Genomic DNA, 72,089 nt, shown 5'->3' with positions numbered 1-72,089 from the left:
TAAGGAAGCCCGGGGCATCACTGGCCACAAGCTCAGTCAAGTTCGAGGGAGGCAGCCAGAATCAAAAATGTGACAGGGGTTTCTTTAACCAGCAATCCATCACCTGGAAGTCGTTTAAATTTGGTAACTGCAAGTGGGACATGCAAAGCTCTGCCAGCTTTATTTATGCAAGTAAGCCTACCAGCGTTGAGTAAAGTGACCTTAACTCCATTAGTGAAAATTAGAGTGTAAGTGAACCAGGCAACTGGTTTAATGATTTAAACGAATGACATTGAACTCTGATAGGGTCAGCTTAGCTAGAATCAAGGCCATCAGAAACAACATGATTTCATTATGCATTATTAATACAAAATAAAACGGAGCTCATTTTGCTTTTAACTACATTATTTACCAATTGACTCAGCAGTTCTTATTTTAGTCTTTCATCAGTTTTATTCTGAACGATTGCATCAATCTATCAATTAATCTTGCCTAAATAAACTTCATGTTTATAGACTTCTGAATACACATCATTTTGAAAAGAATCACTTTATTATATAGGTGTATTTCATCTATTTTTAAAGGCAATGGGAATTATTTATTCTAAAGGAATTAAAAGATTGATCACAAAGTATTCCGTCATGTCATAAATTAAAAATAAAATCAGAAATCGAGAATGAGTAATGAAAAAGTGATAAACTTTGTTGTCAAGTGCTATGATTCACAAATCCTCACTCAAAATCCTGCAGCTCAACTCTAGAAACCTTATAATCAGTTTTTTTTTTCTGAGCAAACCTATAATCACTTTTATTTCTCATGTCAGCAGTTTGTGCCACTTGAAATTTCTCCCGAAGCATTCTAATTTTACCAAGTAAAGGTAACACTAAGAGAATTTCTCCTCCCACATAACACAGAGTAAGTTTTCTCGGTCTTATAGCAGGACTCTCCTCTCTTAAATCATCCGAAAAAAATAACTCACCTCATACTGTAGAAAAGTGATAAACATTTCTGTAAAGATAATACATTTTTCATATTCTAGTATAAAATGCAATCATCTGATATAAAGGTAATAGTACCACCAACTATTTTAAAAGATCTTTACATTAGTCAGCTTTGTGGGTAATTTAAAATCGTATCCAAATAGATAGAGTGAGTGAAAAGTCAATTATGCAAACATTCGCAAAATATCAGGTAGTCTGATAGCTAGTATCTCCTCTAACCATTTTCCACGGTAATAAGAAAAGCAGCACCACCATGGAGAAATGACACAAGAAACATGAACATTATGTTAGAAATTTTGATTGTCATGTCATTTGTGTGACTATCATTTTCATCTTCTTAAAAGTAAGAAAGTTTCATTTTGTGGTTTATTCCTATTAAAACAAGGGGAGGGAGAAAAAAGAGTAACTTTATAGTGATGAAACTTGGCAACCACTATTTTGCCAGTTGGTCAAGGTCAACATCAATAGTCCTGAGTCATGTTGATAGTATATACCTCTGATGTGATGTGATCAAAATGGTACCTCTGTAGCCTTACTTTCCTATAACCCACAACCCCAGTTTTATCATGAGAAAGACATCAGACAAATTCTAATAATAGGCATCCTACAGAACATCTGACCAGTACTCTTCAAAAACAGTCAAGATCATCAAAAATAAGCAATGTCTAGGGCGCCTGGGTGGCTCAGTCGGTTAAGCGTCCGACTTCATCTCAGATCATGATCTCGCAGTTCATGGGTTTGAGCCCCATGTGGGGCTCTGTGCTGACAGCTCAGAGCCTGCTTTGGATTCTGTGTCTCCTCTCTCTGTTCCTCCCCTGCTCACGCTCTATCTCTCTCTCAAAAATAAATAAAGATTAAATTTTTTTTAAATACACAATGTCTGAGTAATTGTCACAGTTAAGAGCAGCCTTAAAGAGACACAACAACTAAATGTACTGTGACATCCTAAATGGTATCCTGGAACAGGAAAACTACATAAATCTGAGTAAACTTTGATCACTACTTAATAATAACGTACAGGGACTCCTGGGTGGTTCAGTCAGTTATGTATTCGACTTTGGCTCAGGTCGTGATTTTGCTGTCTAGGAGCTTGAGCCCCACGTCGAGCTCTGTGCTGATAACTCAGAGCCTGGAGCCTGCTTCGGATTCTGTGTCTCCCTCTCTCTCTGCCTCTCCCTCCACTCATGCTCTGTCTCTCTCTCTCTCTCTTTCTCTCTCTCAAAAATAAATAAAACATTTAAAAAAAATTAAAAAATAATGTACAAATATCAGTTCATTAATTGTAACAAATGTACCATACTATTGTAAAACATTAATAAGAAAATTTGGGTTTGGAAGTAAGAGAACTCTCTGTATTAGCTTCTCAACTTTTCTGTAAATCCAATACTGCACTAAAAAAATAAAAGATCATTGTAAAAATTCCCCACATTACCCCACTTGGAAAAAAAGCAAGTGTGGACATAAAACCCACTCACATATGTTCAATAAGACATTAGCTATAAATAAATGCCTTTTTCCTTGCTCATTTGCAAAGAGAAGATATTGTTATTCTTTATCCATGCAGATTCTTTCTTCTTTATTTAACAAACTAACAATGAAAATACACAATTATATACAGAAAAAAAGCAATTTATTTAGAAGAAATAAATAAAAAATCAGAAACTATCCAGGAAATATAGACTGATAGGCTCATATCATTATTAATTTAGATTAATCATCTCCTGCTACTACTCTATTTCTAATCATAGATGGCCTTCTAAAACAGTAGTTCTTTTTCTACTCTTTATGCCATTTGAGCCTAAGTCAGCTTCTCTCTTAAGAGGATGTCAAAAGCAGAAAGTAAGTCAGTCATATGGTACCTAAACTGAAATGGATATAGATTTCAAATAAGTAAAAGGACAACTGTTAAAATAAGAATACTTCACATGTCAGCAAAGATGATATTGAGACTTGGTTCATTTCTCTTGGTTCCTCATCACCACTTTTTTTTTTAATGTAAAACTTTTTGTTGAAATATAACAAACAAAATAAAATGCACAAATAAAAAAGTTCATTGAGCTAAATTTGATTCTGGTAAAGTGATTTTTGTAAAGTGATTCCATCCGTAAAATAAACACCTAGAAACAGAGCATCTCCAGAACACCAAAAGCCCCAGCACCACCTTCCAGACAGAAGGCCCTGTGGTAACCACTATCTCAAGTTCTAACAAAATCAATCCATTTGGGCTGTTTTTTGAACTATAAATAAATGGAATCATGCAGTGTGTGTTTGTGTGTGTGTGTGTGTGTCCATCATTCTGTTTAGGAGCCCTTTTATCTAACATTATGTTTTGTCAACTTTGTCCACGTTACTGCATTTTTAATACTGTTGTTAAACTGCATTCCATTGTATGAATATGTAACTATTTATTTACTTATTCATTCTATAGGACATGTTGACTGTTTCTAGTTTGAGACTGTTACAATCAGCATTGCTAGGCAGACGCTCATAAATGCTTACTACCCAGTTCTTGACTTTATTGTACCTTCATGGCCTTGAACAGAGGCCAACTAATTATTTCCTAAACTCAGAAAACCATTGTGTTTTTTTAAATCATTTAAAAATTTCTGCAGAACTTTAGGGGCGCCTGGGTGGCACAGTTGGTTGAGCACCCGACTTGGGCTCAGGTCATGATCTCGCAGTGTATGAGTTCAAGCCCCGCAATGGGCTCTGTGCTGACAGCTCAGAGCCTGGAACCTGCTTCAGATTCTGTGTCTCCCTCTCTCTCTGCCCCTCCCCTGCTCACACTCTGTCTTTCTCTCCTTCAAACATAAATAAACATTAAAAAAATTTTCCGCCGAACTTCAATAATATCATTCAAAAACGAAAACCCAAAAGGAAAACTAAGGCCATTTTTTCTTGGTCTCTCCAGTAAGTGATGAAACTTTTCCATTAAATGTAAGCAAACTGAGAAGGATGATGGTATTGAAAATAGCAGTAGACTAGACTTCAGGCAGCAGGGAAGGCTTCACATGAGCTGACACCGGTACTGTGCTAATTAGTGTAACAAGTATTTAACATTAAAGCATAATCCCAGAAAACAAAAAAATAGCCCTGAGCAACAATAAATTTTTGTTCTTTGACATTTTACCAAGCTACTGATACAATGTATCTCTAAATTAATAACTAGACCCATTTCCCCGGCCACAAAGATCATTTTCAAGAGGAAAGGCAAGATTTCCACATCATCCCAGGCACTAAGAACTATAGGTCACAACCGTAGTGATGTGTGTGTGTGTGTGTGTGTGTTCAAATCCTAACAGCTGTAACAGAGCCTTGTAGAAATGTACATAATCCATTTGGTACAAAGGCACAGAAAAATATCCTTATAAATCCCAGATTTGTCTGAGATCAAATTATTCAGTGAATGCCATTTGAAATTCGCATTGTCAAGTTTGTTCGTTGAACTCGGGGAGAGAATCTGAAAAATGTTTGAATATGTGTACTCACATGCAGCATCTATTAATCATAGTAATATTTTAATTTAAAGAAATATGCATTACAGATTTTTGGAATGGCCATTAAGTGACTTCAACTGCCAAATCGATTCAGAAAGCTCTTAGAAGAAAAAAGAAAAAAAAAGTCATTTTTGATAACTTTCTCTAGCGTTGACTAAAGGAAATGAAAGTAATCAAGGCCCCATCTTGTGAGTTGTAGTAAAATTGATTACAAGGTCTTTTACCTGTATATACACAGAGCCTAAAAACTGCTATGAGCTTTCTTTTACAATAACATGTGGAGGGGGTGGGGGGAGTCTTAGTTAATATGTCCTGAGAGTTGCACATTTTCTTGATCTCCATAGTATGAACATCTCTCAGATACAGAAATCATTGAGTAAGATTTTGAATCCTCGAATCCTCAGCCGACAGATTATCTCCCTAGTAGGTGCCAAAGAAAAAGTGCACAGACAGTAGCTGGCAGAGGACCATTTCTCTCACTGTTACTGGGCTCCAAATTCTCATCTTCTCTCCTACCACTGAGAAAAGTCCAGATGTGATAGATCAAAAACTCCTTTTGCCCTTTGAGCATATAATGAGAATAGGTCAAGCTCCTCAGAGGATTGAATATTTTACTAACAGGGAAAATTACTAACTGGAAATGAGCACACAATAAATGTTAGCTATCATTTGTGGTATTCCCTAGGTTCACTTCCTGATCCTGTCTCTGTAGCTGTTCATATTCTAGTGGTGACATCAGACATACAAAAATAAGCCAATGAATGTTTGCTCACCACGACTTTTCATTCTCTCACTTCTTCTGTGCCCTATGGTGGCCATGTTTGACTTCTAAAGTTCAAGGAGCCTTGCCCCAAAGGAGAAACATCTCCAGTCCCGTTTTGCTGTATCGGCGGCATCTGAAAGAAAGAAGTAATTCAGGAAGAAGGATGATGCAAAAGGGGAGCTATCCCTAAAAAAGATGGGGAACAAACATCAAAAATCCCCCCAGGATAATGGTCTCGATGTGTGTTATGCATTATGACAAATACTTCTTATAGTGGTGCAAGGGAGCAAATCCATCAAGGGCAGGGGTGACAGATATCCATTTATAATAAAGAGAGAGGTTAAGGCTATATGATCTCCTATAAAAACATAGCACTACAAGCTGGGTTTACATGTGCCACACACAAAATACTTTCTGTATTTTGAAGACAAAAGTACATTCTTAGAATCTACAAGGCAGAATATTGTCCTTCTCCCAGTATCTCCACCAACCCCAAATTATCCCAACTAAGAAAGAGGATTTAGATGTCAGTTAAACAAAGAGTTTATACTGCGTATCCCATTCCCAATCACTGATGTGAATGTGGTCAACAGTCTAGTATCATGGTTTTGTCTCAAATATTTTTTGGTTCCACAATTCTAATTCTGGACATTTCTAACATATTTTGACACAAAGAATTCAGTAACTAAGCCCATAGAAAATAGTCAAATAACTCCAGGAAAAAAAAAATGGGTACAGCTAGTGCTCGATACAAACAACAGACAATATGTGAACACAAACAAACCATTAGGGAAAATCTTCTTCATCTTCTGTGATCTTTTCATTTTGATAAAAAAGGCACAGAAAAACCTATGCTGCAATATGCAGAAGGTGACCCATCAAATCAAAGAGCTCTGTATATCACACGATGCCACAAGCCTTTGGAGATGCACAAAACAATAGCACAAGCCTCTGAAAAGTTTAAAAATAGGGGCATTCTGAGTCTCTGCAAATCCTTGGGGAATTAAGAGTATCTATAAAGGCAATATATTGCTTTTTACAGCTTACAACACTAAGGGATTTAGGAAATGTACATTTTATATGCTTCTTCTATAACGTTGGTTAACATAGGAGGTCAGGGTATTTTCTTTACAGCATTTTGTTTTGTGTGGAACTATTGAAATTGCACATAGTTGAATGCCAGAGGGAGAGTAGAAATTTCTGTGTTGCATTTTGGATAACAAGCATTGCAGATAAAAGGTCAGTGATCAATGTTCTGATGAGTACCCTATAAACCCAGGCTTTTAGAAATAATGGCATATGCCTTTCTTCTGCAAAGATAATAATGTGAAAAAGAGAAGGGGGTCCCAGTTGGGAGGCCAGGGCAGACTACACTTAATAGTCTGACCCCGTCACAAAGAATAACTCTTTTCAGAGATCTAGTGGCCTGATATGCATCCTACCAATGACTCCGGACAACCAACCCATTGTCTTAATATACACTATTTGTACATTGGAGTATGTGGGATTGTACTAAGAAACCATGAAATCTCATTCCTCAGAAAGTGTACCACCTAAGGAAATAACAGGAAACAAGCAACTGTTGGGTCCCCACAGCAAAAACAAAGCTCAACAAAGAAAAATAAATTTAATTTTATACCAATATTCTATATCAAAATTTCATGCATTAGAAAAACAGTTATTTGTACACATAGTATAGTCTAAACGCACAAATATTTGGGGGCACCTGGGTGACTCAGTTGGTTGAGCTTCCAACTCTTGATTTCAGCTCAGGTCATGATCCCAAGGTCATGGAATCGAGCCCCATGTCAGACTCTGTGCTGAGCGTGGAGCCTGCTTAAGATATTCTCTCTCTCTCTCTCTCTCTCTCTCTCCCTCTCCCTATCCCTCTCCTTCTCCCTCTCCCTCCCTCCCTCTGCTTCTCTCCCCAGCTTGCTCCTGCTCTCTCTCTTTAAAAAAAATTAAACTAAAAAAATAAATGTACAAAAAATTTTAAAATCCTGAGGACTTCACATGATGGCATGATGTAGGTACTAACATGGTAGTTAGAGTGTGCCTAGGCTGACTGTGACATTCCCACCGGGATTGAATTACTGTTTCCCTCCGATCCCTGTTGAAGCAATCAAAGAAGAATAAAGTCAAGAGGAAATGGCAGTAACACTAACACAAAGACAAGATGACATTCTCAGGCCACAGTCTTTGAGACAGTGTCACCTGAAGTCCAAAAGATCCAGTACGTTTTCTGAACACCTTGAATTTAAAGTATGAATGCTGGGCGCCCGGGATGAATAGAGAAAAGAGAGAAAACATTTCACAGGGCTTTCTGACAGCGACCGTACTCAGAGGCACAGAACCCTATGGAATACGAGAGGACCTGACAGGTGGCCCGTAGCACCAGGAAGGAAGCAGACGTTATGCCAGCTCCCAATGCACAAACATCTACGATGAAGTCTGACGAAAGAATGAGACATGGAAAGCCTACCGCTCCCAAAAAAGCATCACCAAATACAGAGGACACACTGCACTGAAATAAAGTCCATTTATTTGGAATGTCCTTATCCCAGCTGCTGGATCCCAGAGCTGATAATGTCACCTTTCATCAATTCTTCTGCAAAAGCCACCAGAATAGAATTCTAATAACGTTCTTGTGGACACTGAGAGGATGCAAATGAACTGCGTCTGACTGTGCTTGTGATAAATATCGGGCTGGATTGATTATGTGTTAACGAAATCCTGGATATATTAACATTGGGCCTGGATATTTATCGTGCAAAGTTAAAGAAGTAAAATATAGGCCGTTAATGATATTTACTGAGAAAACAGAAATAAATGATGGACTGTTATGAAGTTCTCAATATAACTTTATCAAACATAAAGTATTTAAAATAAGAGAAAAAAAACATTAGGTGACAAGTAGGTAAGTAAAATGGACTTGAATAAGGCAAAGAAGTAAAAAATTGGAAATTCCATAGATAAAAGCAGGATTTAAACGTAAAAATAGATCAGATTTAATCCAAGATAAAAAAATTAATTTCCTAGATCTGTTTAATCCAATATATCAAATTAATCAATTTACCAGAACAATCAGAATCCACTGAAATAGGACAAAGAAGAAAACTACCAGAGAAAATACAATATAGAGGACAAAATGGTTATATCACATCACAGGAGAGACTATATAAAATGGAATAGAAGCAATAACCAAATATATTATATATATATATATATATATATATGCATATATATACATACATATCTCTTATTTGAAGGCTACAATCTGCATATCTAAAGGGACTTAAACTTTCCAGAAACAAAATTAATGAATATAGTTAAATACCTAATGTACTCTTGTGAAAAAAATTTGAGCATCAAATCTGAAAAAAGAATCATACAAACATCAAGGTAGAACAAAAGAAAACTATATTCTGCCTAATTATTTGAAAAAAACGTTATGAACTAAGTACATACATTTGTGAGGCGTGAAAATGTTAGAAAGCAGACATTCTTTAACAAAACAAAAGTGAATGTTCCACATAGGAAGGCAACAGAACATTCTCAGATACTCCCTTAAAGTAAGCATATATTTAAAAAAGATCTACTTATAGACATACTCTGAGTAACCATTAGAAGGACTCAAATGAAGAATGCAGAATAGAGAAACTGAGGCGGAGCAAAGTTGCCTGGTAGTGAAATCACACCATTAACTTGTATACAATTAACAACAACTTATTGTTGTACAAGTCATTACAAAAACAAATAAACAAAGAATGGAAATTTTATAAATAATTATGGAGAAGTAAAATCGTACCGTAAAAATAACATTTAATAAGCTGCAAATATTTGCAGTGTGCAGGATGAAGATACTTTATGGGTAAATTCCTCTAATAAATTGTTAAGTATAAACACCACAATTAAGGTCCACGGATACATGAAAGATGCTCAACATCACTCATCATCAGGGCAACGCAAATCGAAACCACAATGAGATAGCACCTCAGACCTGGTGAATGGCTCTTACCACAACAAGTGTTAGTGAGGATGTGACGGATAAGGAACCTAGCGTACTCGTGGTGAGAATGTAAATTGGTGCAGCTGCTATAGAAAACAGTGCGGAAGTTCCTCAAACAATTAAAAATAGAACTATCCTTATAATCCAGCAATCCACTTCGGGCTCTATTATCAAAGGAAACGAAACCACTGTCTCAAAGAGATATATGTATGTGCATATACACACACACACACGATGGAATATGATTCAGCCATGAAAAGGAGATCCTGCCATTTGTGACAACACAGGTGAACTTGGGAGGCATCGTGCTAAGCGAAAGAAGTCAGAGGCTAAAAAAGCCAAACTCACAGAAACAGATTAGAACGGCAGCTGACAGGAGCTTGGAGTTGAGGGTAATGAGGTTTGTCAAAGGGTACAAATTCTGGCAATCTAATTAATGCACAGCAGATCAATGTAATGGTGACTATGGTGACCAACAATACCATATTATATATTTGAAAGTCATTAAAAGAGTAGACCTTAAATATTCTTACCACACATACACACACACACACACACAAACGGTAATTGTGTAAGGTAAGGCAGGTATGAACTAACCCTATGGTAACCATTTCACAATATATCTATGTATCAAAGCATCAAGTTGTATACCATAAACATACACAATATTATATGTCTATTATATCTCCATAATGAACACTGCAGTTAAAAACGAAAATAAACAAACAGGCAAATCTCCCTAACAAAAAGCCGCATGACCATTTTTTAAGAGATTTTTAAAATTCTAATTTCATCATCTCAGCCTGGAGTATAAGAAAAGGAGAACCAACTATCTATCTGCATGTCAGGAATTTCCAACAGATGACTTATAATTTTTTCTCCTCTTAGAGAAAGAGAGGTAGTCAAAATGGGCACAGTTAGGTTCTGTATTGAATATACTTTATTTTAAAATACATAATGAATTAATTACCATTGTGCACTTATCAGAAAGACTTGGCCAGAGAATATTCACGTAACCACCTGGAAATTCTAGGGAAATGAACCGATGAGGAGTTCCAATGTCAGATGTAACACATACGGTAGAAACAGACCAGTCAAAAAAGAATCAGCCTTTTCTGACAGGGGCTAAGGCAAAGTCAACAACCTAAGGAGGCCGGAGGTAGAGCTGCTTAAGTATAAAGCCTGGGAAACTGTTAGGAAAATCAACCTGATGATTTCCCCATAAATACCTGAGACCTGACCCCAGCTTCACCAGGGCCCAAGAGAGGTCAAAAGGACAATTTCCTCTGCTAGCCACACTCAAGAAGGTCCAGACTGTCAACCGGGGGCTCAGGAGCGGGATGGGGGGCGGAATGGGTTATCAGTGGGATTTGGATTAACTTTTTATTCTTTCTCATTTTCTCCAATGACCTCATGTGACTTTTTCATTCAGGAAGAAGAAAAAGTTTAATTTTTTTAAAATGGTGGGTGTAGGTAATCAATAACATGGGCCGTGTTCATGATGTACGTGCTAAAGGAGGTTATAAAACTGAATGCGTTCTATTTACAGCTCTGAGGAACAAAAGCGTTTGCAGAGGGGGGAAAAAAACCCAAAATGATATGGACAGTAAAATGACAAATGATTGTTTTTCCTAGTGTCTAAACATTCCGTAATATGGTTATATTTTAAATCATTTAAAAATATTTTAAGCATAAGATGTGTCCAATTGTTGTGCAATATAAACTAGTGACATTTGTGATTTACGTGTCATAGCGGTAATACACTTTTGAGTCTTTAAACAGAGTATAGGATGACTTATCCTATTATCCTATATCCTATAATGCATATTATAAGTGTATTTAAAAGTATATTGCATTGAAATAGTAATGAAATAAACTTGGAGACTTTAAATGGAGGTAATTTCTAAACGAACATTTTTTTCTGGACCCATCCTTTTTACAGAGGGTAGTAGTAATCACTGATGGACTATTGGCATCATCAGAATTTTACCTGTAATAAAGATTAATTCAAATGAAGCAAATTTCACAGCTAATCATGGGTGACAGTCGCTTAGAAACCGGTTGTATTGCAACTAAGGCAACCAAGCAAATACAGGTTATTTTGGACCTGGTAAAACTCATAAAGACTTCTATGAAAATTCAGTTCCTTGTGAGGAGGAAATCCACAAGGGCCAGAGCACCTTAACTCCTACAACTAACTACTGTTCTTCAGAGCCTTTCAAGAACCCACTGTCAGAGAAATTGAACTCGATCCTGCCTTTGATTTAGAGTAAGTTCTTATCACAGAACTGTCACTTTCAGGCATTCCAACTTCAGGCACACGATGAGCTGTGGCCTGACAGAAGCTGTAATCCGAGGTAAAGCAACTAGTGATAAAGTATGAGATGCCATGAGTATTTCTATAAATCAACAGAGAAATTCTATCTCTATCCAGTTAAATCATTTATAACTTTATTGTCTTCTAGGAAATACAACCTGTGTCAAAAGAAAAGCAAAGTCAGGATCTGCTGCTGTAATTCCTATAATTTTTCTTTTCCTTTTTTTTTTTTAAACAATCCTTCAGCTAAGGCTTTTGTTCCAGATATTTGTAAAGACCATTACTGATTCAAGTACTTCACCTTAATCCTACCCGGCCCGAGGGTAGAATTCCACGGGCTGTTAAAAGCTCACAGCTGCTTTTCCAGAAATTGCTCTCAGCTGGTAGACGCTGTCTTATCCTCCCTACCTCCATCCCAACTACAGCCCCCAGTTAATGACAGAGTCAGTCAGGGGTTCAAAAGGTCAACCACCTTACCTTTTGTGAAGTTAATCCTCCAGAGTTCCCAGTGCCCACGCCCCCACACATATATAGCCAGCCTCCATGCATCAGATCAAGGTCAGACTTCATCTAACAGGAGCTGGGCTCCTTCCTCCTTTCTCCTTCTTTCCCTTTCCCTGTGTCCCATTCTTTCTTAAGGATTTTCCCTGAAGAGTATTTATTTCCTCAACAAATCACAGGCACCCAAATTCCTGTTTCAGGCTCCGCTTGCTTTTAAGAGACAGTATCGGGACACCTGGGGGGCCCAGTCGGTTGAGCGTCTGAGTCCTGATTTCAGCTCAAGCCACGATCTCATGGTTCTTGGGTTTGAGCCCCACGTCTGGCTCTGCAATGATAGCGCTGACACTGCTTGGGATTTTCTCTCTCCTCCCCCCCCCGCCCCTCCCCCTGCATGCATTTGTTCGCCTTTCCTCCGTCCCTCTCTCTCTCTCTCACTCTAAAAAAATAAACTTTAAAGAGACAGTATCAGTTCAATAAATGGATGTTGACTTCTCGGGTCTATGTGGCAATGCTTGTGTATTGAGAAGCATGACCTTAAGATTGGGGATAATGTAACGACAGCAAGATTCAGCTTACATACTTGCACCTCATTTTTGCACCCAACAACTCTGAAATTAGTAGTGGGGGGAAAAAGGAGAGCCTCTCTGCCCTTCACGTAACGCTCTCCTGCACAAAATAAAAATGCAGAATGCCTTTCGATGCCCAAGTGTAAGCTGTGGTACCTTGCCCTTCCTCACCTTTCTGTGACTCCTAAATCATTTAGCATATGTGGGAGAAGTTGTTTTGATTTGCTTTAATTCCTGCTAAAGAGAATTTTATTTTCCATTTCAATCACTGGGAAAAGAAATTTTTAGAGCACCTGCTATGCACCAGGCCCTGAGGATAGAGCAATAAACAGAACACACAAAATCCTTATTTTTATGATCCTTACATTCTAATTCTGGAACACCAAAGATGAGAAACAGAAAATAAATATAAATTATACGTTCTAGTAAAGGAGCAATTTCCAAAAATAACATATTCAACTTTGCCTCTCAACTATAAGATAACATGTTAAACACACTGTTATTCCCTCTCTCTGCCTTAGTTTCTAGGCCAGGGAACTTGGTAGTCATTGAAATATTTTAATAAAATAGAGATCAACCTAAATGTTGTAATTGCTAAGATATAATTCCTCAATAGTGGTAGGCTGAAGGAACTTTTCTTTCTAAGTAGATGTTGGGTTTACACAGTAATTGCATTGCACAATTATCTGCAGACTGATAGTGCCTTGTCAACATTGTGGCATGAGCACAGCCATGCTGTGCTCACAGTATATGCTAAGACTGTGTCTCCAGTCAGACCATCCAAGGAGTGGACACCCTCACAGGGGGGATGACGGCCAAGTGACAACAAGGAGGCACATGCAGCCTTAGCCCCAGAAGAGATTGTGAACATGACCAGATGGTGAAATGCTTGAGGAAGGCATTCCCAGCATAGAAGATACTACATAGCTGTTTCTGGAATGAAAGAGTAAATAAATATATAGACCCAAATAGTGAAAGGCAGAATTTTATGCTCCTTATTCCTCCCCCCTGGCTCTGAGGAAGTATTTTATGTAATCTTAGACCATAATTTTCCCAATGATAAAGAAAATGACTTTAAACCAGAGGCATTTTAGAAATTATTTTCTGTCTTTACGATGCACATTCATGATCATTGAGTGATTTTTCCAGATTCATAGGTCATGTTCACTGTAGCTGTACAAATAGCATCTTAATAATAATATTCTGTTCCTCACATCTTCATTACAGACCTAGATAAAAAGCATATTAGTCTATTTTTCTTTTTTTAATGTTTATTTTTATTTTTGAGAGACAGAGAACATGCACAGGGAAGGGACAGAGAGTGGGGGGTGGGGCAGAGAATCCCAAGCAGGCTCCACACTGACAGCAGAGAGCCCAGCCCCATATGCGCTCGAACCCATGAACCGTGAGATCATGACCTGAGCCAAAGTCGGACGTTTAACTGACTGAACCACCCAGGTGCCCCTACTTTTAATTGCTGAACCCAAAATTGACTCTCAACAAGTAGTCCTATTGATTCTCTAGCTAGCTTCCTTTCTTGACTAGTTAAGGGTCTCCTACAGTTTGCGTTTGAACACTTTGCAACGTATTGCTCAAATTCTCCTTCAGTCCAACTTGTTTTACTCTGACCTTTCATACTTTGGAGATATTTCAATAGTCTTTACATGAGCCAACATTTAAGTTTCAAAAGCGTCTTTTTTCTTGCAGTAGCTGTTTTGACTTTGCCCATTACCCACACTATGAAAATTAAGTGAAATACTTTACAAATACACAGCATACTTAGGCTTAACAATTAGCATAATTATTTTAGCTGTAATTAAAATGTAAAATTTTTTCTCACCACATCTGCAGATTTCACAGAACTGGGAAGCAGAGTAATATAATAAAACTAAGATCACATATCACTATGGAGGTTGGATCTCAAATTCAAAAGATAAATTAAAAACTCTGTATTGGGGTGCCTGGGTGGCTCAGTCGGTTAAGCCTCGACTTCGGCTCAGGTCATGGCCTCACGATTCGTGAGTTCCGGCCCCGTGTCGGGCTCTGTGCTGTCAGCTCAGAGCTTGGAGCCTGCTTAGGATTCTGTGTCTCCCTCACTCTCTGCCCTTCCCCAACTCTCTCTCTCTCTCTCTCTCAAAAATAAATAACACATTTTAAAAAAATCCTCTGTATTTATGTTAAAAAAGTAATTGCACAAGTGCAGAAGGGAAAGATGTGAAACACAGCCAGCATTTACTTGAAAAACCTATCTAGGAGACTTAACTCCCAACTCAGATCAATATTGAAATGGGGCGGCGTAAATACTGGATCCTGTCTTTGCGGTGTTGGTAGAAGTCACATCAAACTACGGGTCCAGTGTAATCTGGTGTTTCTCAATGTCCATTCAGGAATATTTCTCATCTAAATACCACTGTTTTTGATCAGCCACAATGTTTTACAGGCTTAATGCTTGATCAGCTTGATTCACTGAACTATTTACTGGGACAACTGGGGCTACTTCGGAGTGAGATGAACTGGAGTGGAGTGAACTTGACTGAAGAGCTCCAGAGAGAGCAAGTAGAAACTGTGGATTCAATGAGGTGGAAAAGAAGACCTTAACAAAAGGTCGTAAAATGCTTTTCCATCAAATACTAATGAAACGTTCTCCGTTATCCAGGGGTACATCCTATGGCAGAACCTGAATAACAATATCTAGTCAATGAACTAATGCACGCATCCCTAATTCACAAATAACTAAATAGGTATTTGCATTTATCTTCTCTCTCACGGCCTGGATGAGACTTATCACTGCAAGTACATTTGACCCATGAACAGTGCAGGGGTTGGGGACCAGCCCCCTGCACAGTCGAAAATCTGGCTATAACTCTTGATTCCCCCACACTCAACTACTATCTCCTACTATCGCCTTCTGATAAGTCAAGTAACATGTATTTCATATGTCCTATGATTCATATACTGGATTCTTACAGTAAAATAAGATAGAGGAAATAAATATTAATAAAATCATAGGGAAGAGAAATATTGCACCGTATTTATCTAAAAGAATCCACTTGTAAACGGATCCTTGCGGTTCAAACCCATGTTGTTCAAGGGCCAACTGTAACGATAAATCATTACTGTTTGCATAACTGCCTCCATTACAGGAAATAAGTGATAGCATCCTAGTGGATCCTGATGACATATTTCCACATTATATCATGATTGTTAGCAAAAATGGTATCTAATCCATTATTTCTTTTCAGAAAGTTTGACTTAATTAGGTGTATCAGTAAATGTGCTATTAATGACATTTTTAAAATTCTATATAATACTGTCTCCATTTCAAGAGTCATATGCTATTTCCCTCCCCGCTCCCCCACCCTTTCAGGATTCCTGCTGCCTCTACTCTATATATTCTGCCTCTGCAGAATATATCAGGTATATTCAGTATTTGGTGTGTATTTGAGAGATAAGAGAAAAACACATTATTTGTACATCTTAGCTGTTTGTGTACTGATTTGAAATACTATTATTATTATTAAAATTACTTAACTGTATATTTGCAATAACTATTTCATGACTACACTAAGAACTACACAACTAACAAATGAATCCTGGGTTTCCTGTGATCACCTATTTAGCATTTTATGTTTTCTCTAAATGTAATAAACTACACGACATTGAGGCAATTAAACATAATGCCCTTCCTTATATTCCTTCCACTTCTTCAAGTCATCTCCTCTCAAGCCCCTCTCTAATTAAGAAGACACGAAGAAAATGGGCAATTTGGCAAACTGCTTTCTCACCCTCAGTGACACTGTTTCCCTTTTAAAAGCGAGCTAAAGAAAATTCCTTTCAGGATTCCTGCTGCCTCTACTCTAGTAGCAGGACCAGTTCAGAGATGTGGTACAACATCAAATTCGACTGCATTAATATTAGAGTAAGGCTCACTTTGAAAACACCACTGAACATTAGAATATCATTTAATGGCTGAGTGGCTGGAAGAATTTAATCTCCTTCCTTCAACACGGCACAATAACTGCCGCTACTCTCAGCGTAAAGGTCTAGTACCAATGGTGGGACAATCTAGCTTGAGGAGTATAACAGGTGCCATCAAGTCTGGAAGGGAGCATGTGACTTGAATGTACATGAAATGTACAGGAAGCCGCCATTTTCCTTCCCAGAAACGTCTCTTGTCTTAACATTGCCGTCTTTCCTTTCCCCCAAAGGAAAGATAAACAAAAGTCCAAAGAGCTGTCCTTATTAACCATTCACATCATCTCCATTACCATAAACACGCAGCTAGACATATACAATTTTTATACCCACATACAAATCGAATCAAAAGGGAATAGACAAGAGGTATTGAAACTGTAATTTAGACACATAATGCGATGTTTGGCTCAATCCAGACAATAATAAAACTGATTTGGTTCCTCACAGAGTGATTTGAAGAAATTTCTCCGTGATATAATTGATCTCAAAAGAACTGGAATAATGAGAAAGGGGCAGTGACTATAATATGCCGGGTATCATTAGGGTGTTATTGATTGCACCATCCATTAAGACATACAGAACCCTTTAGGAGTACCCATGAGAAAACCTTCTCTACGATTTCAGTACCAGAACTTATTCATTCTTACTTTTATCTTACAGACACAATCATTCTTTCAACTGCTTATGTTTCTCTGTTTATTCTAGCTACGGGAAGGTCCAAGCTAAAGTTTTGACCTCCTCTTACAAAGGAAAGTGACTCCTATTCTTTCGTCCCCTCGTCTTTATTTGGCTTCATGTTATCACCTTCTTCTTCTCTCCTAGCTCAGGTACATTTGGAAGTGAACTGTCGCGACCGGCGCGACAAACACCGAGGTCAGGGTCCTGAGGGTAGGGGAATGCAAGAAAAAAAGAGACAGAAGAAAGTTTGGGAACAGGAGGGTCCCCTGGGCTGATGGCCCAAGTGACGGCTTTATTGTTGTTGTACACAATCTTTTATAATATAAGACTCTTATGGATCAGGTCATTCTAAGAATAAACAGGTTTCACATGATCACTGCCAGCGAAAACATTTAGTTCTGTATACCTTGTGAACTTTCTGAACAGGTCACAAGACCTTGTTGATAGATTGCTAGCAAAACACAGTTCCCATGTTTGTGTCTATCTGACTCGGGGTAGAAAAAGGGAGGTAGCATTACTGCCAGCACCTGCAGACCACAGGCTTCAGGAATTAACTTTCTCAGCCTTGACAAGGCTTTTGTATGCCCTTGAAAGTGGGGGACTGTGAGGGGGGACCACCGGGTTGGCTTGAGTCAACGGGGAACATTGCTCGACCCGGTCTCAGCCTGGCACCGGGGCCCGGCCCCCCACAGTGAACTCAAATTTTCACTTTTTAAAAAAATTTATGGAATAAAGTACAATATAAATAAACACACAGTTAAAGGGAGTCTTGTCATTTTTAAAAGGGAACCACTGTAATCCTTCAAAAGAGGCAAGTTTTTCCTTGGCCCTACTCTCAGTAGAATGTCTGGTGGTTTTACAAGCAAAGTTCATTAAACAATACAAAGGAAAATATCTACCAAGACAATATTATAGATGGTGGTGAGCTAGTTCCATGTAACAAGTTCTTGTCTCAATCTTCGATGAACCATTGAATGCATCCTTGCATTTAGGATACCATGCTTGCTTGAATTTCCTTTGGCCATACTAATTATGCATGTCTGGTCCTGTCTTGTTCCTGAGCCCACAATTTTGGAGTGCTCAGCCTTTGATCTCTTTTCTTCTCTATTTATGCTTACTTCCTTAGACTCCCGTCTAGTCTTATGGCTATCGCTACCATTGTTATGTTGGCAAGTCCCCAATTTGCCTTTCTGGCCTAGACCACTGTTCCAAATTCAAGACTCACGTATCCAACTGACTGCTCAAAATCTCCACTTGGATATGTGACAGGCATTGCAAATGCAGTATTCCTTGTTTTTTTTTTTATGTTGATTCCTTTTTGAGAGACAGAGACAGAGCACAAGGAGGGGAGAGGCAGAGACAGAGGGAGACACAGATTCCAAAGCAGGCTCCAGGCTCTGAGCTGTCAGCATAGAGCCCCATGTGGGAATCAAACTCAGAAACCACAAAATCATGACCTGAGCCCAAGTCAGATGCTTAACCAGCTGAGCCACCCAGGTGCCCCTTCCATTGGTTTTTAATACCAGTTTAATGCTTTAATAAACCTCCACCCCAACAATGTTCAGCTCTCCTAATCTCTGTTGTTTTGCTCTTTTCTTTTTCATAGCACTTATCACATTCTAGCATACTATATTATCCACTCAATTATTTTTTTAATTTTTTAATGTTTATTATTTATTTTTGAGAGAGAGAGGCAGAGTGCGAGAGGGGGAGGGGTGGAGAGAGAGGGAGACAGAGAATCTGAAGCAGGCTCCAGGCATCGGACTGTCAGCACAGAGCCCGATGCGGGGCTGGAACTCACAAACCATGAGATCGTGACCTGAGCTGAAGTTAGACACTTGACCAACTGAGCCGCCCAGATGCCCCTATCCACTCAATTATTATCTCTATTATTTTTCTCTCTCCCCCCCTCACTAGAATTGAATATTTAGAAGGACAAAAATCTGTTTGGGGCTCTGACATGTGCCAGGCATCTACAACAGAACTAGGAACATAGTAGGTGCTTGTTAAATATTTCCTGAATGAATGAATGACCTGAATACCAGGGAATAGTGGCAGTAAAATAGAATGGAAGGAATAGATGTGAAAGATACTGAAGAGAAAGTGTTAACACTGATCAGTATGCATCTGAATGGATCTATGTGCGTGTATTAGTGACTGTTTTACATGCTACTGTTCCCCTTGATTAACACAGAAAATTAAAGCCTCTTCATTTGGGTCCACGATTCATATTTCAATCTGAGGATGTCTGACTGTTTTAATTATATTTATTCATGGCTTTAAAACAGGTAGCAACTCAAAAATAAAATTATGGCTTTTATTTCATGCAGAAAGTAAACTACCTGTGAATTCAAGTGATAACAAGACATTTCCCCCTCACTGATTTTAGAGACTGAACATATATTTCAGTGTTTTTTTTTTCTTTCATTACATATAATCACGCTCTAAGATCAAGAAGCGTATTCAGAAAGTTCCATAAACTGACCTTTATGGCTTTGTTTGTGTCCCTTAGAGGAGTAAATTGAAAAAAGATAAAGTAAAAAATCTTCTTGGGTTTGAATGGCCATGAAGGTCTCCTCAAAGCCGTGGATTCCAGTTTGTCCTAAAGCATCAAATAAAGTGTATTTGGGGTGAGATCCCCTGTCTTTGCTGCCATTCACAGTGAGGTGACATTAATGGCTAAGCTAGTATGCTGTGGTGAGTTGTAATGCTAAAAACGTGTGTCTTAAAGAGACACAGTAAGAATCCATAGGGAAATGCTTTCGCATTTTTATTTCCATCTGAGAGGGAAATAATTACAATAAAAGTTGAAGCAGATAAATCCAGCTTATGAATGATAAGTAAAAATTTTAAACCAGATGTATAGGCCTAAGAAGTGCTCATATAACTCCATAAGGGGACAGTTAGGATGTTCATGGCTTCTTGTTCGGCTACAGACTGGTGGATGTATGCTCAGTGTCCATTACAGGAAGAATGGATAAGAAAATGTGTGCCCAGCTTGGAATATCACACAGCAGTTAGCAAGCAGGTGTGGAGACATGAAATATGTATGAATATTTGAAGATAAAGTGCTAAGTGAGAAAAGAATCTGATGGAAGCATATAACGCAACCCCGTCGATGATAAATGTGTAAACCAACAAACAATATACATTTTTACAAGAGCACAACAAAAAGTTAAAATATTTGAAAATGGTTGCCTGTGGGGATGGGGTAAAAGTAGGAATGGAGAACGAGGAAAGTGTAAATCAAGACATGAGAGCACAGATGACAGTATTTTGTGTGAACTGAAGAGAATGCTTTCCAGAACTCTCTCCCCTCCCCCACTCCTGGCCTCCCTCCTCTCTGCCAACTACACAGAAGTAGACAAAATACACCAAGAAGCAAAGCTTGAGTACACAGAGCGTGCTTATTTTTAAATTTGCGTGGCAACGATTTTGGCCTATTCATAGATGGTTTATATATGCTTATTTCTATGTAAACCTTTGTGTTAATATTTCGTCAGTAACGAAGTTCACCTCTGCCTTCAAATTTAAACCTTTAAAAAATACGACTCTGAAGCATCCATTTCTCTGAAGCAAAGAGTCTTGGGACAAGACACACCTTCTCCGTTTTTGTTTTTTTGGTTTTTTGTTGTTTTGTTTGTTTGGTTGGTTGGGTTTTTTTCCGAGGCTGTTTTCCTGCCTCGAAACCTTGCTCAAGGCTCTCAGCAGAATATTCCCTTGTAACAACACTCTTATCTGGCTGTTCTCCATCTCGTGAAGCACTATAGCTGACTGCAATGTTGGTTTGCTTCAGTGATTCCAATCACTTCAAACTGAAAAAGGCAAAGGATGTTGCCAGACATTAAAGGTTCACGCTCACTTTTTAGAATGAATTATGTTTATTACTAAGTTAACAGGTTTCTTCAAAATTATTTTAGCGTTACGCTTCTGATTTCTTTTTGAAAATTTCTAATATCCACTTTAGCATTGCTATCCCGTGTTTTCACCAGCTATGCTCCTAGTTAAAATACATCTTACTGCCCTCATGTAACAAGAAAAAGTCACTTCTGATATTTACTAGCCTCATGTGTAACATTTAGTTGGCATTCACGGAGCAAAAAATGGATTCCTTTTATTAGGCCTTGAATAGAAAATAATCCAGCTTTAAACAATTGAGATAAAAATGATTCTGTTTAAACTGCTTGATGTTCTCTTTTGATTGTCTCGGAATTCAATAATAGATCCAATTTAGGTAAAATCTGGTTCGATATGTACTTCTCCAGAACATTTCTGGCAATAGAAGGTGCTTTGCTTAATTTATGGCTTGTAATTTTCATATCAATTCTTAGCCATCAATAATGTAACTTTGAACATCACAGTTGCTATTTTGTATAGCACACATACTCATATTCACATTTTTAAAATGTTTATATTTCAGAGAGGGCGGGGAGGGGCAGAGGGAGAGGGAGACAGAGAATATGAAGCAAGCTCCAGGCTCTGAACTGTCAGCACAAAGTCTGACTCAGGGCTTGAACCCACGAACCATGAGATCATGACCTGAGCTGAAATGGGACACTTAACTGACTGAGCCACCCAGGTGTCCGTGTAGATACCCACATTCAGACGTAAAGACTCAGAACTAACTTTGAGAGAATATAATATGAGGCAAGACATTTTTAATATTAAACTATAGATTTATGTTGACAAGTAAAGAGAAGAATATATAGATACGGAATTTATCTGACAGTTTTTGCCAGTTTTAAAAGGTAGTCATCAACAGCAATTAGGTTATTCCGGTCAGAACTGCACTATTAATCACCCTAACAAGGGAGGTATATATCAAAACGTTAGAAGATAATAGAATAAGTTGGGAATTATACTTAAATGTCAGGTAGATCATTGAAAAACAGCCAGTGTTTCTATTTTAAATTGTACGGCCTCAGGGATTTAGAAGTAAACTCAGAAAACTTTTGCTTACTGTATTTTCATTAAACAAGTTCTGTAGAACTAAGGTTTCCTATTTTTGTTAGTGATATATAGGTAACAGACATGATAAACAAGAAGCAGAATTTTCTAGTACCACAAGTATGTTTTCTTAAATTCCCACAGGAATATATTATCTTAATCACAGTAAATAAGTTTACTTATTTATTTTGAGAGAGGGTGTGTGAGCAAGTGAGGAGGGGCAGAGAGAGAGAATCCCAAGCAGGCTCCGCACCGTCAGCACAGAGCCTGAATGGAGGCTCAAATTCATGAACTGTGAGACCACGACCTGAGCTGACATCAAGACTCCAACCTTTAACCGACTGAGCCACCCAGGTGTCCCAAAACACTTCAGTTTTTTTTTAATTTATTTTGAGAGAGACAGAGAGAGAGAGAGCATGAACAGGGGAGGAGCATAAAAAGAGAGAGAGAATCCCAAGCAGACTTCACACTTTTAGCGCAGAGTGTGGCGCAGGGCTCGAAATGGTGAACCATGAAATTACGAACTGAGTCAAAACCAAGAGTTGGCTGTTTAACCAATTGAGCCACCCAGGTGACCTCAAAACATTTCATTTTAAGTAACATAATTATTCCTCACAACACAGGGTATGTGTGTGTGTGTGGGGGGGGGGGTGGGTGTGTGTGTGGGGGGGTGTATAATATGTATGTATATATTATATATTACATGTATATATAACATATATATGTTATATAATATATATAATATATACATATATAATATATATATGTTATATACTTCATTTGTCTACACATGATGTTGATAATGGATTCACCAATTTGAACTTCAACATGCACATTATTAGATATCATCCCCTCTCATCAGCATTATAGAGTGGTATATATATATAATGCATTATCTGCCTGGCTATTAAAAAGTTATTATTGTATGGAACCAGAAAAGACCCCAAATAGCCAAAGCAATCTTGAAAAAGAAAGCCAAAGCAGGAGGCATCGCAATCCCAGACTTCAAGCTATACTACAAAGCTGTAATCATCAAGACAGTATGGTACTGGCACAAGAATAGACACTCAGATCAATGGAAGAGAATAGAGAACCCAGAAATGGCCAACTGATCTTTGACAAAGCAGGAAAGAATATCCAATGGAATAAAGACAGTCTCTTCAGCAAGTGGTGCTGGGAAAACTGGACAGCGACATGCAGAAGAATGAACCCGGACCACTTTCCTACACCATACACAAAAATAAACTCCAAATGGATGAAAGACCTCAATGTAAGACAGGAAGCCATCAAAATCCTTGAGGAGAAAGCAGGCAAAAACCTCTTTGATCTTGGCCGCAGCGGCTTCTTACTCAACACATCTCGGAGGCAAGAGAAACAAAAGCAAAAATGAACTACTAGGACCTCATCAAAATAAAAAGCTTCTGCACAGCAAAGGAAACAATCAGCAGAACTAAAAGGCAACCCACAGAACGGGAGAAGATATTTGCAAACAATATATCAGATAAAGGGTTAGTATCCAAAATCTATCAAGAACTGATCAAACTCAACACCAAAAAACAAATAATCCAGTGAAGAAATGGGCAAAAGACATGAATAGACACTTCTCCAAAGAAGACATCTGGATGGCCAACGAACACATAAAAAATGCTCAACATCACTCATCATCAGGGAAATACAAATCAAAACCACACCATAAGACACCACCTCACCCCTGTCAGAATGGCTAACGTTAACAACTCAGGCAACAATAGATGTTGGCGAGGATGCGGAGAAACAGGATTTCTTTTGCATTGTTGGTGGAATGCAAGTTGGTGCAGCCACTCTGGAAAACAGTATAGAGCTTCCTCAAAAAACTAAAAATAGAACTACGCTATGACCCAGCAATTGCACGACTAGGTATTTATCCAAGGGATACAGGTGTGCTGTTTTGAAGGGACATGCACCCCAATGTTTATAGCAGCACTATCAACAATAGCCAAAGTATGGAAAAAGCCCAAATGTCCAACAAGGACATTATATATATACATAGGACATATATATATATACAAGGACATATATATATATACATGTATATATATACACATATACAGAATGGAGTATTACTCGGCAATCAAAAAGAATGAAATCTTACCATTTGCAACTGCATGGATGGAACTGGAGGGTATCATACTAAGCAAAATGAGTCAGTCAGATAAAGATAAATATCATATGACTTCACTCATATGAGGACTTTAAGATACAGAACAGATGAACATAAGGGAAGGGAAACAAAAATAATATAAAAACAGGGAGGGGGACAAAACATAAGAGACTCTTAAATATGGAGAACAAACAGAAGGTTACTGGAGGAGGTGTGGGAGGGGGGATGGGATAAGTGGGTAAGGGGCATTAAGGAATCTACTCCTGAAATCATTGTTGCACTATATGCTAATTTGGATGTAAATTTAAAAAAATAAAATTAAAAAAAGTTATTGTTATCTACAATAGGCTTACATGGAGAAAAAATAACATAATACAGAGACTCATTGAAGTCTTATTGAGTAATTGCTTACATAAATGCATGCAGGAGTGAAAAAAAGGCACATGCCACAGGAATGCTATATTTAGAGAATGACATTTTCCTAAAGTCTTTAAATTCTTCTAATGTATTTATTAAAGAAAGCCTACACCTATAATGCAAGGCATGTCTGAAGAATACTAAAATAATAATTTAACCCCCGTAATAACCCTGAGGTAGGTAATGTCCCTATTTCATGCATACAAACGGTGAGGCACAACCTCCTCAAAATCTACTGAGTGAGAATTCACGGCCAAACACTCTGGCTTCCAAGCCTGTGCTCTTGGTGACCATAATGTTGCCATCCTGTATGAGATTTTATTTGGAAAATAAAATATGTCACGTCACCCAACGCTTAATACAGTCTCTCCAAAACCAGTACAAAATGCATGTTTATGACAAGCAACGCAATGGGTTTTTGAAAGTTTTATGACTCAAATAGAAAATGTTACTGGGTTTTCTACAAATGCAAAGTGTTTTGAGGGCAGCATGGCCCCTCTTAAAGAGTTGACAAATTCTCTTCATTTCCCTCCACGTGAGACAATTAACGCAACAAAGACGAACCGATTTCAGTCTGCATGGTTAAGCAAACGCTGCCCCAAATTCCTGAGCCCTGTTTATATCTGTACCGTACCACTGGTATATATACTGAGCATCCGCAATGCGATTTTACCCAAGACGACAGATTTCCCCCGATGGTGCCAAGTATGGATGTCCAAAGAGAACCTTAGGGGAATCAGGGGAAGTGCAACACTTTTTATCACAAATGTAACAGAAAATGATGAGTTAAAGACACTTCCATCCAACTGACATACTTGTTTGTTAACCTAACATGTCTTTGGATTTGAAGAAGATGTGTAAAAGAGTCAGAGGTGGCCACTTACTGTTTTTTTTTTAATTCTTTTAATGTTTGATTTATTTTTGAGAGAGAGATGGAGTGTGAATGGGGGAGGGGCAGAGAGAGGGGGAGACACAGATTCCCAAGCAGGCTCCAGGCTCTGAGCTGTCAGCACAAAGCTTGGGGTGGGGCTCAAACCCACGAACCCACGAGTTCATGACCTGAGCTGAAGTTGGACGCTCAACCGACTGAGCGACCCAGGCGCCCCTACAATTTACTGTTTCTACCCATGCTCTTGAGTGGCTTGTGTAGCAAAAATTATGTGTTGTCCCCAGCTGCCGGGTCCACCCCATCCCGATCTTCCTTGATAAGGGAACTCTAGTTTTGTGGAGATGGCAACATGCTCGGGGAATGGGCACAGCTCCAGGGACCTAGTCGTGATTGGTCCCAGCTTATCACACAGTTTTCCCTGCCCCTCCTGGACCCCCATCAGCGAAGGGCTTGGCTATAGTCACCTTATCCCGGTTTCAGCAGTGAGGTATGAAGGAAAGCCTGCCAGGCCCGTCTGGGACAGAATTTCTTCCCTGGAAAAAAAGGAATATGAAGAGCCCTGATGCTACTGAGCATTAAATCAACCCTGGAACTATCTGTGTCTGAGCTTCTTTTCATGTGAAAATATAAGTCTCTATTACCAAAAACCGCATATAGTATGATATGTTATCATCCACAGCCAAAAGTACCCTAATTTGTATACCCTAGTGGACTTGTCTTCAATTCTCAAGGCCATTGTCATAAGTATGTACATGCACCAGCACAATTTCTCCTGGTAGGTACCAGATTCTTTACTTTCTTTTGTACGTAAATTACATTGACTTAAATGAAAATATAATAATTACAACATAAAATATATGCCAGAAAATTTTTGCTGTCTAAATTGTAATGATAACCACCATCACTAATTAGGATGGATTAAACTGTCCCTGGCAGCAAGAAATCTAGCAAATGTCTTAATTATGCACAAGTAGTCCAAAATAAGGTCATATTTTTTGTCAAGCACTTTCACAAATCCCTGCGAGCACACCGTTCTCCTTCTCTGAATTCTGAAGCATACTTACCACCTGCAGATATTGAGAACACTGACAGATAGCTTCTGGCAAAGAGGCAACTATTCTATAGCAATATGACACTGGGAAACATATACTGTGCCAAATAGCATTTTATATGGAAGAAAATACACTAAATTTTCACATTGCAGGTCAAGTTTATATACTTCATGATATCACATTTTGGGAAAAGCTTTCCTCTTCCTTTTTCTTGTATAATACCCTTGTAGCAACTTCAATCACAAATCCAAGTGGAAACTAAATGATATGCAGTGACAACCTTAAATGAGAAAATTGTTCCCTGGCTAGACCTCTTACTGAGTTTGCTAGGACTGTGGGCTTCAATTTGAAGAGACACCAATGATCTGAGAAGATGTGCACGATGCTATAATGGGTCCATGTTTTAGAAACAAAATACCTGGAAGGAGAAGCAAGGTCATTCAAACATGAAAGAAATATTGTTAGGATGTATATCGGCAACAACAACAACAAAAACCTACTGTACATTAGAGTAGTAAGATCTAAACATGGTTTAGATCCCAAGCAGATGAAAGTATTTCCTAAAATCCATACATTTGAAAGAAAGATTGGTTCCTGAAGGAGAAAACCACTTCGGAATGAACAGACTCATTCTACTGGAAGGCAGTGACCAGGCAGGAGTGAGCAGACCACTCACTCACTCTGGTTCTGAGACTCACTCACTCTGGTTCTGCAAACCAGAACTTGACTGGAGCAAACATTTTACTGCATTAAATCTACCCTCTCTCACTTCAGTATACAACTTCAGAGATTCGAAACGCAATTCTCCAACAGAGACTTAATAGAAGCTGAAACACTAAGATTGAGCCCTTAGGCTTACACATTTATGTTACTGTCACCATAAGCCCCTCACATAGATACAATAACATTAAACATTCATTAAAATCTTTCTATCAACTGCCCACTTCTTCAGAGGGGATTTCATTTTTATCTTGAACAGATGGCAAGCCTATCACAGAGTGTTCTTTATGACCAGAGCATAAACACTGATTAAATCATTCTGAAACCAATTAAAAACTCAACATTTACTTCAGGAAGACATATCTACAATAAGAGAATGAACATGAGCAAACATAGTCAATTTACTCACTCTAGCCCCATCCCCTGAGAAAAATCTGACTGAGGACAATGAGTTATAGGAGAAATAATCTACCTCAGGTTAGCTGTCCCATTTGCTACCTGGGTACTCAATTAAAAGGGCAATTGGCCATAGATGTTAGAATTCCTTCATCAAATATGTTTTGGAGTTCCCCAGTGATGAGGCCATCAAGTACACAGACACACACACCAAAAATTAATTTTAAAATCTTGATTCCCATTACAGAAAAAAAAAATAAATAAATAAATAGAACAGATGTTGCCAGAGCACAAATCCGGGCTCAACTTACCTTGTAGCTACTTCAGCAAAAATCTTCAAACTTCAAAGTATGAGACACTATCCATGACTACCTTACATTATTTCATTTAGTCTTTATAAAAAAGTGTCCAAATGGTATTCATTATTATTATTTTTTTTTTTTTACAGAAAACCTTTGGAACTGGGTGGCTCAGTCCGTTAAACATCTGACTCTTGATTTCAGCTCAGGTCATGATCTCACTGCTCATGAGGTTGGGCTTCACATCAGCCTCCGTGCTGACAGTGCAGGGTCTGCTTGGGATTCTCTCTCTGCCTCTCTCTCTGTCCCTTCCCCACTCATGCTCTCTCTCAGTCTCCAAGGAAATAAAATGTTTTAAAAATCTTTTAACTTTTTAAAAATTTAACAGACCTTGCATATTTTCTTGTGATTTTTCGCAACGTAAAAATAAGGCTGCGTTCTCAAAAAGGCTTTTAAAACTATAGCACGTGCGAATTACAAATGACTAACAAAATCCCGCATTTTGGTACTGCATAGCTGGAAAGCAGGCCGGTGGTCAAGGGGGAGGTGTACCCAAATCGAAGGCAGTTTTAACGTTGAAGGCAGAAATCTTCATAGGAATCTATTTGTAATGTTCTGAAATTGCTGCTGTGAGAGTCTCCAGTCTGCCCTTTCGTGATTGATGGCGGTCGGGATGAGATGCCGGGATGTGCACCCTCCAATTTGGGAACTGGGGTGGCTGCCACTGCTGTGCTTTCAATTGCACCCTCATCGGTTCCTCTGCGGATCCCAAAATAACCATCTTCGCTCCCGCTAGTGCCCCAGCTATTTTTAACAATCTAGCAATCCACCCCAGAGGCTGTCGGTGCCATGGCCCACGGGCAAAACAGCATGATTAGTCGGCTCAAAGGGGTTGAAAGGGTCTGTCAAAAAACAAAACAAAAAAAGGGTCTCTCAGACCAGTGTAGTAGATAGATCCCCCTGTGCCAGTGGAGGAAGAGATCATAGATTTCAAAAGCAACTGCCATGGGGCCACGACAGGCCAGCTCATTGCAGCCCCAGTAGAAGCCTGCCACATAGTGGTACTCAGAGGAGTAGTAATGGAAGCAAGTCCTCCTTCGGTTTGCATGGAGAATCAGTGCCTGTGTAAGGGAAGCGTGGCTCTTCTATCAGCCCAAAATCGTGGGCATATTTTCCTGTGATGAGGTACGGCCCACCTTCACAGCCTTGAGCGTGCTGGCTGCAAGAGACAACCTCTGGGGACTCAAGATTGGGGTCTGAGTATTGTTGGTTAGTGTATGGATCCTTGTTTCCAGCATACCCATGGAAGCAAATGAGTAGCAGCTTCCACAAGATGCTTGGCTTCGAACAGGAGGAGCAAAATTGGTACCACAAACATTTCTCCAGTCCCAAGACGCTGGCAAATGTAAAACCATTTCGTGTATTTCAACAGTCAGTGGTGGGATTCTCTGGCTGTGGCTACTGCCTCTCCTAATCCTCTCTCCTAGGGTAAGCGTCTCATGTTCCATGTATGTGGTTGCCGTCCAAGACTTCTGGGGGCACCTGGGTGGCTCAGTCGGTTAAGCGCCCAACTTCGACGCAGGTCATGATCTCATGGTTTGTGGCTTCAAGCCCATGAGTCAGCTGTGCTGACAGCTAAGAGCCTGAAGCCCAGATCCTATGTCTGCCTCTCTCTCTGCCCCTCCCCGCTCAGGATCTGTCTCTCTCTGTCTCAAAAAAATAAATAAACATTAAAAAAAATTTTTTTAAGACTTCTGAATGGCATGGATCACTTTCACAAAACCATGGTTATATTTGTAGAGGGTATTAGAGTAGTTTCCCTGGAGACTCTCAGGGTGTGCTGTGTTCATGTTCACCTTCTCAGAGGTAGTTCCCACTTTAGTTCCGAGGAAATGAGCCTACTTCCAGCTTGGCACATCATGCACCCATCCAGGCATGGTCTCTGCGGTGGTAACTCGTTGTGGAGGATAAGCTAAGGAATTCCCTGAGCTCGCACCCATGGGTTAACAAGGCATATAGGAACAGGAAGCCTCAGGATGAAAGCATCCAAAATTAGGTAGACAAGATTAAGTGTTCAGGGCGGAAACGCCCCCCAACTTAGTATGATAGCAGAAAGCTGCTTTCAAAGGAAGAAAGGACCAAAATAGGTAAACAGGTGAACAGGGCTATAGACCACAGCAGGGCCAAGTTGCCCAGAACAGAGCTAATTAGCAAAAGAAAGGTGCCTTGTTGACCCTGAGGTAGCATGCTCTGTCTTTCTTGTCCCCTAGGCAAGATAAGGTAAACAGACCTGGCGCCTCATGCCTGCCTTAAACAACCATCTGCCAGGCACCAGGACTTTGTTTGGTATTGACCTAAACCCCTAACGCTGCATATCTTCAAAACCCCCTTTTCCTCACACCCATCACTCTCGTAAGCCTTCTGATCCTAATAAAAATGGAGCAAGGACCCTTACTTGGGGCTCTTGTCTCCTCCCAGACATTACGCTCTCTCACATGTCAATTCTGCATCCACTATCTTGCTGGACAAGAAAGAACTCCAGACCCAGAGTCTACGACTACTGGTTACCTTGCTGCCCTCTTCTTCGTACTTAAAAAAGGCAAACCACTTGTAGTCATTCAACACAATCTCAAAGCCTTGATTGAAAATCATGGTGAAATGGCAAGGATTGCCCAAATTAGCCCATCCTGTATCTAACTTCTCAAGGTGTGCCACTACTTTCTTTTTTTTCTGGTAGTCCCATAGCCATGTAATTGACATCATGTTGGGAACTAATAGGACCCGCCTAGAAGACCCAGGGACCCAGGGCAAGTGCAACGGGGACGTGTGTCACAGTGTGGGGTGCTGACAACACACAGCAGCCACAGGAGGGCTGTGAGCAGTCAGCAGGGCTAGGGACCCAGGGGAGGAGAAGGAAAGGGCAGTGGCCAAAGAACAGTGGCTGGAGAGCCTAAATGGCACTAATTATTAGACCATGTGAAGATAAAGACACTGTCTTCATAAGCTTAAGCAACTTGCCCAAATCGCATAGTTTAGTATATGGAAGAGTCAGGCTTTTTGCTCCGAGGTTTTGATTTCAGAAGACATGCTTGAAGGTACGACACTCTATTTCCTCTCAGAATAAGTTTTCCTAAGCCCTTTTAGAGAAAGAAAATTAGAACAGGAAGCTCTTTAAATCTAAGTATTGCTAAAACAAATTATTTTCATGCAATGCATACAAACAACTGAAATACTAGTTATAGATCGTTCTCATTTCTTCATTAAAGTATAATGAGAAATTCTAGTTCAAATGACTATATACACTTAAAAGAAATAAAATGAATTTATAAATATTCTATAATTCAAATTAGTTAAAAGGATAGCTTTTAAATATTTATATTTTAGGGTTTTCATACATACTACAAAATATTAACTTGAAATAGTACAAATGTTGTATTAAAATGTAAATGAGAATCTAATATATCTGAAATCCATCACTGGAAGAGTGTGTGTTAGTGATACATGACGTGACCTAACTCTTCATGATTCTAGGTGCCTGACAAAGCATTTATGGGCATGGCCCTTACTGGGAGGCAGGACTTTCAGTGTTAAAACTGGAAAGCCCAGGCAAACTGGGATAAGCTGGTCCCCCTAATTCCGGAATATTATTAGGTAGCAGGGAAAGTCATAATCCAGAAAAGACACACATATCTGGAAAAATATCCTTCTGATGTGACTTAGATTCAGAAAAATGCATGTCAAATTGTGTACATTCTTGTGAAATTAGGCAATTACATTTTTTCTGTTTAATCAAGTTCCAAATTTTTCCCAGAGACGGTGAATAACTAAAAAAAAAAAAATCCATCTGGTTCAGAACTTTTTTCTAGGGTAATATCAAAAAAATGTTTGAATAGTCAAATATGACAAAATTTCTCTACTCAGCTTTGCTTGATCTGAGAGATTAAGCATCACCCAGAGTTATCACCTTTATATGTATCTGTAACTGGCACATCTAATATTGACTACTTTAGCACATACTTAATGCATATTCGGATTAGGGGGATGATAACTACAAATTCATGAAATGTATGATATTTTGCTAAAATTATCTCACTATGGTGCATCTGAAGCAATGTCCTACCATGCATAGCCAAAAAAGCTATGTTTATATTTTATAACTGATATTTACTGGATGATAGCAAAGCCATTTCAATTAAGTTAAGGTTGAAGTTAACAGTTTTAACTCTTGTATGGCTATGACAGATGAAACTAAGTGTGGACTCAGCCTTCTCATGAATTTGTCCTAGTGGCAACAAACTAAACTTGGCAAATGAATGAATGAATTAAAATACCACTGGGTCATTATCAAGTTCATCACAACGAAAAGAAAAATAATTAAAAATGCAAAAGGAAATTGCATTTTAATGTATTTCAAGGGTCTTAGTAAAATAATTAAGTGAGAGACATCAGTCCCAAAATAATACATACATAATACCTTTCTATAAAGTTAAAAACTACTAAAAAACAAACCAGAAAAAAACAGGCTTTTTGAGACATGCACATAAATGCAGGAGAACCATGGAAAAAGAAAATTAGGAAATGGTTGCCACAGAAACCATTTGGGAAGAAGAAGTACCAGGTGGTTGGGGAGAACAGTGTGGTTTGCTGTTCATAGTGCTTATTCCATTGTTTTACATACAAATAAATATATGGCTGAATGAAAGCAAACTATGCCTAGAAAATGAAGAGAGTGTTATATCATAAGGATTACAGTTTTCCCAACTAAATTTTATTTTATTTATTTTAAATTAAATTTCCTCATTTAAATTTTCTTAATATATAATCTTATCACCCTATGTGAACCCTCATTCCTGGAGTCATTGAGACCAGGTAGAAGATCCAGATTCATTTTCCTGTCCCCAGGGTTTCCTTCTCCACTTCGACCTACATATCCCTGTTATGGTCTCTCAGTACTTCAAAAGCTGCATATTGTCCAAAGAATAAAGACCAGGTCAAGAACGCCTAGGATGTGCATGGGATCTGCCTTCTGTATGTTCACATTGCTTCCTTCACTGATCACCATGCCTGTTCATGCTAGTCCTCAGTTCTCTCTATTTCTTGTCATTTAGTATCTTCCCTTCTGTACAAGTCCTACTCGCCTTGGAGGGCCCAGCTCAAGGTCACCAAATCCACCTGGTCTGAGATCTGTTTCCATTCTGTGATCCAGAGCACAATATACATATCTTATAACTGAATTTATCTATAGTAGGTGATTCCATATTGCTAATTTAGCAAACTCTTATCGACTATTTACTTCTATCAGTGAGGCAATAAACAAATTCAGGAGAAAAACTTTGGCCAAGCCATATGCAATGCCCTCGGAGAGTTTTAGTCTAGAATTATTTACATTCCTAAATCACGTGTTCTACATTCCTAAATCACGTGTTCTACTTGATAATTTAAAAAAAGGCTTTCATTATCAATCGATTTCACCTTTGTATATATCTTAGTACTTCCCACACAGAAGTTAATCAACTAATATTACTTTCACATCTACCTAGGGATTTTTTTTTTTTTAACTTCAGAGACCACTAATCTAAACATTTGTGAAGAAAAAACACACTAACCAAAAACTAACATCCTACTTGCAAAATCTGGAAATAATTTCTTCTAGTAGTAAGTCTTAAGATGCTGCGACAAGAATCACCATCCAGGGTCATGTCCTTGCTTTAGAGAAGAAGTGCTAAGATTGCTCGTCTTCATTGGGACTTGTTTTCTCATGTGGCCAGGGACAGTTCCTCATTTGTAGCTCTCTTTAATTTTTTTAATGTTTATTTTTGAGAAAGAGACACAGCACGAGCAGGGTGGGGCAGATAGAGCGGGAGACACAGAATCTGAAACGGGCTCTAGACTCCGCGCTGTCAGCACAGAGCCCGATGCTGTGCTTGAACCCAAGAACTAAGAGATCATGACCTGACCCGAAGTCGGAGGCTTAACCGACTGAGCCACCCAGATGCCCCTGTAGCTCTCTTTTAACATGTATTACCACTAATACAAAACAGCAAAGACCTTTTACACCTGTGAATATTGGTTTTTATCCCTGTTTTTTTTAAATGATGGTTTTGGGGTGTCTGGGTGGCCCAGTCAGTTGAGCATCCAACTTTGGCTCAGGTCATGATCTCACAGCTTGTGGGTTGGAGCCCCATGTTGGGGTTTGCTCTGACAGCATGGAACCCACTAAAGATTTTCTGTTTTCCTTTCTCTCTCAAAAATAAATATACATTTAAAAAATGTTTTTATTTTTAATTTTTTTAATGTTTATTTATTTTTGAGACAGAAAGAGACAGAGCATGAACAGGGGAGAGTCGGAGAGAGAGAGAGGGAGACACAGGATCTGAAGCAGGCTCCAGGCTCTGAGCTGTCAGTACAGAGCCCGACGCGGGGCTCGAACTCACGGACCGCGAGATCATGACCTGAGCCAAAGTCGGACGCTTAACCGACTGAGCCACCCAGGTGCCCCTAAAAAATTTTTTTAAGAATAAAATGTGATGGAAAAAAAAAAAAAAAAAAGAATAAGATGTGATGGTTTGTACCAGCTAAACATACTTCTGTCCTCAAACTCCATTGCAACTACTGGTGACCATGTGACCAGAGACACAGTTCTTAGCAATGAAACAGAAACAGAAGTGTCCTGAGTGGAGCTTTCACAAATATGCTATTTTTCTAACAACAACAATAAAAAAATTGGACACCCACCTTTTTCTCTTTGTCCTTTTCCTCTTCGAGATACCCATTATAAATACATATACATATACATATTGTATGTGTATATGCATATATAAAACCATGAAATATATATTATATACCCATTATGTATTTTAATATATTGGTAATGGGTGTATATGATATATATACATACATACATGCCTAGATCTGGTACAGCCACTTTGCAACCATAAGAATAAACGACATTGTTCAGGAGAGGCCTTGGTTCTCAGACACTTCCTTGACCCACTGGGTTGGCTCTGGACTTCCTAGCTCTAGACTTCTGGTCATGTGACAGTAAAAGATTCCATCTGATTAAGCCACTATGGCTCTTTCTCCTACTTCAGACTAAAGCAATTCTAACTGACATAACATCCCTGCTTCCCAGGCACAACTAGGCTGGATTCCTGTTCAGGGAATGAATTTAAAATGCCGAGGAAGGGTGGAGATTAGAACATTTTTCTGTAACATGAAAGAACATGGCTTCATGAATGGCTTCTTTTAAAGGACACTACAAGCCATACAATTTTAGAAACAGTGTTGTCTGTTCACAAAGAAATTCAAAGGATAAACCTTTGAGAGGAGAAGACAACATACTGGTGTGAAAGAGAATCTGGCTAGGAGGTAAGTTGAAATGAAAAGGAAATAAATTAAAAGCAAAATGGCAAAATTAATATCTTCATGAGATTAGAATCACTCAATATTATATTCACTAAAGAACAAAGCCAACACCGCTGAAAAGTGAATAGTAATGTGTAGAACAAATTTGAACAGCTGCCTCTAAAATATGAGAAATGAAGGGAGATTAAAATCACGAGAGAAGAAAAAGTGGATGTAGTTGATGGAAAAATGGTGTGCAACATAATTTGTGTCCATGAGAAAGGAACCCTTTTAACTAAAACAATAAATCTGGGTTATAATAGGACTGTGTATTCCCAAATAAAAGAAAGTCTTGAGTCTACAGATGAAAAGTCTCAGTGACTATAGACAACATTAACAAGGATGAAAACTTGAAGTGATTCTGTTGAAATTTATAATTTCAAGGGTGAAGAAAATAACATAAACTTAGTTCTTGACTAGACAGAAAAGTTTGCCTCCAAAAGAAAAAATTCAGACTAACCTCAGACTTCTCCATATCAAATACCAGGAAATAATGGGACAACATCTATAGAGTTTTAGGTGGTAAAAATTATAAACCAATATATAAATACATAAAATATTTCTTCTCTTTGAAGATTAAATAAACACCTTATTATCAGATATGCAACAATTCAAATATATCTCAATTTTACTTTTGAATATGAAAAATTTAAACATCAGATTCTCAAAGTATTCATCAAAAGTTTAAAGGATGACTCAAAAGTTCAGAAATCAATAACAAAGTCACTTTAAAAAATGCCTCCTAAGAAAATAATCAAATATATATACAAAATATCAGTATACACATGTTTATCATGGCACTATTTATAATAGGTAAAAAATGAAAACATCCAAATGACCAGCAACACAAAACTAGTTAAATGGATTATGGTAGCATAAGTGATGGACTAAGAGCTAAGGTTTTTAAACCATACATTAAAAAAATAGTGAAAAATTAGGAAATCATTATAATATATTAATATATGAAATAACTACAAAATAGGTGTGCTGAATGATTTTGTTTTAATAAATAATGTGTGCAAATAGAAAAATATTGAAGAAAATACAACAAATGCTTACTCTGGTTTAAGATATGTAAGTTTTTATTTTCCTCAAAATTTTCTGAATTTTCTCTAATAAATGAAAAACAAATTGCGTTTTTAATAACCTCTCACTTTCTTCCTTTTGGGTGAGTTTATTTAGGTTAGCTCTAGTGTCTTCCTTCTGGTTTTGAAGCTTCTTTCTGTATGTTTTGGTAATGTTTGAAATTGTGATAAGAATTATAACATCACATCACTTATTAGGTAAAATGACTATGTTCTGATCTGCTTTATTGCAACTGACAATCTTCATAAATCAAATTTTCCATTTTGTCTATGTCAAGAAAATACCAGGCAATTTATGTTTTAATAACTTTCTTCCAAAACTGTGAAACTCCACAAGCTGAGTTTTCAATAAGCCGACCTACTCAGTAGTGCTTTTTGTTTTCAGTATAAAACCATAAACATGTTGGAACTGTAACTGAGCCTCTAATCTTTCATTTTATATCACTCTGTCTGGCCAGTTTTGTAGAATTTCACTCAGCTGATTAATACCTTTTGTGTACCTAATACAGTTTCGTTTTGCAAGAATATACAGCAGAATCATAGACTTTTTTTTTACTAAGCATTGCACTTTTCTATAGTAAACAGAGTTACAAGTTTAATGGGAAAGAAAACGGTCGTTTTATTTTCTTTATCTATTTTCTGGTATGATGAATATTTTCATGGTAATTCTCAGCACAGTACTGGCCCTCGGCAGTGAACTTGGGAGCTCAGGCTGCCAACTCAAAGTAATATATGAACTTGAAAAACATGGATTGTTGTGTTATTATCTGAAGGTTACTTTATGGGCTCCTGGGTTCTTAACTCCACCCAAACACATGGAAATTCGCAGTGAGAGCCACAAGCAGACCCAGGTAGCACTGATTCTCAGCTACACCTTTGCTTCCTCAGTTGCCCACAGGGTCTGCACTGAACCCAAGATGAAGCATCCAGAGTTTGACAATCTAATTCCCTATCTGCCCCTTGGCTTGCCAACAATCTTTGATAAGGCACTTATCTGGTCTGTGCCTATAGCAACCTACAAAGTGAGAATAATATTTTGATCCCAACTCCAAGATATGGTGATCATTAACTAATAATTTATTTTGAAGCTAAGAGACATAGATATGCCTGGAGTTATCAGTATATTTGAATAAACTCCAAAATCCTAGGTATCTTGACTTTCTCATATCTGATTAACCACTATACAAATGAGGAAATGATTAGAAGAGGAAGAGGGTTTTTCAATAAGCAGAAGCAGGTGTTAATATTCTGGATCAACAGATTTGTACTGGAGCTTAACATAAAATCTCATCCATGAGTAAGCTTTCTTTCATTCTTGGATCGGATGTAATAATTATTTCATTTTCGTAAAATTTACCATACTGGCATTTGGATTATTTCATGATTTTTCTGGGAACTGTGTTTTCGTGCTACTTATCTGAATGCGAATGAGGCCACCAATCAATTGCAGGTATCTGTAGAACTTGAGTATCCTTTTATTCCAGACTAGCCACCTATCAGTAGTTAAATGGATACAGCTTTTCAATCAACGGCTGTCCTCACGAAGGTATCATACACTATCGAGAATATATTTTTTCCCACATAGTTTCCTTTCGTTTTTTGTAAAAGTACAGTCTGACATACATTACATTATCAAAACAAAACAGCAAATACTATACATTGGAAAAAAAATAAATGAATTATACAAGCACAGAATCAAAATGTTGTTATTTTTGTTGACAGGCTGCATAGCACTGGAGGGATTCTTCCTCTGTAACTATGGTAATAAGGATACTTATCTTGAAGATTAAAAAAATTATTCCTTTAAAATTATTACAACAGCATCTGGAATATAATAAGTAATCAATAAACCTTATCAATTACTAATATTCTATGACAAGAATACACTTCATCTTAATCATACTAAAGTTCTGTGTATCTAATAAGTAAAATCAAATATTATATGTATCTTCAAACACTTTAGGCAGCTAATCATATAATATTTCTAAAATTCTTGATCTAAGTTAAAGATGGGAAACTTGAAAGTATCTACAAATTCAACCAATAATCTGATCATTTTGTTCTATGTTCTTATTATGCAGACACCATTATATAATGGGGATACAGTGACCTCAAATACATTGTTCTTGTCTACTAGGATTTTAAATGTTTATATATTTATTTTGAGAGAGAGACAGCACAAGTTGGGCAGGGGCAGAGAGAGAGGGAGAAAGAATCCCAAGCAGGGTCCATGCTGTCTGTGCAGAGCCCAATGTGGGGCTTGAGCCCATGAACCAAGAGATCATGACCTAAGTCGAAATCGAGAGTTGGACACTCAACCAAATAAATCACCCAGGTACCCCTCTACTGGGATTTTATATCTGGGTTTGCCTGCCACTGTGCCTGGCATATATGAATACTCAATATGTGAGGCCTATTATTATTCATATTACTTTTAGGTGAGACTGGGTGGCTCAGTTGGTTAAGCGTCCAAATTCAGCTCGGGTCATGATCTCACAGTTCTGAGTTTGAGCCCCATGTCAGGCTCTGTGCTGACAGCTCGGAGCCTGGAGCCTGCTTCGGATTCTGTGTCTCCCTCTATCTCTGCCCCTCTCCCACTCACACTCTTTCTCTCAAAAAATAAACATTAAAAATTTATATACATATATATATATACATATATATATACACATATATATGTATATATATGTATGTATGTGTATGTATGTGTATATATACATATATATATATATCACTCCTAATATTTAAACAGATTATATTGTAAACTGCCTTGGATTGCCAGCTAAGTTATAGATAAACGAGACAACTTCTAGATAAAGAAAACTTTGTGGCAGGCTTAAAATTGAGCTCCACCTAAATTAATAGATAGGAAGGATTCTGTTCATTGTTGTGTGCTATACTGTGTTTTACATATATTTTATATGTATATTTACATATATTTTTATGTGTGTGTTTACATATATTATATATATATGTATTTATATAGATACATATATATCAGAAATATACACCATAGTGAAATAATCTATATAACTACCCCAAGACCTGTAGCCAACCTTACCACTACCTACTTTTAAAATTAAAAATACATACATGAAAACTTAAGACATGACACACCCAAATTCTCAGCAGGAAGAAAAAGACCAAAAACAATGAGATAACAAATAGATCTTCTATGAATCTCACTGGAGAAGAAAGACAAAAATCTAGCGCACAGCCAAGTGCCAACAAAGAGAAGACGACCTACCTACTTTCTGTCACTCACCCTATGTTTTCTTGTCTCGGTCTTCTGTGCTCAAGGAAATGGAAAGAGCTTCTCAAAAATGCTGAAAGATTACTCCCAAACCCAAACCTTCATTTCTGCCATCTCTGACTACCACTTCCTTAAACCTTGAACTTGTCTTGTTCCACCTCAACACTGTCCAAGTGAACAGTCCTATTCTAGACACTACCGAATACAGCCTACACCAACCCTACTATGATATTTAATTGGATAATGTTTTTGAACACTATTTTAAAAATGTTGAGGAAGCATATAAATAAAGAGGGCCATAAATGTGATTTTTTAAGTTTATTTATTTATTTTGAGAGAGAGAGAGAGAGAGAGAGAGAGGGAGAGAGAGAGAGAGAGAGAATTCCAAGCAGGCTGCATACTGTTAGCACAGGGCCAAACACAGGACTCAATCCCATGAACCACATGAGATCATGACCTGAGCTGAAACCAAGAGTTGGACACTTAACCGACTGAGCCACCCAGGTACCATGCCATAAATGTGGTTTTAAGAAAGAGCCATGGAAAGAACATTCTGTCCCAGGGTAAGCAGATTAAGGTGTCTGATGTCAGCAAAACACAGACCAAGAGGAACCATGGAGCTTTAATGAAGTACTCATGTAGTTTTTGCTGTGGGAAGGGAATGAGTTCCAAAGAAATATATAAAATAGCTTTCACCATCAATCATCTATTGGGGAGAAAAAAACATTCACTAAACAAGGTAGCTAAACAAAAGAGATGATGAGTGTTAACATTCATGGATTTCTAGAAGGCATGGCAGCCTTGTTCAGCTCTGGATTCCCAGTGTATAGCAATGCTCAAAGCTTGAAACACAGGGATTTGTCATAAATGTTTGCTGAATGAATGAATAAACAAGTATAGTTAATAGAAGTGAGTAACAGAAATGTCCCCTTTCAGCTTTCGTTTCATCAAGCCTTTCTCGAATTCCTATGCTTCAGTCTTGGAATAGATCCTTTGGGCACGCAAAGATGGATAAAAAAGGAACGCTGCCTTCAGAACTTTATATTTGGTGATCATAGTCTCTAAATGAAGTGAAAATTTGCAGGATCAAAGAATATTTACTTTACACAGAAAGGAGAACAAAAATCAAGTACATCATTCAAGAGAATAAGACTAACATGTCTCAGGTAAGATGGGGAAAGAGTTTGACAGCATTGATAAATATTACATGGAAGGTCTATACTGCCCACAATAAATGCCAATACAATTGAATAAAATAGGATGACAACTAGGGCAACTGGCTGGGTCAGTTGGTTAAGTATGCAACTCCTGATCTCATCTCAGGTCTTGATCTCAGGGTCATGAGTTCAAGCCCCATGTTGGGCGATGGAGCCCAAAATGTGATGACAACTATAAAAAAATACGACAAAAAATAAAGATGAATATAATGTGTTTTAGAAAGAGGAAGAAACAACTTTGTAAAGGAGAAACATTTCTGTCTACATAAAAATTAAAGTTTGGGGCACTTGGGTGGTTCAGTCACTTAAATGTCTGACTCTTGATCTAACAGTTCATGAGTTCAAGCCCTGTGTCAGGCTCCACACTGACAATATGGAACCTGCTTGGGATTCTCTTTCTCTCTCAATCTCTATTTCTCAAAAATGAATGAATGAATGAATGAATGAATGTTTTAAAATAAGTAAAGTTTCCCATTTCAAGATGGCAGACTACATACCTGTGTTTCTCTCTTCCTTTTGTGATCTTGAAAATAACAACAAGAGTGTGCCTGGGTGGCTCAGTCGGTTAAGCATCTGACTTCAGCTCAGGTCATGATCTCACCACCTGTGAGTTCGAGTCCCACATCAGACTCTGCTCAGCTCAGAGCCTTGACTGTGCTTCAGATTCTATGATCCCCTCTCTCTCTGCCCTTCCCCTGCACATGCTCTGTCTCTGTCAATAAATAAATAAATGTTAAAAAAAATTAAGACAGAAAATTAAAAAAAAATAGAAAATAATAATACGTGGGGTGCCTGGGTGTCTCAGTCAGTTGAGCATCCAGCTCTTAGTTTCAGCTCAGGTCATGATCTCACACTCTGTGTGTTCAGGCCCCACATCAAGCTCTGTGCTGATGGTGCAGAGCCTGCTTAGGATTCTCTGTCTGTCTGTCTCTCCCACTCCCCCAGTCTTTCTTTCTCTCTCAAAGAAATAAGTTTTAAAAAAAAGAAAATAACAATAAGAGCATCACAAAGCTGTAATCCATCAACAATAAAGAGAAAAGGTGGGAGGCAGTCATGAATGGGGTAAGTTGGTCTATGAGAATGAAAGCATACAGTGTGAGAGAGAAGGAAGCAAAGGGTCCTGCAATGGAAAGCATCAGCCTGCTCATCAAGAATCTCAGAACGATCTGGAAATCTGTATGGTCTGAAAGAGCATGGCAGTAAGAAACTGAGCATGAGGAAATGGGTTAAAAGTCCTTATATTGGGTGGGGCACCTGGGTGGCTCAGTTGGTTGGGCTTCCAACTTTGGCTCAGGTCATGATCTCGCAGTTTGTGAGTTCAAACCCTGCATCAGGCTCTGTGCTGACAGCTCAGAGCCTGGAGCCTGCTTCTGTGTCTCCCCCCTCTCTCTACCCCTCCTGTACTCACACTTTGTGGCTCTCTGTCTCTCAATAACAAATGAACATTAAAAAAATTTTTTTTAAAGTCTCTATATTGTAGTTTTAAATTTTTTTTTACAGTTTATTTTGAGAGAGAGAGAAAGAGAGCAGAGAGGGGAAGAGAAAGAGGGAGAGAGAGAATCCCAAGCAGGCTTCGTGCTGTCAGCACAAAGCCTACCATGGGTCTTGATTTCACAAACTGTGAGATCATGATATGTGCCAATATCAAGAGTCAAAACTTAATTAACTGAGCCACCCAGGTGTCCCTCTATGTGGGATTTTTAACCCACTTCGACTTAGATCTGTTGCACATGCAGACTCTAGAGAAAAATAAAAGGTCTTTGGTAGTAACAATACAATACTCGAGTGAATTACCCACAGAGAACTAGGACAGCTAATGTAAGTGCTGATACTCAAGAGTGAGGTCCTCAGCGTATGGGCTTTTGGGCTTCATAATTAAAACCAGCTCCCATTCTACTGTCCTTACAAAAAGCCTTAGATCCGACTAGCCCCATTCACGTACCCAGATCTCACTTGTCAAGTTTTCTATTAAGTTATTCTTTGATATGTATGAAAATTAATTCCATCATTTCAAGTACCTCTGGTACTTGCTGGTACCTCTGAAATCTATACCACAATACCAATTTCTTACTGTTTTTAAATCTCAAAAAGCAAAGAACTCTTAATCTACCATCCCTCAAATCTCTTTTCTGCTCTATTATTTTTTTAAATGACAATTCTTGACAATTTTAAAGTGTATTATTTATTTATTTTTGACAGAGAGAGAGAGTGCACACATGCACATGCATGAGTGGGGGAAGGATGTGGGAGGGAGGGGAGAGAGAGAATCCCACGCAGGCACACTGTCAGCATAGAGCCCAAGAGTGGGCTCAATCTCACCAACCTTGAGATTGTGACCCGAGCCGAAATCAAGAGTCGGGCGCTTAACCGACCAACCCACCCAGGAGCTCCTTTGCTGCTCTCTCCTTATCTTGGTAGATGGCACACCAGGCCACTGAATTGCTCAGGCCAAAACCTAGGAGTCACGGTTGATGCTTCTTTTCCCCCTCAGTCCATACGCAAGTTCTGTCAATTTCTACTCCTAAGCCTACCTCGAACTAGTCCACTTTTCCTTGCTTCACTGACACCGTGAAGTCCTAGCCAATACCATCTTTTAACTGGGAATGTCCACAAAAGCCTTTTAGCTATCCTACCTCCACCCCTGCCCTGGGTTTCCTACAAAGCATTCAGATGTATTGTGATTTCCTACAATGCATTCTCCACTGAGAACCCAGAGTGACCTTTTCAGAACGTAAATCAAAAGTTAGATCCCTCCCAGAATCCACCCAAAGGACTCCTTCGTCACTCACAATGAAATTCAAACCCTTTACCACGGCGAGGAGATCACAGGTGCCATTGCCCCTGCCGGTTTTCCTTACTTCTTCTCATGTATGCCTCCTTTTCTCTCACTCTGCTGTAAACACTCCAGTCTGGGCTCATTAGAGATTACTGAAGACTGCCCCAACCTCAAAACCCTGATAATTGCTCTCCCTCTCCCTGAAATACTCTTCTCCCAGACCTTCGCATGGATAGTTACTGTTTTTTTCTTTAAAGCCCCAGGTTCCTTAGATGGGTTTTCCCTGACCACCTAGTCACTCTCTACCATATGAATATCCCACAGCTGAGTGGTATGTCAACTTATTATATTTATTTTTTGTCTACTCATATATTTTTCACACTCCAGGATGAAAGCTCCGTGGGGCACAGTTGTCAGCTTTGTTTCTGACAGTATCCACAGTGCCTAGAATAGTGCCTGGGGCACAAAAAGTGCTCAAAAGACTTTTTTGAATAATTGCTCAAAAATGTCTGAAAATGAAAGGAAAAAAAAGCCCAATATCAACCAAAATAAAATCAATTCCAGAAAAGAAAAAAAAAAAAAAGAAAAAAACACAGAACTTATGTAGTAGCAAAATAATAACTAAAGTAATTTGATTATTAACTCAGGGTAATTTGAGAATAAATGTAGCAATTTGAAAATAAGACTTCATACACATGAGAACGATTTTTGGTTTTTTTTTTTTGTTTTTTTTTTTTGTTTTGTTTTTTTTTTGATATCTAAAATAACCACTCACATGCAATGCTAAAGCAAGTATGAACTTTAAGGAGCATTCTGGAAAGTAATCCAATAGTGTCTATCAATAACTGAATGCACATACCTTCTGCCCCAGTAATTCCCCTTTTGGAATCAATTCAACAAATATAAAAGCATTAGTATATGCAAATGTAGCACTTTAGTATCTTCTGAAGTATTGTTTACAGTAACAAAAAAGAAAACACTCCTGATAGTGGTATAATTGAATAAGATTTAGCACATCCACATAACAGACTCTCAGGCAGCTCTGTTTAAAAATGAGTTAGATCAGTGCTTGGGGAAGAGATTTACTGGGGATTATTAAGCTTAAAAAAAGCAAATTTTTGGAGTGACTGGCTGGCTCAGTCGGTGGAGCATGTGACTCTTGATCTCAAGGTTTTGAGTTCAAACCCTACCTTGGGTGTCGAGATTATTAAAAATAAAATCTTTAAAACAAAAGCAAATTTTTAAAAAGCAAATCTCAAAGAGCGTATGGAGTAGGATGCGATTTTTGAAACAAATAAGAAAGCATATTCGTATGTTTATATTAATAGCAGAAAGAAAACTATGGATATATACATATAACTATTAGCAACAGTAACCTCAGGAGATCATGGTGGGGGAGTGCAGAGCAAAGAAAAAATTCTTCTTTATACCTTTCCAGAATGTTTTCTTATAATAAGAAACATGTAATTCTTATTTAAAATTCCAAACAAAATAAGGAGGAAAAGTTCAGTGAAATGAAAGGAGAGAGAGAGAGAGAGAGAGAGAGAGAGAGAGAGAGACGGAGGAGGAACAGCAAAAAGAATCAGTTACTGAGTTAAACTCTACCCAAAGAACAAGAGGAAAAAAATCTCCACAATAAGTCATTTGTACTTTAGAAGAACTCACGAACAACATGAAATCAATGAAACAAGACATTCAAGATGAAAGGATAAGACAACAGAATAAAGTGAAAAATGAGATTACAAAGCTAAAAAGATAAACTGGGGATCAAAGCAATACTATTACAGAAATAATAAATAAATTTGAAATCGCACAAAACAGAACACGTGAGGCCAAATACCCAATCAGAGGCCAAAAGAACACAGAGAATAAACACATAGATGGTGAATCCCTGGGGAGAGAGTTAATAGATACCTCAGACAGATAATGATGATCTAGCAAAAGAAAATCAATTGGTCTTCATTCTGGGGAAACCTTGTATCCTGTCCTATAAATGGAAGAGAGGAAAACAGTACATTTCTATATTAAAGAAATTTTTCATGAGACGTAAGAGGAGGAAAAAAGTGGATCTAATTAAAGGAGACTACCATGTCTCGAAATAAAATAAATAAATAAATATTAAACAGAATCATCAAAACTGAGATATATACTGGAGATTTTTCTGAAATTTATAAATGAAAAAACAGATCAACAGGAAAAGAGCCAGGAAAAGCAAAAGTGAAAAGGGAGGAAGAGAGGGAAGGCAGGAGGAAACAAGGAAGGAAGGAGAAACCAGGCTTGAATATGACCAGTAAGTTGAGGAGGAAGTTTGCTAAGAAGAACACGAGGGGTGCCTGGGGGGCTTGATCAGTTAAGCATCTGACTCTTGATTTTGGCTCGGGTCGTGGTCTCACGGTTGTGAGATCGAGCACCGCCTAGGGCTCAGCGCTGACAGTGTAGAACCTGCTGGGATTCTCTCTCTCCCTCTCTTTCTCTGCCCCTCCCCCACTCATATTCTCTCAGTCTCTCTCAAAATAAATTTTGTTAGCTTTTCTGTTAGCTCTCCTTCAAAACCCATGCGGAGGGCAGTGACCCGCAGAGCTTGTCACACTTGCTTGAGATGATTACCTACATGAAATACAGACATTTGTATTTTTAACCGTGAATAAAGCTTTAAATCAATGAAGAAGAAAGTTAATGGAAACGTATCAGACAACAAGGAGTTAGTGCAGAAAGTATTTCAGAGATCTGAGAATTCTGAAATCACACCAAGTAGATAGCAAACACTAATCCTTCTCAAAAGAAAAAATACTAAATTAAAAATATATATATATATTATTTCATATACATATTCTATATATATGTATATAATACATATGTATATAATATGTATTATATGTATATCATATACATATGTTATATATAATATATATATTATAAATATATAATATATAATATATATAAATAATTATATGTATATAATATATATATATATAATGTTATATATAATATTCTGCCCTGTCATTTCCATCTACTTTTTGAGACCAGAACCAGAAATTTGGTCAAAAGTGGCAAAGGCATTACAACCATGATCAAGGAGAAGCATTCAAAGTTTCCAAGTATAATGAAAGACTTTCTATCCTCTGGTCCTTAGGATTGGAGAAGACCCTGAAAATTAAATACCTGCTCAAAATAAGTAAAAGCAAAGAAACATCCCAGCCAGATCTTAATTTTATACTAAATTCCTGCATCACTTTGACTTACCTGGATTTCTCACTCCAATACATAATTATATTCAGTCTCACAGATCATCTGAAGGCGTAAATGAATATAAATGCTATGTCACCTTTACCTGAGGAGCATTGTTGCCAAGCTTAACCTGGCTGGTACTGAATCTGGACCAGAAAGAGAGTTGAAGCCATGGACCCAGAACCTCCCGTGAAAGCCTCAGGAGCAAGGTATTATATCTAGAAGTACAGTTATGTCGCAGAGAAGGCTGTCAGAACCTAAGTGGAAAAGAACCACTGTTAGTGGATTTTGCGTCCAAAAAAGGGCAAATAAGTTTGTATAACAAGTACAGACTGCCATAGGCTGCGTTAATTCTTTTCTGTAGTGTGGTTAGTTGAGATAAGACAGTTTTCAAAGTTCTGCATTATTATAGATTCAGAGGAATATAAATAAATAAGTAGATAGGTGGGTAAGTAAGTAGGTAGATAATGTTTTTAAAAAATGAAATGCCATGAACACGAGATAGGAAGTAATTCAATCAAATTTTATCTTAGGCTTCGTTCTCTGGTCTGAATATGATCACTATAAACATATTTCAGGGACACCAAAAAATTATTAAAATGTGCATTAAAAATCCACATCTTTCTAACGAATGAGTTGTAGTTAAATTTGAACTTCAACCAGTTAAACCAAGCAAGAAATAATGGAAACCCATTGATCTGAACAAACAATGATTTTCTAGATCAGAGTGCAGCTACTTAAGGGCAATGAAAATAATTCCAGGTCATGTCTTGATCCTATAAAAATCTGTGGTCTGTGATATTGGATTTTGCATTTGACTCGCAAAGGGCAGAAGAATAGCAGGAAAGCCACGGTTCCAGTTTATTCATAAACATTTCGTATTCATGGAGGTACTGCTTCATTTCTAGGAGAACTGCCTAGAAACCAGATTGAAAATGTCTATGAATTGAGTAGGTTCCAGATGGTCAGTGATCTGCACAGTGACCACACATTTCAGAACTTAGAAAAAAAAATTGTGTGTGTGTGTGTGTCAAAGTTTGTTGAAATTAAGACAATTTTCAAAACTCTACCTTTTTATAGATTTAGAACTGCTTTCATCAGCCACGGATCTCTTTACGACATTAAACTCTTACAAATCATCACTAGTCATCAAAACCGGGCTTTAATAGAGATGAGATAAAATCATGTACTATTTTTTTTTCTTTTTCTACTTACCTTCTGAAAATTCTAGGAGTTCTACATAGTTCAAATATTCCCTAACATGGTAATACAGAACTATCCTTTCTTTCCACAGAGTATATTAAAACACACATATGGACACAAAACTTATGAATTTGCAATCACTGCTTATGGTCATCACTAGACTTTGTCACTAGTAATAACAACATTTTCTTCATAGTCTCCATTTCAAGATTCCCATTCTTTGACCACCACCTTTGATCTTGTTTGCTCACTTCCTGTAGCACCCATTTCAAACAATCTTTTGTCCTCACAGAAATGACAATCCATTATCACCTCCAACTTTTACTTTCAAACACCCCCTGCATCCTACTTCTTTCTTTACCCCATTGAGATTCCATGATCAATGATTATAATCACATCTCTGCATATGACTTCAATGATCTCTTTCTTCTTGTTTTCTTATGACAAAACCACATACAGGGTAAATCCAACTCTCTCCCTTCTCTCCCCCCTGAACTTAGGTGAGTAAATTTAGATGAAGAAAAACCCACAATCAGATTGACGCGTCTTCCTTGTTTTATATTCATGAGCATGAAACAATCAATCTCATAATGCTTTCTGGGAATCATGTTATACTTTATTCAGTCCATTTATACTCCACTTACTTAGATGACTATCTCCCATCTTCTCCGCTCCACCTCAAACCTCCAGCCCTTGCTCCCTTTCTTCATTCTCAGCAGATGATCTTGTTTCCTACACTATTCAAATAATCTGGAAAAAAAAAACCCTCTCAGACTCTCACAATCATATCGACCCTCCAACCAGCATTTTCGTTCACTCTTCCATCCCAACTTTTCCCTTAGATAAATGATTCTTTCTCTTTTCTAACAGTACTTATTTGACCTGTAGACTACAACCCGTTCCCTTTAACCTATCCAAGGGTATCTGTCCAGTGATTCCTTCCTCCCTTTGCTATATTATCAATTTCCTCTTGCTACTGGATTATTTCTATCAGCTTATATTCTACTGATGCTCCATCTTTAAAGTAAAAAAATTGATGCCATTCTTTCTTCTGGATAGTGCCACATATCTTTGTTTTCTTCCACACCGAAGTTCTTCAAAAGATCTGCCTTTTTACTTGATCTCAGATTTCTCTCTCAATTTCATTCTAAAAACTCAAGACTCAGTCTTTGGTCCTCCATCTTCTCTATCTGCATTCCCTGCTTTGATGGTCTCATCAGTCTGATAGTCAAAACTCTCATCTACATGCAGATACCTCCCAAAAGTATCATTTAGATCTTCAGTTCAAGCATCTCTTCCAAATCCAAAACTTATTTTTCCACTGCCTACTCAAAATTCCTGTAATGGACTGAATGTCTGTGTCCACCCCAGAGCTGATGCATTGAAGCCCTAACCCTCAGCTTGACTGTAGTTGGAGATGAGGCCACTAAAGAAGTAATTAAGGTTAAATGAAGTCACAAGGGTGGGGCCTTGATCCAACAGGATTACTGTCCTTATAAGAAGAGACACCAGAGAGATTGCTCTCTCTTCATCAAAATCACAGAAGGAAAGGCCAGTTGGATACAGCTCAAGACAACCATCTGCAGGCCATTTTCCTCAGCAGAAATCATAATTGCCAACATCTCGATCATGGCTGTTAAGCCTCTAGAACTATGAGAAATACATTTCTATCGCTTAAGTCAGCTAGTCTGTGGCACTTTGTTCCAGCAACCTGAACAGACCAATACAATCCCCATTTGGATGTTTTCAGTACATCTCAAACACAGCATACTCAAACCTAAACTCCTAACACTTTCCCCAAAACCTGCTCTACCGCCTTCCTGTGTCATTGCCAAATTATAACCATCTCCGATCCCTCTCTTTTGATCATACCCCATCTCCTTTCCAGCAGTAAATCTTTTGGTTACATCATCCAAAAATATATAGAATCCAACCCCTTGTCTTTACTTTTTTTGTTACTTCCATGGACCAAGCCACCTCATCTCACTTAAGTTACTGAAATATCTTCATACCCGATATCCCTATATCCTTATATTCTATCTTACAGTGCCAGTACATTAAGAAAATGGTTGAAAAATAATGGGGCATGTCAAAGGACACCAAAACTAACTTGTAGCTGGGACAAATCTGGGACAAATGAGAAATACTGGTGCAGCCACTCTGGCAAACAGTGTGGAGGTTCCTCAAAAAATTAAAAATAGAGCTACCCTATGACCCACTACTAGGTCATAGTAGTGGGTCTAAATTCCTAGTGACTACTAGGAATTTATCCAAAGGATACAGGAGTGCTGATTCATAGGGGCACATGTACCCCAATGTTTTATAGCAGTGCTTTCAACAGTAGCCAAATCATAGAAAGAGTCCAAATGTCCAACAACTGATGAATGGATAAAGAAGTGGTTTATACATACAATGGAATACTACTTGGCAATGAGAAAGAATGAAATCCTACCATTTGCAACAACATAGATGGAACTGGAGGGTATCATGCTGAGTGAAATAAGTCAGTCAGAGAAAGATAATCATGTTTTCACTCATATGAGGAACTTGAGAAACTTAACAGAAGACCATGGGGGAAGGGAAAGGTAAAAAATAGTTTCAAACAGAGAGGGAGGCAAACCCATAAGAGACTCTTAAATACAGAGAACAAACTGAAGGTTAATGGAGGTGGGGGGCAGGGGAGAGGGGAAAATCAGCAATGGGCATTGAGGAGGGCACTTGTTGGGATGAGCACTGGGTGTTATATATATATATATATATATATATATATATATATATATATATATATATATATATATATATAAATCTAGTTGGTGAAAATAATACAAGAAACATATTCTCAAAGGATCTCCCCACAATATACTGGCGGTTTAAAAACTGACAATTGTAACTTCATATCACAGAAATCTGGCAGGTACCACCTTAATCAAGTGATCATCACTGTAATGAAGCCTATCAACATCATGTACACCCTGGCATGATCCACCCAGAAGGGTACATCACTTCTGCATTAGTCTTGCAAAAATTACACGTCAATTTGATCATGGCAAAACATCAGACGAAATTTGAGACCCATCCTATAAAATAAATAGCTAGTAGTCTTCAAAACTGGTAACAAATAAATGCAGTAGTATGAGAGTGTAGAAAAGGATCTAGAAAGGGGGCATTAGTTCTAATATTGGGAAAATTTAAATAATGTCTGTAGAGTAAGTATTGCATCAATATCAATTTCCTTGTTTCAATAATTACACTGTGGCTACATAATGTATTAACATTGAAGGAAGTTGGGTAAAGGGTATACAGGGACTCTCTGTACTACTTTTTGTAACTTTTGTAAGAGTGAAGTTCATTCAGAATAAAACGTTAGACAAAAATGTAAATTACATCATGCTGCTTCTCTGCCCAAAACCCTGTAATGGTTTTCAGTTTTCCTCGGACATAATAACTAGCTGAGCTCATCACTCATTATCCTGTCTGCTCCACACTGTTCTCTCCTGCTGTCCCTTAAACAAGCCAGGCAAGTTTCCACGTTAGAGGCTTTCACCTCTGCCCGGAATGTGTTTCCCCAAGACACCCACATGGCTAATTCCTTCACCTCTTCCCAAGTCTTGTTTCTTTTTTGTTGTTGTTGTTTATTTGCCTTAAGGTTTTATTTTTAAGTAATCTCTACACCCAATATGGGGCTTGAACTCACAACCCAAAGATCAAGAGTCCCATGCTCTACCAACTGAGCAAGCCAGGCAGCCCTCAAATCTTGTGTCTGATCTTACCTTCACAGTGATACCTGACGACGCTATTTGGTATTATAAACTGAAACTCCCCATTCTGCCCTCAGAATTTGATTGCCTACCTTGCTCTATTCTGTCTTATTTTTCCATAGTACTTTTCATCTTCCTCCATGCCGTTTAATTTAGTCAGTATTTTTACTTTTATCTGTCCCCACCCACTAGTAATAAACTCCAAAAAGGCAGAAAGCATTCTCTACCATGTTCCAAATATCCAAAGTGTATCCAAAGTGCCTAAAACAGTGCCTGGGACAGAAAAGGCACTCTGTAATTAGTAACTGCCAAATGAATGAATTCTCAGTACTTTAATGGGATTTTAGAATTGTTTCCTTTTATCTTATATTGTTCCTTACATTCTTTTATTTTGGTATCTTCTTTCAGAATATCTTTATAGATTGGATCTTCATTTTCTGTTCTGATATCTTGGACATCATAATACATTATAATGCCTAAAACTGGGAAAAAAAATCATTCACAGTATATATTGCAGAGTAAGTTAATATATTAAATACAGCAAGCACTATTGAATTAATAAGCAAAAAATAATCATTGGAATAGAAAAATGTGTAAAAGATATCAATAGGTAATACATTGAAAGAATTATGGTTGCCTTGCAAAAATACTAATTAAGTTACTAACAAGGAAATTCAAAAAAAGAAATAATGCATAGGGGTTAACTATCAAATTAGGAAGGAAGAAGTTAATGGCTTCATAGAAAGTAACTACACGGAGCTCCTGGGTGGATCAGTTGGTTAAGCATCCAACTCTTAGTCCCCTCTCAGGTCTTGATCTCACGGTTGTGAATTCAAGCCCTACATTGGGCTCCACACTCTGGACATGAAGCCTACTTAAAAAGAAAGAAAGAGAAAGAAAGTAACTTGCTCCTCCTGGAGGAGGGGCGTCGCACAAGAGGAAAAGTTGATTTTGATCAGATCTTGTTGTAAATGTGCCAGTGGAATTTTACAGACATGAAGAAAAGTGGGGAGCCCTTATTAAAACAAAAAACAAAAGCAGTTTTTTAGTCAAATATACCTGGTCAGTCTAGATGAGTAGTTCCCAAGGAGGAGTGATACTGTCCCCCCAAAAGGACGTTTAGTAGTGTGTGGAGCTGGGTTTTCCTGGTTGTCACACTGGAAGAGGAACTACTGACATCTAGTGGTAAAATCCAGGAATGCTGTTCAACATCCTCCCATGCACAGGTCAGATCTACACAACAAAGACTATCCAGTCCAAAATGTCAATAATGCGGAAGTTAAGAAACCCTGGTCTAGATAGATTACTGTAAATAAAGATGGAATGTAAGAACTTGTCCATTGCAATTGAGTATAGAATGGAAGTGAGCCCTGTAATCTCTTATTCCCAAATGACTAACCAAGTGTGAAAATAAAGAAGCTCTGTGGGCAGAAGAATGATTTCCCCGAACCACCATGAGTAGTGATTATATCCTAATCATCAGAACATGCATATGACATTACAGGCCAAAAAGGACTTGACAGGTGTGATTAAAGTGAAATAGGGAGATTATCCTAGATTATGCTGGTGAACTCAAGCTAATCACATAGTCTTAAAAGATGAGGACCTTATCTGTCTGCAGAGAAAGAGAGAGAGAGAGAATACAAAAGGGAAGGCAGAGTAATGAGGCATGAAAAGAACCCAAGCCATAGTTGCTGGCTTTGAAGACACAGGGACCCATTAGCCAAGGAAAGTAGGTGACCTTTAAGAGCTGAGAACGATGCCTGGAACCAAATTACAAGTCTACAATACATTATTATTAACTATACTCAGCATGTTGTACATTAGGTCTTCAGAATTTACTTACCCTTGCTTTTGATGTTCCCCGCAGATGGACCCAAGTCTAAACTCCTTAATAAATTCAGCCTTCAGAAACCAATTCCAGAAAGACTATTTACCTGGTTTCCCTCCCTACTGCATGTCTACCGTGAGTCAATGAATAACAAGTAGACTACTTCAACGGGGGTGGAAAGATACTGAAGGAAAAGAAATTTTTTAAATATTTCCCCCAGAAACTTCTCTCTATTTATTGCTAGTGCCAATACTGCATCTAATATTCTTAAGAAGGAAGTGTCAGAGCACTGAGAAGAGCAGGGTAAAAACTCCAAGAAGAGAGATAAAGGCTTTGTCTCAAGAAAAGACCCGCTTCCATCTTGCAATGTCCATAAAATGAAAAACAAAACAAACGAGCACATTTGCAGGAATCAAGTTAGCCAGATATCACTGACAGGTTAAAAACTAAGAATTAGAACAAGTGTCTTCAATAATAAAGGACCTAATGTAATAAGCAGTTCTTTGGTCAAGGCCAGACTACATGGTAACAAAAGACAGTCCAAACCACTCTGTTTTGTTTTTCTTAGGCTCTTACCTTAGCCAGAGAGGTTAATGGACGTTCCCAGTTCCTCAGAGATTTTTAACAAGAAAATAATGCCTTCCCTTTCCCCCTAACTTCATATAGTGCTATAAACACATACAAATTCAGTAATTTATGCAGTATTTTCATTTTTAAAAGGGGGTTCATTCAGTCATCCTCAGCACATCCCTTTAGGTATCTAGAAGTCTCCAATAAGAAAAAAAAAGCCCTCGAGGTATTTTTATATTAATAATTGGGGTAGGAAAAATAATACAATCTACTATGTGTTCAGCACTGCACAAGTGTTTTACGTGTATAATTATTTTCAAATCTGCCTAACCTGTGAGATAAGATCATGAGAACCCCCTATCTAACCATTTGAGTTAACGTGGGGAACCCACTCCTCTGTGAACAGAATTCTGTCCAACATGCTCTATATATCCTGGCATATTACCTAATCTTTGTGGACATGCTGTTACTCTAAATCAGTACAACCATTTTAAATTTAAATGAGTATTCCCCTTTTATTACCATAAATCTTTTATTAAAGGTCAAATTTGATGGAAATGAGGAAAGACCAACAGAAAATGGTGGTAAGGATTAGGTGAAGATTCAGCCCTGACGTTTCTCCTCTATTGCTCAGCCACTGCATTTATTCTGCTTCCAATTTAAAAGTAGTAAATCTCTAGATAATCTTTTGAATGGCTTCCAGTCACTGAAATATATTTTATAGCTTCCATGGAAGTGTAACATTGATTGTAAGTAAGATTTGTGAAACATCCAGCAGCATTAGATCCTCAAATTTAAAATGAGGATTCGTATTCTACAAGGCTGTTTGAGATAGCCTTTAGGCCAAATCAGCTGATTTGACTCAAGGCATATCTGCCCCAGAATTATTGTAGACAGTCTTTTTCGGAGAAGTTTCACAGACTTGTCCATTCAACTTTCTAACAGCTTTCCCTCAGACCCTGGCCACTATACTCCAAGGAAGCAAGCCAATTGGAGAATAAAACTGTTTCACTTTGAATAATAACAATATTAATAACAGCTTTTATTTTTAACACTTATTAGACGCTAGGTATTTACTATGCACTAAACGTTCAACAAATATTAATCAGGAAATTGAAAAATGATTATAGAGTTAGAGTCTTCAACTAATCTCCCTTGCTATGGTCTCAGGTCTACCACTTTTAACTAAATAATCTTGGCCACAACATTTAAATTCTCGTGTGTAAAACAGGCTAAAAAAGATAGTGTCTACGTCACAGATTGTGAGAAATACAAGAGTGTGTGCAAGAGGGAGGCCCCAGACGGCAATGTAGAAAGACAATGAACTTACCTCCTCCCACTGACACACTGAATCTATACCTATGTAGACCAAGTCATTCTGAAGAAGAACTGAGGGCTGAATGAGCAGCATTTGCAGAACAAATGGTAGAGGGACCACACAGACAGGGTAGAAGAGTTGGGGACAAGTAATGATGGGAACCCTACCCCCACGGTGGGGAATGCAGTAGAGAGGAATATCACTGAGCAGTGATATCAATGGGCCGACTCACCCACACTGGGGCACAGTGGGAAAAAAAAAGACACCTGTTTAAAGGGAAACTAGACTTCTAAGTAAGGAAAACCATTTCCTAACCCTAGGGCATCTACCAAACTGGGAGGAAACTGTTGGAATTCTTTCTAGAGTCCAAGACACTGGTGAGTGCCATTTTTTTACATTCCCCTCTATCTTGGGTGCAAGTGGGAGCAGGGCCCAAATGCCTTTTCCAGCCCGCTAGGGCTGCCTCAGTGCACGCCAGGCCTAGCCTACACCAGCTCCAGCCATCTCCACAGGGTGGCTCCGGCTCCATGAGCCCCAGGCCTCCCCACCTGTGCCCACCCCAGCTCCAGCCATCCTGCCAAGGTAGCCCCAGCATGGCACACTCTGAGACCAACTTGCCTGTACCCGATGCAGCTGTACCCCCAAGGCAGCCTTGGTGCAGCACATCCTGGGACAGACCCGCCACCCATGCCCACTCCATCTCTAGCTGTCCCACCAGGGAAGCCCTGGTACAGCACACCCCAGGACAGTCCCAGACCACTTTTGCTCCAGTCTTAGCCATCCCACCTAGGCAGACCATGATCCCACACGAACATGCCCCCCACACACACTTGCTCCAGCACTAGCCATCCAACCAAAGTGCCCTGACTGGGCACACCCTGGAACCCCTGCCTCAACCCGCCAAACTGCCAGGTACATGCAGTCTACACAGGGGATGCTCCTACACAAGGCCAGTCTTTCCAGAACAGAAGTAGTTTTTCCACCTAATTCATAGGAACAAACACAGAATGTCAAGCTTCTAAGAGGGAAGCTCATAGCCATACAGGCCTACCTCAAGAAACAAGAAAAATCACAAATAAACAATCTGAATTTACACCTAAAGGAACTAGAAAAAGAAGATCAAACAAAACCCGAAGTTAGCAGAAGGAAGGAAATAATAAATATCAGTGTGGAAATAAATGAAACAGAGACTTAACAACAGAAAAGATCAATGAAACTAAAAATTGGTTCTCTGAATAGCTAAAGAAAATGGCTAAACCTCTAGCCTGACTTAACAGGAAAAAGTGAGAGAGGACTCAAATAAGTAAAATCAGAAATGAAAGAGTAGAAGTTACAACTGACACCACAGAAATACAAAGGATCATAACGAATAAATCCCTGGAAAGACACAACCTTCCAAAAGTGAAGCATAACCTCCCAGGGCTGAATCATAAAGAAATAGAAAATCTGAATAAGCTGATTACAAGTGATGAAATTGAATTCGTAATTTTAAAACTTTCAAAAACCAGAGTCTAGGACCAGATGGCTTCACAGGTGAATTCTACCGAACTTGAAGAAGATAGTAATTATCTTTCACAAATTATTTCAAGAAATTAAAGAGGAAGAAATGCTTCCAAGTTCATTTTACAAAGCCAGCATTACCCTGATATCAAAACCACAAAGATACCAGAGAAAAACAAAATTACAGGCCAGTATCCCTAAACATAACATAAATGTAAAACCCTCAACAAAACATTACCAAACCAAATCCAGTAATGTGATGGAAGGGTATACACCAATGATCAAGTGGGATTTATTCCAGGGATGCAAGGCTGGTTCAATATTCATAAATCAATCAATATGATACATTACATTAACAAAATGAAGAATAAAAATCATATTTCAATAGATGCAGAAAAAACATTGACAAAATTTAACAACCGTTTGTGATAAAAAGTCAACACAATGGGTTTAGAGAGAATATACTGCAAAATAATAAAGGCCATATAGGACAGGCCCACAGCTAACATCAAACTCAATGGTGAAAAACTTTTGAGAAAGCTTTTCCTCTGAGATCAGGAACAAGACAAAGAAGCCCACTCTCATCACTTCTTTCAAAATGGTATTTGGTATTTGGGCAAGAAAAAGAAATGAAAGCATCCAGATTGGAAAGAAAGAAGTAAAACTATTGCCATTTGCAGACAACATGATGCTACATATAAAACCCTAAAAACGCCACCAAAAACTATTAGAACTAATAGGGGAATTTAGTAAAGTTGCAGGATACAGAATTAACATCTGTGACGTTTCCATATACTAATAAAGAACTATCAGAAATAGAAATTTAAAAAATAATCCTACTTATAATTGCATCAAAAAAATGGAGTATCTAGGAATAAATTTTACCAAGGAAAGGAGATATAAGTACTCTGGAAATTATAATATATTATGAAAGAAATTAAAGACGACACAAATAAATGAACAAACATAGTATGTTCATAGATTGGAAGAGTTAATATTGGGGTTTTTTTATGTTTATTTATTTTTGAGAGAGAGAGCAAGTGTGAGCACAAGCAGGGGAGGGACAAAGACGGAAGGGGACAGAAGATCCAAAGCAGGCTCTCTGCGAGGACAGCTTTGGCACTGACAACAGCAAGCCAGATGTGGGGCCCAAACTCATGAACTGTAAGATCATGACCTGAGCCAAAGGTGGACGCTCAACTTACTGAGCCACCCAGGTACCCTATTAAGACTTAATATTGTTAAAATGTTCATACTCCCCAAAACAATCTATGGATTCAATTCAATACCCATCAAAATATCCATGGCATTTTTCACAAAACTAGAGTAAATATTTCTAAAATTCGTACAGACCACAAAAGACCCCAAACAGCCAAAGAAATCTTGAGAAAGAACAAAGCTACAAGTATCACACTCCATGATATCAAACCATATTACAAAGCTATAGTAATCAAAACTATAGTACTGGCATAAAAACAAACATATTGATCAATGGAACACAAGAGAGAGCTCAGAAATTAACCAACACATGCATGGTCAACTAGTCTATGACAAACAAGGCAAGAATATAAAATGGGGAAAAACAGCCTCTTCAATGAATGATGTTGAGGAAACTGGACAGCTACATGCAAAACATCAAACTGGGCCATTTACTTACACCACATGCAAAAAGCAAATTCAAAATGTATTAAAGCTTGACTTTACGTAAGACCTAAAACCATAAAAATCATGGAAGAAAATATAAGCAGTAATCTTTTTGACATCGCTCTGTTTGTAAAATATTTTTTGGACCAACTATTTTCAGGCAAGGACACCAAAAAATTAAAATAAACAAATGAGATTACATGAAACTAAAAAGCTTTTGTAAAGTGAAGTAAGCCATAACCAAAATGAAAATGCAACCCACTGAATGGGAAAAGTTCACTGCAAATCAAACATTCAATTTTGGTTAACACCCAAAATATATAAAGAACTTACATAATTTAATTTCAAAAAACCGACCTGATTTTAAAAATGGGCTGAAAACTTACAAACGTTTTTCCAAAGAAGACATACAGATGGCCAAAAGGTACATGAAAGTGTGTTAAACATCACTAATCAGGGAAATGATTATCAAAACTGCAATGGAGTATCACCTCATACCACCACAGTGTATATATATATGGCTATTACCAAAAAGACAAAAATAACATCCTGGCAAGGATTGGAGAAAAGAAAACCTTCATACACTGCTGATGGGAATGCAAATTGGTGCAGCCACTATGGAAAACTATATAGAGGTTCCTCAAAAAAATTAAAAATAGAACTACCATATGATTCAGCAAGTTTACTAGTGAATATTTATCTGAAGAAAATGGAAACACCAATTCGAAGAAATATATGCACCCTCTATTCATTGCAGCATTATTTATATTAGCTAAGGTATGGAAGCAACCTCCATATCAAGTGATAGATGAATGATACACATATAAATGTGTATATGCACACATAGGTATATATCCCACATCTTCTTTATGTATAATAGATATATAGATATAGATATATATAGTATACATACTAAATAGATATAGTAAAATAGAATATCATAGGATATAATATATATTATATAGAATTATATGTAATGTATAATAGAATGTATATAACATATAATAGAATATTATCAGCAATAATAATAGAATATTATCTAGTCATTAAAAAATGAAATCTTGCCAGTTGTGACGACATGGATAGAGGGTATTGCACTAAGTGAAATAAGTCAAAGAAAGACAAATACTGTGTGGTTTCACTTATATGCGGAATCTGAAAAATAAAACAAATGAACCAACAAAACAAAAAAGAAACCCACTCTTAGATACAAAAACACTGTAGGCTACCAGAGGGGGACAAGATGAGGAGAAAGGGCAAAATAGATGAAGTGGGATTAAGAGGTACAAACTTGCAGTTATAAAATAAATACGTCATGGGGATGTAAGGCACAGCATAGGAAAAACAGTCAATAATATTGTAACAACTGGATGTTAACAGATGGTAACTTAGAGTTACTGTGGAGATCATTTCATAATGTATAGAAGTATCAAGTCACTATTACGTACACCTGAAATAAGATATCGGACATCAATTATATTTCAGTTTTAAAAAATGAGGGTGCCCGGGTGGCTCAGTCGGTTGAGGGTCGGACTTCAGCTTGGGTCATGATCTCACGGTTCGTGAGTTCCAGCCCCACATCAAGCTCTCCGCTGTCAGCTCAGAGCCCACTTCAGATCCTCTGTGCCTCTCTCTCTCTCTGCTTTTCACCCGCTCAGGCTCTCTCTCAAAAAATAAATAAACATCGCTTTAGAATGCATACACACACAAAGAACATGTGCACGTAAAGGACTTGAAGGGGGCCTGCCTACCCCAGCTCGCAATAAATGTATCTGTTACTGTGCATGACAACTCTACTCCACATGATTACTGGCCCTGGAGATAGTGTGATGAACAAGATACCCAAGGTTTTTTACCTCAAGAAACTTACATTCCAACGGGGGAGAAAACACACAAACTAGAAAAGAGTAATTTTGCAAAAGATAACTTTGTATTGTGATAAAGAAAGTGAACATGGTGATTGAATTGACAAGAGCTAGGGGAGATCAACTGAGATAAAGGAGTATGGGAGGGCTGTAGGTAGAGGGATCATTTAAGGTGGACCTGGGAAATGACAGTGAGCCTCCTGTACCCGGAACCGGTCGGGGGGGGGGGGGGGGGGGTGAAAAAAACCTTCCAGGCAGAAGAGGCAATGAGTGCAACAGCCCAAAGCAGATGAAGTAGACGAGGAAACAAATCTCTGAAGTCCCTGCTGGTCATGGAAAGGCGTTTAGGTTTTATTCTACGAGCACAAGGAAAACGTAGAATGATTTTTAGGTGAGAGGGTAACACCTAATCACCTAAACACCTGATCCGGTTGTTTTAGTTTTCTCAATCATTTTGGCTGCTGAGTGACAGGACGGGAAACAGAGAAAATCAAGACAGGAATAAGAAGCACCAAGAGGGACTCAAAGCAGTGTCCAAGAGAGAGATGCCAGGCAATTAGGTCAGGACAGTGACGACAGATGTGCAGACGTGTCCAATCACAAGCTGACTGGGGGTAAAAAGAAAAATAAATAGCAATAATAAACCTGTGGAATGGGTCTGACAGTTATCCTAATTTGGTAGATAAAGAAACTAAGGCGTGTAGAATTTAAAACATAGCCAAAGAGAAGCTGGGGTTCAAGCACAGGAATTTCTGACTCTGCCAGTTTAGATGTTAGATGAAGATGTGTCGTTTGCAGGGGAAAAAAAAATAGCATTCACTTTAACACTTCCTAAGCCAGCCTGTTCAGAATCCAACTGAACACTTGACAATATTTGGTAAGGATGCATCTGCTGTGTGTTTGCTAGATGGAGAACTCCAGTTTTGTTTTAAGTTCTGTAAGTTGTCAGAGTTGGAGGGAGGTTGTGTGTTCTTCTCTTTCCTTCTGCCTTTCCTTTAGTCTCTTAAGATGTGCTCTGAAACAAAGCACTGAAGGATAACTCATTACCATTTGGATTTGACTTGAAGTGAGACTGTTTTCATTGCCAGGCTCTCCAGAAAGTAGATTGCTTTCTGAAACGTGTGAACGTCTGCGTGAGAAGGGGAACTTGGAATCGTATTTATCTCTAACCCTGCTTACCCACATGGGAGAACCAGCATTACAGGATTATCATTTTGCCGTATGCTGATGTTCACCTGCAGCAGAATTCTTGTTGCAGAGAAAAAAAATCTTCCGAAGAGAATTTCTTTCAGGGCTGCCTGCATTCCTAATCTATCCACCCAGACAGCTTTCACAATTTGGCACTGCATCTTCCTGAACACACTCTCATCCCAAAAATCTTTTGACCAATATGATTGTCCTCTGTTGTAGAAGTTCATACTGGGAAGCACTGAGGAACATTAGAAAGATTCGCTGTGGTCAGTAGCGGGAGAAAGGTGTTTTTCTGAAATATATTTAGGAAAGGTAGGTAACTTGGCCTGATGCTTTCTCTCTAAATTTTCTGGAAAACATGAGTTTTAGGATCTGGTTAATTGGAAGGAGAACTAGGGTACACAAGATGGGAGCGTGTGCTGAATTACGTAAAGCTCAAAATGAAGGCAGGAGAGGGGGAAATGATCAAGTCCTCCTTAGTAAGAAGTGTGGCAATAACTCACTCAGACATCTTGAGTGTAATTTCACCTCCTTCTTGTAAAAAAACATCTCCAGAGTAATGCTGTTGTTTTTCTCAAAGTATAGTCGACACCCAAGGTTACATTAGTTTCCGGTGTACGACAGAGTAATTCAACAGCTCTATGCACTATACTCCATGTGGGAGCTCACAGGTAGCTATCATCTGTCTAAAAAGGAAGGGTATCAGATGGCAATTTTTTAGGCTGACAATATTTTACATATGTTGTATATCTAAACTGACCGGCCTTTCTACTTAGGAAAACATTTGTAGAAGGAAGGCAACAAGAAGGACACGGAACAGAAGGGGTGAACATTTCACAGGTCTGTGATTCTACTACTTTTGCTAAAGTCTCTTATTTTCCCACTTTCCTCTTCACTTTATTTCCTGAGTCCAGAGGAGATCGTAGTTTGTGTCAACACAGAAAAATCCAACGGCAGAAAAAAATTCAACTAGAATTGAGACAAAAATCATAGGCAGTAGTGAGCCGTACGTAACAGGAAGGAACGCTTAGCTTTGCGTACAATACAATGAACTTCACCCTGACTTTATTACTGGGAAGGGGGTATATTTGCTTCTCGGTGTTGTTGAACTCCACCATAAAGTCCCGCAGGGTTTAATTTGTATGGCTCTGGTACAAAGCCATTTGTGTTAGTCATCTCAATGTTCTTCAGGAATGTGGTAGGATTTGCCACTTCAGTAATGATTAGAGGATCCTAAATGAGATGGGTCAGGGACGAGGCTTATCTGCAGCTTTGTGATGCTTTCATTTCAGCTATGAATTTCTTTCAACACCTCACACTGGGGGGGGGGGGTTCTACTTACGTAAGAGCCTCTGAAATAATTATCCAACGCTTACCATAAAGGCTGTACAGAATGTGGCACATTTTGACCGGCACATTATTTCCCCCTCATTGCCATATAGAAAATTGTCAGTGGAAATGAGGAGACAGGATTGGAAAGGGGACACAGTTCTGTTATCTCTTCTTCCCATGACTTCTCTTTCCCCCATTATAATTAATGGTGGAAAAATCAAGCCGGTCACCTCCATGTCTAGGGGTATGCTCGTCAGTGTCTAACAATCCGCTCTCTCAAAATAAAACAACCTTGATTTGTAGAGCTTTACAATTGTTTGGTACAAATACCTGCCATGTGGCCAATTTCAAGCTCCCAACGTGATGACATTGAACACGGAGTCGGGAAATGATGCACAGTCTGCCCTGGGGAACTACCGCGAGCGCTTCGATACAACGTAACAGGATCGTCTCTGCATGGCAACAGGGACAATGAGGATGGCAGCAAGGACAAGGGTGAAAGAGCCAAATTGTCAGCTACCCTGGTGCTTGCCATTCTAAATCGCCATAATTCTTCTGTAAAAGCCACCTTTATCTCTTATGGAACGCATGCCTCAATCACTGGATAATGCCAGAATGCTGTGAATAGCTATGAAAGCACATAACTAAAAATGTTCATAGAAATAGAAACTCATTTCAATAGCTCCTATTTATATTTGCACGTTTTTGCACTTTTTTCTTGCCGTGGTATAAATGATGTGCTATGAAAAAGTGTTGGTATCTTCATGAGAGTAAGAGAGGCTGTGTTCTCCCTTTCATCCTGAAAGAGTGACATTGTCGGCTCTTGATCTGAAGTGACACTTTGGTTTGCCATAATATAGTTAAAACATGAACACAAAAAGTCATGTAACAGAACCCACTGGAATAATAAAATGATCGGGGGGAAAAGACATGAAAAGATCTGCTATTTGGCATTCAATTACAAATACAACTGCAACGCAAGGAACCCAGCACACCTGAAGCCTTCCCTGAATTCTTCTCATCTAACACCTAGACAGTCCTCCTGGCCTGTTGGAGAAAGCAACTTGAATCCAGAACAAGGCTGAGACATTGCAATTTTCTGACAATTTGCGTTCAATCACTACTGAGTGTCACGATATGCCTTCTGCAGGGCAAGGGCTTCCCTTCACACGATTCAGAGATCCATTGCCTACAGAGAATAGGAGAAGGAAAATCATCCATGAAAGCATAGTCCCTAAATTGCCTACCCTATCTGAAAATGTACACTCCTCCCTTGGTTTAAAGGTAAAAGGCAAAGTAGAGTCATTTTTGGGCAGTGGCAACACTATGTGACATTTTAATTCTAATTCTGGCATCTAAGAATTCTAGTCAATGAAGATAAATGCGGCACCCGTGGCTTTGTTCCGTCTCTCAGATCTCCCTGTCAAGGGGGTAGCCACTAGCAACATGTAGCTATTTAAATTTAAATTAGCTAAAATTAAAAAATATATATAAAATTGATTTCCCAATCACATTATCCACCTTGAAGGGCTTAATAGACGCATATGGTTACTGGCTACCATATCGTACGGTGCAGATATAGAACACTGCCATTACCACAGAAAGTTCCATTTAATGGCATTGACGTGACGAAGATATTCTGGCCTCATTACACCAGCACACCAGAAAATGAAGCAAAGAGAAAAAATTGGAAATCGCCCTTTGCTTTAACCTCTTACTACATTCTCACAGAAATCATTTTGGCCCAGAAGCATCTTTTGAATAGTCAGATGTCATAAGCATCTTAATCTGGAACCCAATATCCTTAAGCAGGTATTACAACTCCTTCTTTCATATTTAATTCTAATGGGAGGAAATGGAGAAAACATTGATTGAGCCATGCTTAACAGTAATTCCCAAGCCTGGCATTTGTCAGCAGGAGAAAGAAGTTTCTGGCTGCAGAGAATTGATTCCTTACTCTCAGTTTGCTTTCCCCCTGACCCTGCTATCATAGAACTCTTTGAGCAAGCAGTATTTTAGTCCTTAGGAGGAACCGCCCCAAAATGCTCCCCAACCCCCTTAGTAGCCCAGATGCTGCTCTACTGAATCCTGACTCTCTCCAGCTGGATGCTAAAGCAAGTTCAGAGAGCCTCCTCTCTTGAGCCTACTAAATGAAGCAGAATTTTCTGTCTTTGACAGGCAAGGTCTAATTATTGTACTTGAGTATGAAAAATGTGCTCAAAGCCCTCTGAAAGAGAAAAAATATTCTAACTTAAAGCCAGAAGTTTCTGAACTGAATTTTACAGAGCCTCAGATGGATTAATCTCTAACTCATTCAGCAACAACTCTGTCCTTGGGCATAATCTGTAGCCTTTCAATACAGTGGTTATCACAGAAGTAAAAATAACAGCAAAACCAGCCCTATGATAGCTAAAAGGTAATGTTTTGTAATCGTGTATCTGCCGTTCATGGGTTCATTGTCTAGTCAAACAATCTTTGGATAGAAAATAGATGAGATGGCTAAATAAATAAATAAATAAATAAATAAATAAAGGGAAAACCTTCTTGTGTGCACCTAGATAAGCTCTAGATAAGCTCAGAGCAGCCTAGCTTGACACATAAAATTAGAAAGTGACATTTCAAAAAAAAAATACACTACATAAACGTACCGTTGTCTGAAATAAAAGATCCTTGTCTGAATTATTTTTGTCACTTCACCCTTTTCCTATGTGCCTACCACCCCAGTCCTTATCCACTGTTTCTTCTTGTCAGGCACCTGTCTGGCCTTTCCTAGAGGCTATACAACCTCCCAGCCAGAATCTGAAAGTGACTGATCACACTGTAATCTCCAAAAGGGATCGCTTACCAGTAACAAATTACTATGAATGTATCACCCATTAGAAATATATAAATTAGGGAGAATTTCACCATTTTTCATAGCTTCCTTCATTACAATTGGAGAAAAAAATATAGGGGATTTGAATCAATGGAAGATAAACTAATTGTCTTGTCATTAAAAAAAAATTTTTTTAACTATTGCATCTGATATTTTTTTTAGCTCTTATCTGTTTCCCTTTTCTAATTTGAAACTATGTGTCCTCTTATGATTAAGTGAGCAAAAACACTTTTCAAGGGAATCCTACAATATAGTGTTAATTTTATTTCCCTTAAGTCATTTCCACTGCAGAAAATCATGAACACAGATCGTGGAGTAAGTGTTTAAAAACTGGATTCCATTTCCTCCCTGAATATCATGTACCTAGGAAAACGTGAGTGTTGTTCATTTACGTACGGGAAGTTTCCATGTCAGTAGTGGCATGAAGTTCTTTCACCTACTAGAAAGAGGAAATTCTACGTCCCATTGGTTTCTGGTTTTTCTAACCTCTACTGAGTCATGAAAAATCCATGAACAACTTTTATTTCTTCTCTTCTATTTGCTCTGTCATCTGTGGGATTTAGCTGAGGTAAAGAGGCACTTTTTTCTCATTAATCATTGTAAGCTAAGGAATAATTTTATTGCTGTGAATGTTTTGGGCAGAATGCCCATCTCAAAGTGGAAGATGTTAAGCCGACCCATTTTCTCATAAGATGTATGTTTCTACATCTTCAACCAATATGCCTTAGTCTGCTGAAATGCATTAAAGATAGGAAAGATAAATAGACCCACCTAGCTGTTTGAGGTAGTGGATTGAACTATAAGGCATGTGGAAGAGATAGCTTCATGCCCGCTTATAGTCTAATAAATAACTTCAGAAATAGACAGATTCTGGGTAAATAAAATCTTGAAATAAGCCAGAAGGCAAGGAATATGAAAAGCTAACTGATCAAGTTGAAATAGAGATACCTCGCTTCCCTTGGTGACCGAACCTGATTAAGAATAAAGCAAACATGAAAGGTGCCAGAATGTTGAGTAGAAATATCTCTGAATAAATACAATGAGTATTTTCTTTCGAAATTTTTGAAATCTCAAATTAATAGAGCCCCCAAAAAAGGTTTCATTATAGAAAATCTGGTGTTAAATTTGCCTCTTGTTAAAAAAAGAAACTGAAGAATCATAATATATCTTTGAACAGAATGTAAACCCTATAAGGGCTGTGTGTGTGTGTGCATGTGTGTGTGTGTTCGTGTGTGTGTGTGATTCACTGATGCATGGCTGACATATAGAAGGTGTATAAATAATATTTGCCCAATAGAGTTTATAAAACAATTTCCTGTATATGATCTCATGTGATCTCACCTGACCCAGCAGTCTTGAGGAGTAGATATCAGTCACATGCCTTAGCCTGTAGATGGAGACGAATGAAGGACAGCCCCTCAGGTGTTATCATAGAAATGGAACTCCGCCGGGAAACCAGGGGAAGAACTTTTGGTAAAAGACACAGTCATCAATGGGTGTCAATACCAGTGCCTCACAGATACCAAATCAATGTTGACTGAATGGTGAAGCTCTCCGTAAAGACACAGGCTGACTTAACTTAGCCCCCTTCCATTTACTATCAGAGTGTCCGATTTTGCTTTCTTCATACTTCTTTGTATAATAATTAAATCACTCAGCTATGCATTTACTTGTTTATTGTTTCTCTCATCCCTCTAAAATGTAAATTCCATGAACGAAGGCTGCTTGTCTGCCTTAGTCCCTCAAGAAGTGTCTGGCCCATAGTAGGTACTCTATAAGAGTTGGATGAACAAATGAATCAACCAGTCAATCATCTACCTGAAATGACTGACTAGATTACTCTTTTTTCAATTGCTCTCTCTCTCTCTGCATTACTTGGGTAGGGCAACTGTTTTGTCTGTTTTAGTTTGTATGTGTTCTATGTGTGCTGCTTTGCTTTCCTTCTCTTTCTTCCACTGTAATTTGAACTACGTCCTTCATGAGGAGGTGAGAAGCCCTCAGAAAACCTAGCAAGATTATGGTAGAATCCAAGAAAAAGAACCATGATTTGGATGGCTCAAGCTAGCTCTTCTCTAATAGCTTGAAATGCTATAGATGAGATCCTGAGGCTCAGAGTGGTAATGAGACCGAACGTCGAACACGTCTCCCAACTAGAAGGCATTGTCTTCCCTCCTATGCCATGCTTTAATCACTTGTCTCATCGAGAATATAAAAAAGAAAAGTTTTAAAGAAGCTTACTATGAAAATATACACTTTTTTATTTTTTTTTATTTTTAGTTTATTTATTTTGAGAGAGAGAGAGAGCAAGCAGGCGAGGGGCAGAGAGAGAGAGAGAGAGAGAGGAAGAGAGAGAATCCAAGTAAGTTCTGCACTTCCAGCACAGAGCCCAACGTGGGGCTCAAACCCCCAAATTGTGATATCATGACCTGAGCCGAAACCAAGAGTCAGATGTTTAACTGACTAAGCCACCAAGGTGCCCTGAAAATATACATTTCTTACGATCATTTCTTCTTTAGTCGAGAAGTAAATTACATGATTTGTTCTTAAGACAACCAGGCAATACAAAAGATGTAAAGCTTTAAAATAACGGGAAAATCCTATCATCACCTTGACTCTTTTGTCATCTTCATTTATTGCTTCCTTTTCTCCTTCCAGGCGATTTTCTGGAAACACTGAAAAGTTTTGTTCTCATTTTTTTTTCAATATGGCAGTAGTCTTAAATCCCGAAGCAATAAAAATAGTCATTATAAATTTAAGTAAAGACTTGGAATATTTTTTATAAAAATCTGGCTATGTCTTCTCATTCATGTCACTTAAAGAGTTATTTGTGAATAACTCCTGCTGCTTTTTGAAATGGCTGGATCTCTAGTAGAGGTAATATCTTTCCTTCTTCAATTCTACACATTTTTTCCCCATCCCAGTCAGCACTGTGGTCAATACTCATGATGGGATTTACTGGTCTCACCCCCAATAATTATGACTTTTCTTCCATCTGTGTGTTTCTTCTCTTCTCATATTGTGAAAAACATGTTTTGTACTTACCTCTTGTCCCCTTTAGAGCCTTAGTTCTTTAAAAGCAAGAACACTCTATTACATAGCTTTTGATCTCCAACAGGGCACGGACTATATAAATGAAAGCAAGGGTTAATATACTTCAATTATGTCTTCCTGTTTGTTCTAGTCATCCCCAATAGTTTAATATGCTTGTGATAATGTGATAATTAGATTTGCATTGAAAATGGAAATTGAGAAAAAGCCTTAGACTAATAGTGGACATTGTCCCATTATTGGACATTAGTTGTAACAAGTCTAGGCTCGATCTTAAGGAAATAACCAAACACCCTGAGCACTTTCATCGTCAATCCCATTACATTTAAATGGCTATCTGGGTTCTTTGAAATTTTAATCACCTACAAAGCTGCTGCTAGTATCCTAGAGCCTGCTGGGTGAAATTATTATCCCACAGTTTTTATTCTGCAAGTACTCAATGCTCTTGGAGCAGTAGATCCACATAACTTTCTCTTCCCTTTACAGTCAAAAGTGGTAAAATCTCCAAACAGAAGACTCAAAGATCGATCGTGGAATTATGCAGTAAATACAGTAAACTCATGAGTTGGTCAAGGGAAAGATTGGCTCCTGACACAAACCCAAACAGCTTTTTCTTCAATCCCAGCATTCTGGGAGAAAAGGAGAATGATAGCTTTGTACAAAGTGGGTAGACAGTGCCTAGTTCTGGGTGCTGATATACAGACTTAAAAGTGAAAGGGAGGAATTTAGTTTGGGTGTGAAAAAGTTCTCAACTGTAGACATCACTTGACTGGATTATAAGCTAAAGGAAAAGGGCAATGTTGAATCCATAGGATTTTAGGTTTTTAAATGTTGAAGTGAGCTCTCTAGGGGCTACCCAGACACAAAGAACCTCCTAAAGAGGAGTTCTGGAATTCTCTAATCATACTTAAATATACTAGTTTCCTAACACGAGATTTTTAGGCGGTGGCACCAGTCATGGGACAAATGAAGAATATCCTCCTGGAGGTTTAAACACAAAAATAGATGTATGCTTCAATCCAAAATGGTTTTAAAACACACTCAGTTTTCCAAAATACAACCCAGCCCAAGTCCCTCTGGAGTCAACAATCAACACTCTGTACTCACAAAATACCTGACACTAAGCAAACGTTGCCAAAATGAAGCGCTTGCCCTTTCTGGGTCCACATTCTGTACAGAACGGCACAATCCAAATATTTCACAAGGTCGATCTATATTCATTTTAAAGTTTGAGTTATAAATCACTTTTATTTTTTAAAGTTTACCTATTTATTTTGAGAGAAAGAGAGAGAGAGTGAGAGAGCAGAGGAGGACCAGAGAGAGAGGGAGAGAGAGAGAGAGAGAGAGAGAGAGAGAGAGAGAGAGAGAATCCCAAGCAGGCTCCACACTGTCATCCCAGAGCCCAACACTGGACTCACACTCATGAACCGTGAGATCATGACCTTAGCCAAAACCAAGAGTCAGATGCTCAACTGACTGAGCCATCCCAGTGCCCCTATAAATCACTTTTAAAATTAGAATTATAAAACTTTTGAAAGGAACACTGATCACAGCTTTATAAGACTAAAAGCATTTTTCTGTTTGGTCTTTTTTTTTTTTTTAATTGCTTTTCTCTTTTGTAAGTACAATGCATATATTAACCTTCTGAAGGACTGTCATGGTCACATTTTAAGTGAAGGAGTAAAACAATCCACATCATTTGGTGGACCACAAGTGAATTAATCCAGTTTTCCCAGAGACAGTCAGGATATTCTCATCCCACTGTTACCAATCAATAACAGAGACCCAAGGGACTCTCATTTAAATGCAAACAGCATGTGAAGCTCTTTTTCTTTTCTTTTTTTTTTTTTTTTATCATTTCAAGTAAATTGTTCCATTAGGAACCTCACGAAGGAGGCGGCTTCCTGTGTTTGTACAGAAAAAAGTGCCAGGAACAGATAGATTAGTCAGTGGAGCCCCAATTAACTTACTTCATTATCTCATCCACTCACCTACACAGAAGCATCTACCTTTTCTCTCGTCTCTTCTGTCCTGCCCTCTCCTTCCTGCCGCCATTGCCTCCCATCAGGGAGAAAAAGACCAGTGAACAAGTCTCAGTTCATGCTCTCCGAACAGCCCCTCTTCCCCCCAAGACTGTGTTCACTACACGATGTGCTCACATGCTATTCAGCAACAGCTGCTGGGCATCCTGTTGGGGCGATATTTAAATATTATGCCTACAGCTGTGGGGTTTGTTGTTGTTTTTTTTTTTTTAACCGTATCTTTACAAATCAGTGGCTCTGTTTGGGGCAGACTCTCCAAGGCATGGACTATGCACTGAAAAATCATTTTCTCCTCTAGAGGTTTAATAGTTCCAAAAATGGCTTTACAGCAGTAAGAAAAGTTTGCCTTTCTTCAACGCTTCCCCCACAGATAACTGAGTTAATGAGTGTTCTTTGCTTGCAGCTATCTTTCCAAAGGCAGGTACCAAATAGGGAAAAACATTCATCAGTGACACTTTAAGTAAGAGACTAAGCCCATCCGTTGAAAGCTCGGTGATGGGTTCAGGATGACTGAAGTTGAACAAGAGGAACCACTGGGGCTGGGGGCCATTATGATCACTATTAATATAGGTGACGTTAGCTCTAATAGTTCTTTGATCATTTTTTGGGCTGTAGCTCACAAGCTCCTGTCATGAAAAATTCTAAGAATTACTATGCAGCTGACTGTGCAATGAACTTTTTTAATACATGGTTTTTTAGAGCATGGTCCTGAGCCACTCTTCTTAAGGTAATTCTGGAAACCACACTTAAAAAAGGTAAAAAAAAAATCTAAATTAGGAAATGTGATCACAAAATACTGACTC

The 72,089-nt window shown here is 38.3% G+C and overlaps 1 pseudogene; it reads right to left on the bottom strand.

The window, feature by feature from the left end:
• Positions 1-28,715: 28,715 nt before the first annotated feature.
• LOC109277380 (dipeptidyl peptidase 1-like) lies at positions 28,716-63,856 on the bottom strand (annotated as a pseudogene).
• Between the last annotated feature and the right edge of the window lie 8,233 nt (positions 63,857-72,089).

The sequence above is a fragment of the Panthera pardus genome, unplaced genomic scaffold (genome assembly GCF_024362965.1).
Source record: "Panthera pardus isolate Hobbes unplaced genomic scaffold, ASM2436296v1 HiC_scaffold_13, whole genome shotgun sequence".
In the NCBI taxonomy this organism is placed as follows: domain Eukaryota; kingdom Metazoa; phylum Chordata; class Mammalia; order Carnivora; family Felidae; genus Panthera; species Panthera pardus.
This window is presented reverse-complemented; position numbering and strand designations above follow the sequence as displayed.